Source organism: Xiphophorus hellerii, chromosome 18 (genome assembly GCF_003331165.1).
Source record: "Xiphophorus hellerii strain 12219 chromosome 18, Xiphophorus_hellerii-4.1, whole genome shotgun sequence".
In the NCBI taxonomy this organism is placed as follows: Eukaryota; Metazoa; Chordata; class Actinopteri; order Cyprinodontiformes; family Poeciliidae; genus Xiphophorus; species Xiphophorus hellerii.
In genome coordinates this window covers 24279764-24351852 of record NC_045689.1, presented here as the reverse complement: position 1 = coordinate 24351852, position 72089 = coordinate 24279764, and the positions used below count along the sequence as shown (strand labels likewise).

Here is a 72089-nt window from a genome sequence, read left to right as displayed (position 1 = left end):
GAGCGTTTGAGTTTGAATAAAGTGTTTAAAATAAGTAAATAAAGTGTTTTGAGTGGTCAAAATGATTGGAAACGTGCAATGTAAGTTCAGTCCATTTTCTGTAAACTTTAGCATAAACTGCAAGTTATTAATGCCTGATCCAGCATTTCCACCCATTTTCTCCACCTTTACTTCCCTGCGAGCCGTGATCCCAGCATTGCGGGGTTTTTTAACATGTTGACCCAGTTGGAAATTTGCAGGACACACTCACTTTTGAAAGCATATTGCAATTACAGTGTATTTTGCCTAAGGGTGGTACTGTAAGACAACTTAAAAATTACAAAAAAAGAGTACTACATCACAAACCTTCCAAAATATTTGCAGACATTTCTAGGCTCATTATGTGGATGAATTGCAAAAAACACCACTAGAAGAAACCCCCTTTCCTGATTGTTTAATTTTTATTAATAATATATAACCTCAGAACTATGCCATGAAAAGTTCTGAGGTCATGGAAACATAAAGGAGAGTTTGCAAAACTTTGAGTGTGTCTCAGGCAGAACATTTCTAAAATTCCCTACTTACAAAGCACCGCCTATTTCCCAAAGCTTTGCCTTGGAGCTTTAGGCCCCAAACAGCTCCATCAGACTAGCGGCAGCAGTAGTTATACACCTGGTGGAAGTTTGAGTCTGATGAGCTTACAGTACAAAATACAATGCTCATGAGAGCAACTCTAAGCAGAATGGTTCAGAATGGTTTTTGCGATGATGTGCTGAAGAGGATGTTTCAGAAAGGGGAGGACATTCTTAAAAAGACAGAGGCCAATTTCAAGGCGTCAGATAAATCCATAATGTGAAGTCAAATTTGTTTTTGACACATACAGCATTTAAATATTTACTTTTAAAGTGACAGTTTTTATAGTTATATTCACATTTTCAACATCATAACTGGATTACTACAAACCTAAGGACTGGGGGATTTTCTTACTTTTATTTTTACCTTACTTTACCAACTTCATCTCCAAGTTGAACCAGGACAAAATGCCTCCGGCCGACCCCAAGGACATTAGCAGTATTATACAACGACTTCAGTCTATAGAAATGAAGATCAAACAGCTGGAGGTGAACTTTGAAATCAACGCTAACTGTGGACATCAGACAACTCTTCCTCAAATCAACGAAGAGGTTGTACGCCTCGCATCAAGCAGCTCACCCTGGAACGCTCTGGGTGCCAAGCCGAAGCAAAAGTCTCACACCGCAGATCCGATGAGGCGACTGACAGGGAGAACCCCTCACCTGGACGAATCAGCGTGGCCGGCTCTGAGCCGAAACCCACCTTCAACCTCAACACCTGCTCCACCAAAGAAAAACAAACAAGCAGCTGCAACCAAAACGGTTCCACCGACCCCACTCCCAAGGACAGAGCGACCAGCCCGGGCCTCAAAACATTCCGACTCTGTGGAAATCCCACTGAAAAACAGATTTTCTGTACTCCAGCCTGAGCCTCTGAGTGAAACCTCGCTTTCAAACATCAACAATGAGGCAAGTCTAACACATCCACCCCCCAAAGCTCCAAAGGACAAAGCGGCTACCAGGAAAACAAAAGGTATGCCAAAAGTGCTTATTGTTGGAGATGAGGCAGTAAATGGAATCAGTCACGTTTGCAATCCCAAGAAAACGAGAGTGATTTCTTTTCCTGGTGACACTGTATCTGATTTAACTCGTAAAGTTCTCTCGCTAACCGCTGATCAGCCAGATATTGAGTCCTTAGTTGTGCATGTTGGAGCCAACGATGTGGCAAAGCAGAAATCTGAGATTCTGAAAAAGGACTTTGATATTCTTCTAAAAACTATGCGAATGCTGAAAATAAAGTTATTTCTCAGTGGTCCAATTCCATCACCTCAATGGGGAGACGAAAAACACTCCAGGCTGGACATGATAAACAAATGGCTGATTAAAAGCTGCTCTGCCAGCTCAGTGACCTTCATCGATAACCTCTGGATCTATTGGCAGCGCTTTCACCTTTTTGGAAGAAGCGGACGCAATCTTAATAAACATGGGATAAAGTTGCTCACTGCAAATCTTTTTCACTTTATCAACAAGGATAGCAACGTGATCATCGCTTCAGAAGAACAGGCTCAAGGATGTCCGACTAGGAAGGAACCGTCGGCTTATTAGGAACAAAAACAAGCTGATATAACATCGACTGGAGACGGAGCGACTGGTTCCCTTCCTCCTTCTCCCCCCCCTCTCTGCTCACCCACTCATTCACAGGATTCACAAGATGCACATGAAGAAATGTCTTCTGGACCGGAGTTTCTTAAATTTACAGATGGAATGAATCAACAGGTTGTACTTGGGACGTCTCTTCTTAGCGCTCACGTAGCAGACCTCACTTCATTTAAGCCACCTGACTCTAACTTCCCAGAGGATCCATCACTCTGCGTTTCTGAGGTCTGAGGCCGGGGTCCAGACTTTATCTTTACACCCTTCTTCCTCCAGAATGTGTCTGGCCCCTCGGCACTGCAGAACAGGACATTACCTGTCCAGATCACTACAAGAAAATTTACAAAAAACAGAAACATAAAATACAGGGGACCTAATTCAAACATCAGACTGATCCCCTGCCTAAAGGAACCTCAGACTGAAGATTTCTTGGCCTCCAAGTCACTTAAACTCGCTCTTTTAAATACAAGATCTCTCTGTGCTAAAGCTCTATTAATAAATGATTTCATCACTGAGCATAATATCGATGTTATGTTTCTGACAGAAACATGGTTGAATGATAATAATGAATCGATCGTACTAATTGAATCTGCGCCTCCTAACTACAATTTCTTCAGTGAGAATAGAAAACACAAAAAAGGAGGCAGCGTGGCTTTAATATTTAAGAATACCATAAATTGTAGTAAAATCTCTTTGGGTCACTTCACCTCTTCTGAGTATCTTGGAATTGAGGTTAAAGGCCGCAAACGAACTTTGACAGTAACTCTATACAAAACTCCAACTTTTGTGGAAAATTTCTTTACTGACTTGAATGAGCTTCTATCTCTCATATGTATTGATTATGGTTGTTTAATAATTGTTGGTGATTTCAACATTCATGTTGACAACCCCCAAGACAGAGGGGCAAAAAAGCTCGCTAATATTTTAGAGACTTTTGGTCTAACACAACATGTCAAACAAGCAACACACACTCAAGGACACACACTGGACCTGGTTATCAGTAAGGGTGTGAATATTTCCAATGTCTCTGTAAATGATGTCGCATTGTCAGATCACTTCACTGTTATCTTTGAAAGTTCTTTATCTTTTAACCCACTTGGACAAACAGCAACCATCACAAAACGTTCTCTCACTGAAAACACAGCAGAAACTTTTAATCAAATCTACTCTTCTTCCTCACCCTTAAGCTGTAATGATGTAGATAAGTTGGTAAATGATTTTCAGTCTAAAGTTTCAGATATTATTGATTCCATTGCCCCAATTAAAATGAAGGTTGTGTCTGGTAGGAAGAAATCTCCATGGAGAAATGCACAAACAGTTAGATCTGCAAGACAACTCTGCCGCAGGGCAGAACGAAAATGGCGTAAAACTTAACTTTATGTTCATTATGACATCTATAAAGAAAGACTACGTAACTATCACTCAACACTAAAACATGCAAGAGAGGCTTTCTTTGCAGATGTCATAAACAAAAACATTAACAATGCTCGAGCTTTATTTGCAACAGTTGACAGAATCACAAACCCTCCTGTGACGTTACCGCCTGAATTCCAATGTATTGCTGCCTGCAACCAGTTTTCCAGCTTCTTTTCAGAGAAAATTAAAAAAATCAGAGGATTAATCTGTACATCCACTATAAAGTCAGTACCAATGCTGTGCCCAAACAAAACAAATACAGGAAAATGACCCAATTTCAACTACTTAATTATAAAACCCTACAGGAAATTATAAGTCAACTAAGCTCCAGTTCCTGCTGTCTGGATGTCTTACCCACACATTTCTTTAAGAAAGTCCTGCCTGTTATTGCTGCTGATCTGATCCAAATAGTAAACTCATCGCTCCTGTCAGGCGTTTTCCTCCAGGCTCTGAAAACAGCAGTAATCAAACCACTTATAAAAAAGAACAATCTGGACAAATCACTAATGCAGAATTACAGGCCGATCTCCAACCTCCCATTCATAAGCAAAGTTATTGAAAAAGCTGTGTGTAAACAATTAAATAGCTTCCTAACTATAACCAATCTCTTTGACTCCTTCCAGTCTGGCTTTCGTGCTCACCACAGCACGGAGACCGCCCTCGTAAAAGTGTTCAGTGACATCCATATAAATACGGACTGTGGCAGAACCACAGTGCTGGTTCTGTTGGACCTCAGTGCAGCTTTTGACACTGTTGACCATGACATATTACTGAATCGACTGGAGAGTTGGGTCGGACTCTCCGGTCCAGTGCTTAACTGGTTTAAATCCTACATAAAGAACAGGGATTTCTTTGTTTCAATTGAAAACTTTTCATCAAAGAGGTCAAAGGTCACATGTGGGGTACCCCAAGGTTCCATCCTAGGACCCCTTTTATTCAATATTTATATGCTCCCACTAGCTCAGGTTATAATAGGAAATAATATTAGCTACCATAACTATGCAGATGACACACAGCTCTACATTACGATGTCACCAGGTGACTCAGAGCCCATCCAATCATTGAACAGATGCTTAGAACAGATAAATGTGTGGATGTGCCAAAACTTTCTCCAGCTGAACAGAAACAAAACTGAAGTTATTATTTTTGGACCTAAAGAGGAACGATCTAGAGTCAATGCACAGCTTCAGTTATTACAACTGAAAACCAGCGATCAGCCCGAAACCTGGGAGTAGTGATGGACTCTGACCTGAACCTCCAGAGCCACATAAAGACAGTTACAAAGTCGGCCTTCTATCACCTGAAGAACATTTCCAGGATTAAAGGACTAATGTCTCAGCCAGATCTAGAGAAACTCATCCATGCGTTTATCTTAAGTCGTATTGATTATTGCAACAGCGTCTTCACAGGTCTGTCCAACAAATCAATCAAACAGCTGCAGCTGATCCAGAATGCTGCTGCTCGCGTTCTGACTAAAACCAGGATGATAGAGCACATAACACCAGTTTTAAAGTCCCTACACTGGCTCCCTGTAGTTCAAAGAATAGACTTTAAAATACTGTTGTTAGTTTATAAATCACTGAACGGCTTAGCATCACAATACATTAAAGATATGCTTTTATTGTATCAACCTTCCAGACCTCTCAGGTCTTCCGGTTCTGGTCTGCTCTGCATCCCCAGAACCAGAACCAAACGAGGAGAAGCAGCTTTCAGCATCTATGCACCACAAATTTGGAACAAACTTCCAGAAAACTGTAAAACAGCTGAAACACTGACTTCTTTTAAATCTCAACTGAAAACCCACCTGTTTAAAATTGTATTTGAAATGTAATCAATTACAAATTTATTGATGTAACTTGACTTAATGATTGATTCTATATTGCATTGTGATTCTGTGTTTGTAATGATGTAAAGCACTTTGAAACGCCTTGCTGCTGAAATGTGCTATACAAATAAAATTTGATTGATTGATTGATTGAAATATAGACTGAAGATAAAATACATTATAGTGCCCATTTAAAAGAAGGACAAAAAGGTATGAAAACTTTTGAAAGGCGCGGCAGATTAGATTGAGACTATCTTCAGATGTGAATGTGCTGATGGTTGTGTGTGTTTCTTGTGTCGACCCTGAAATGAAGTAAGGGGGTTTTCCCACATTTGGAAGCTGGACAGTCCTCGACCATTCTTTGTACTTTGTCAAAACAAGATAACATTTACAAAAAAAAAAAAAAAGGGCTCAAGAGATTCACTAGTGTTGAGAAAACACTTTAATAAATAGTTTCTTTAGTCACATTATCACCAACAGATTAAATGTTTCCCCACTTTTTCCTTTTGTGAAGGACTTGGGGGGATTTTAACCCAAACCCTTTGATGTCTCCAGGATCTCATGGATTCCAGTGCAATGATCTCATGGATTCCAGTGTAATAAAGAGGTTTTTGACTTCCTGGGTTACTGGCCAGATTGAAGGGCACTGACTTCACAGTTTATGGCTTTCACCCACACTAAAATAGTACAGAAGGTTGTACAGGAGACGCCTTGAAGCACACATAGTTGAGTGCTTCAGCATGTTGAGGTTGGACTTCTTCCCAGGGAACTTGTATTTGACTGCTGAGTCACTCCAGCAGTGATGGAAAGAAATCCCTCCCTTGGCAGGGACAGTGGCGAGAAATATTTGGAATAGCTTCAGTTGGAGGCACATGCAGGCCATGTTTTCTCTTTTGAAATGCAGGTGAGGAATGAGGGTGTGTGCGGAACAGAGGCAGTTTTTTCAGAAACTATGCAACAGCAGTCATGCATACTGGTGTGCTGTTTCATTCCACTGTAAATAACACCAAAGTGGCTGAGTGCAGTAGGTTTTGTTGGTATTATGTCCGTAACCATGTAACCCTTCCTTGCTCGTCTCAGATCCAATAGGCTGACTTTACGACAGACGCATTCAGGTTCACTGTATTTATTCTTAAGAAAATAGGGAAATCAAGTTGGTGGTTATCGTCCGTCTGGCAGCTTCTGCCCCCACAGCTACAGACAGCAACAAAAAAAAGGGGACGAGCTGTCAGTTACCGGTTACTATGGTAACCACCCAAGAGCAACACAGCAGAACTCAAAACACCCACAAATGTCTGAAGAAACATGCAATAAATAAATAAATTCAAAGAAGAAATAAACAAATTTTGGCAAACTTCACATTTGTTTGTGTTTGTAGTTCACCACAAGCCAGAGGTGTTCTGGTCTGATGAGGATAAAAATGTACTATTTGGTCTCATCAGACAAACTAAAACTGCACATAACCATGAACACATCATCTGGAGAAGCACGGTGGTGGCAGCATATGACCATGACGATGCTTTTCTTCAACAGAGACAGGTAGAAGCTTGACATAATTGGTGGGACACTGGATGGAGCAAGATACAAGGGGATCTTGTAAGAAAATTAAGGCTGCAAAATAAGAGCTACTATACATTAGCTCTGACTGTAAAGTCAGTGACTACTAATCACTGGTCACTACTAATCAGTAGTCACTGACTTTACAGTCAGTAGCTCTGACTGTACAGTGAAATGATTTAAATCAAAGTGTGCTCATGTGTTAGAGTGACTTAATAAGAATGATGCTTGCATATGTTCTTCACCCCATCTGATTGAGCTGGGTTATTTTTTTGCAAATATCAGCAGGCAGAAATTACAGCCTCTGAAAGCTGGAGAATGGAACATCTATTAAATAAATAAAAGTTGTTTTTTTAAAAAATAAAAACTAAATTGTCAATGTGTTGTGAAAGTGTAAAGATAATCTGTGAAAAAAATTGAGCACCTCTGCCTTTCCTTTGTGCTCCTGCTGACATCTGCAGCTCACAACTTGGTCAAGACTACCAGAGCCAGGTGGGTGGTCTTAGCACTGTAAATCAAACTTGTGTATACGCTGCTCACACCCTGCCCCTCTCTGCTACTCTACAACTAGTTCGCCACAATGGAGCCTGCCAAGAATGCTAAGGCTAGTTAGCATGGCCGCAGGACACAGTTTCTCCAGTAACGGTACATTTTCCTGGATCGCTAAATTGTCTTTTAGTCTGTCCACTATGACCTGGCAAATCCACTGAGACCAAGAGGAATGCAGGCCTGAAATTATAACGTCAAGATTTCAAAAGTCTGCTATGTGGTTCCCCAACTGGCTGAAATCAAGTAAGGAAGAGACGACAGTTGTTGGAACAAGTAGTTGAAGTGCTGAGGTTTACTGGAAAGACTGAACTACAGAGATCAGTAATCTGAGGCAGCAATATGAGTGCATGAAAACAAGAAAAAAGATGCATGAGTGACAGGCTAAAGTTCATGGTGCTGGTGTAACATTATTGTCTGAATTAAATGTGAAAATTGGGATTTCTGCAGTGCATTAACTAATTCAGTATACCGTACAAATGGATACAACCCAGGTCGTTACATAACCATAACCAGCATTTTGTAATTGTGATGAGAAATGCTACAAATGCAAGTCAGGGAAGGCTGTGGTCATCCACCAGCGGTTTCTTTTTTTAGATGCTGACAGATCTTAGCAACTGTGTCATCACTGCTACAGATGATGAGTCCAAGCCAGTGCAGAGGCTCTCACACATTCCTGTCATTCAAAACCACAAACCAGATGCACGTTTTAAGGTGGGGAAAAAAAATCTAAACCGATGTCACTAAATGTTATTTATTGTTCTAGTCAAAATTTATGCCCATAATTTGGTGGTGAACCTATATTGTCAGATACAACCAAAGTGGCTAAATCCAGCAAGCCCCTCTTCTCTCTCATGAACATTATTGCTGTGGTCTTTCATGAATGTCAAAGGATGACAGCATGGGAGCAAAGAAGCCAGGACACCAGAAACCTCTCTGTCAGAAAGACAAGGTGGCTTGAAGAGGATTCTCTTCAAGGCCTCATCTTGAAGAGGATGTGCCCTCTTCTTGAGGTGATTTGGCTTCATCTTGAACGCTCTTCAAGATGAGGCCAAATCCTCTTCTTGAGGATGTGGTTTTCCAAAGCCTCATCATTTGGAAAACCAGATGAGGCTTTATTCATCAATGTACTCATGATACTTTCACCTTTCAAGATTAGGTCAATTTAAAAACAGCAGTGCATGTCGAAGCTAGAGGATTCTTAAGGCCGTTGATAAGTTATGACACAGTGTTGACATCTCAGATTTTCCTGTAGGTCACAACCTCACTGTCAAAATATCTATAGTCACGTGGACTAGATATTCTATCTGCACAGAGAAAGGCAATGGCATAAATAACATGGCATTGTCTTCTGTTTGCCAATAAGCTCTATGAAGATTTCTGCAGTTCTTGGCATCTATCATCACTGTTAGAGGTATCAGAAGCTGCTTCAAGGACCATGGTGTTAATATGCACGACTGACCAACAAGTCTCAGAGAATATGTGGAGTTCCATCCAGAGGAAGAAGCGAAACACCCGACCCATTGAAGCAGATGACCTGAAGCTTGGCCTCAATCAACCTGGTTTTCTATTACAAGTGGTGCCACAGGCTGATTGCCTCCATATCAGCTGCAGGAACACAGTTACTCATTCAAACGGAGGCTCAACCAAGTATCGAATGCATAGAAATAAACTAACGTTTTAGAAATCCATCATTTCTGTTTAAAATTGCTGCTGCAGGATCCCACTAGATGTAAGTTTTTGTCCGTGTTTATACTCTCTTTAATCAAATCTTTATTTTTCAACTAACAATACATTAGAATTACACACAGCAAATTTTCATTGCAGATAGATTCACAGTGACAATGCAAATGTAATTTATATATTTGTGTATCAAAATCAAATCAAATTTTATTTGTATACCACATTTCAGCAATAAGGCATTTCAAAGTGCTTTACATCATATCAAACACAGAAACACAATGCAACATAGAATCAACAATCAAAACACGACATTAAGTCAGGTTCCATCAATAAATTTGTAATTGATTACGTTTCAAATACAATCCTAAACAGGTGGGTTTTTAGTCGAGTTTGCATCCATAAAAGGTTTACCTGTTACACTCCTACTGTGTTACATGGAACAAAATACCTATTGCTATTTTTATTCCCCCTCACGCTCACAATCACACAGTTTAAAACGATGTAGACAGCATTTTAATGGGCTTCTGACACAAGGCTCCGTACACGTCTTTCACAGAATTTCGAGCAGGGACTCCGCCGTCCCTCACGGATTTTTGTGCAATTCTATGGTACCTGTTAGTGTCTAGAATTTACAGGGTTTCGGTTACGCGTGTAGTGGTCATAATCTGTTTGGTTTTGATGAAATACAAAGAGGGCAGTGTCCCAAACTGTCATTATTGGTTAGACTGGAGACAAGATGTCTTCCCAGAACTATTTCTTCTGGTTTTCCAAACAATGGTGCCCAAACCTGACTTGTCATTTCAAGTTTATTTCCAATCATGGCAGCTGCTTGTCTGAAGCCGCACTGATGTCACACTTCTTTAAGTTTGTGACAGGAAAACTTTGTGTGGGAGTTTTGTGGTTAGGGAGCTTCAAATGCACTGCAAGAAGCCACAAGTCTTAAAATGTAATCAGGCAAAATCAGCATATTTTTTCCATTACACAACTGTGAAATCCTAATTTGCTAAAAATAGACTCCAAACATTACACCCACACAGTGCTTTCATCTAAGGAATGCTTATTTTGTCATAATTGTTTCAGATGATGTCAAGCAGGTTGTTTGGATATGCTGTAAAATTAGCATCCTGTCCATTTCCATACCCAGAAGACAACACAATCCAGGGAAGGAAACAAATCTGACATACAAAAATAAATCAATACAGATGTCGCTAAAGGTCATTCATTGATCTAATCAAAACATGTACCTATAATTTTGTCCTTGGAAAAACCGCTGTCCATGGACAAATATAATTAGCCATGCCTAAATTTGTTCCCTCTACCACATACCTCCCTCCAGTGGAGTGGTTCACTTCCACTCTTCCAACTAACTCCTCTCAATAAATTAAGACTCTGCTTTCACTCAGCTGGTTTTCAGTGAAACCATAGCATCTTTGGTGCAATCTAGCCATGCGTGTACAGGTCTCCAATGATCAGTGTCTGACACTGGCACATTTTGAAACGAGGTCACAGGTGAGAAGTACCCCGCAGGTGTGCAAGTTCACATGCGCAGAATGCACGGTTGCAGGGCATGTTGTGTGCCTGCATGGGCATGTAACAACAAAAACAACCGCATTGTGTCCTGCTACTTACCCTGAGTTTAACACAAAGTCTGATAAGGAATACATGTGTGTTACATGAGCACAGATTACTGGAGACAGATTACTGTTTGCTAAATGAAATGGAAACCAGTGAGGTAGAAGCTAAGAGTCAAAAGCGCCTGCGTGTTTGGACGATACCCTAAAATCACAACGCTGAATAGTGCCCTGGTATGATAACAACTGATTCAATGTGTCCTGGTGGCACTTTCCCCCAATCAATATCTGAAAATCATCAGCAGTTTTATGTAAACAGAACCTAAATCATTTTTAAGAAACTGCTTGTTTTATTCACTCAGGCTATCTTCATCATCTGGGATCAAGACACAAGCAAAAATAAATAGATCTGATTTGCAAGTAAACAAATACTTTAAGTACAGCCTGATATCTTCATTAAGCAGCAGATGTTTTGTGCAGCTCCTTTGACCTTGTTTTACTTTTATGGGCAGATTAGATGGATGATTTCTGAAGCCTGAGAAAGATAAAAATGCTTAGAATTTTTTCCTACTTTGCAGTTCCTTTTCCTGAATTAATACTTGGCAGCTTCCTGTAGTTTCACCCACTCCATCCTCTTAGTTTCGCCCACTCCATCCTCTCTGTATGGTCCTGTGAGAAATCCTGAATGCCTCTCTGTATTTGCTTTCCCAAGTTACAGCCCTTATGTCTGAAATTGAACACCCACTGAGTGCTTTATTTTAGTCAGTCACGTAGTTAGCTGTAAAATATCTTTTTCCTTCCTTTTCTTTCTGGCGTCACCACAAGCTTGGGGTTTTACATAAAAATGATCATAAGTGTTGATTCTCTTCCTGACAATGGAAATTAGATTTTGAATTATCTGTCACATGTAGCTTTTTTGCTTTCAAGTTTATATTTTGTTAGCTCGTCTTATGTTTGTGATTTTTTCTTGTAAGCATTGAAAACCCATCTCTAAACTCTATTGTGGTGTTTGGAAAAAAATAAAACAAAAACAGATGTCCATGATATTATTTGAGTTATTCCCTACGAGAGTACTTCATGTGATATGCAATCCTAAAAAAGCAGGTGGGCTTGTCAGCAACCGACCAATCGGCAGTCGCAATTTGTCCTGAAGTAAACGCCCCTTACAGGGAGGAACTGCATTTTTGACAGTGTTGGGGTTTATCACAACCAGATCATTTAGACGCAGAAATAGAGCTTGTTCTAGTTCTAAAACCCAAAAGGAGTTTAGAAAAATGTAAAAGGTGGGGTAAATGCCTGCAGCTGACCTCATGAACAACTCCATCCCGCAGTGATAGACAGAAACACATGTTCTTATGAAGGTTTTTGTCATCATTAATGATTAAATCAAAGATAAATCTGTGAACTTGGGTTCAAAACAATAAATGTGTGCTGTGGCTACACATTTTTCGCCTGCTGGCCCGTGTTTGCCGTAAGTGTGCTCTACTTCCGCATGGGGATGGTGCGATCTTGCTTTAGCGTCACGGCATTCACCTGGGTCAACGCAATGTTTCACGCATAAAAATGAACATGGCATCAAAGTTTACACAAATATACACTAATATTTTATCTGTCTTGAGAATGTGAGGCAAACCTTTGCAGCCAACAAACTACAAAACTCACGTAAATACATTGAAATGTTACTCTAATAGGTTATTTAACTCAAGAATCAAAGTCAATCCTTATTCATGATTTTAATCTTTTGTTGTCTATACTTAATGAAATAGAACCACATTTCGCCTCATACCTCACCTAACGCAGAAGCAGGGACAGGGCAGCTGCACTCTATTTCATGAAAATTGTGATGTGTAAGAGAACAGCATGGAGCCACACGTGTGAGCTTCGTTTTATACATTCAAATCTTTTTGTGTGCTGCTTTTTAAAACATTTGTTTCTGTACCAAGTTTTAGTATGAAGCCTAGGTACTCTCTTTCATGTATGACGACACCGCAGATGTCAAAACAACCCCATGCATGGTTTAACTCCTATAATGCTTGTCAAATAACAGATAGTTGGTAGTCTAATATCCTTTTATTTAGTTGATTTAACGCAGAAGTGGTCATTGGGTGTTACATGACCGGCTACACAGACAGGGATGCAAACCAAACTTGTAATTTTATCAAAAATCTTTTGATGAAAGACGACGGTGATGGAAGATTGACTTTCACTTACTTCATAAAGTAAAAGAACTCAACCCTTCCGGGTTAGCCCAGCTCACCCAGCTGGTGTGCTGGATGAAAGCACATTCTTCATCCTTCCTTTACAAGGAAGGATGAAAAGGCATTCTTTCTTTTCAGGAATTATTTATATATATATTTATAATCGGTATCATCACTGCAGAGCCGTTCTGGAGCAATCCCAATTTCTTGTGTCACTTCTCTGCTGTGAACCTCAGTGCAACAAGACGCACATGCATGAAATGAGAGATCCCATGACAAAGCCAGTGATAAAAAGGATGGGTGGTGTTATATAATGTAGTTCTCAATTTCCAAAATTATCTTCCCCTCTTTTGTTCTTCCACTTTGTCTGCCTTAACTGGTGTTCCTGCTGTAACTTGAGTGAGAAATTTGACTTAATAGGTTTCAGAATTAAATCCGCATGTTTTGTGTGTTTGCATAGCCATAATTGATACATGCTGACAAAATGCATGCATAGGTATGCCCATATTTCCATTAATATAGCTGGTATTTCAAGGAGTTATAGTCTGCCTGGGTGAATTATTTTGAAAATATGTTTTGCTGTACTCATGCATTTTCCTGTTTGAGCAGTCTACCTCAAACAGATCTTTGAATCTTTGAAGATTGACGCCACACTTACTGTGGAATTTTGGCCGATGGTTCTGTGGAAGAAGTGCGGTAAACGCTGTTTTTGACTCTGTTTGCATTTTTATCAATAAGCAGTTTAAATTAGTGAGAGACTCTCTGTTCCTGTTCCAGACATTCTCTGAAATGTTTTCTCATGCTGTAATGCTCACAAGATCCAAAATTTCAGTCAAAGGCAGTAAATCAAATGAATGGGTTGAGAATAGGTGTGTATGGGGACAGGAAACCAACAGCAGGACTGGAAACCACTCGGTCCCAGTCAAGTGAGGACAGAGAAACTGGTTAGTGGCTTGTAACATTCTTGGTATCAAACAGCTCAGAGAAGAAAGTCCCCAACCTTCTTAAAAAAAAAAAAAACAATCCCACTCCCCTCTCCCAAAAAACACGGAAATGGAGACAGGATCTCGGTTCCTTAGTGAGGTGTTGTCTCTGGGGGTGTTTGTTGTCATGAACACTGGTAGCACAGTGGTCTGGCTGCAGGAATCAACCCAAGGGAAGACAGGACTCTGAGGTCAAGAGGCTGAGGCAGGGTCAGAACCAGGGAGGCAGAAGCAGACAAACTTGTATGGGGGTCAGGCAGAAGCAGACAAACTTGTATGGGGGTCAGACAGGAATCAGGAGTTAGGGCACATAAACAGGTCAGACACGCAAAGGCAATCTCAGGCAGACAAATCCAGGGACGAAGCAGAGAGCAAGGGGCAGAAACAGGGTCGTGTCCAGAAAACAGAAGCCAGTGACGAGGGCAAGACAGGGAAATCCAAGAGAGAGAGAAAAAAACAAACGTAGTCATGATCGTGGGGAAGCAAAGGAGGAAACACTGGATATTTACTCACACTAAAGGCTTTCAAAAATCTGGCACCGTCTGCCTGCCTGGCTGCTGAATATAATTACTGGTGAACAGGTGGATGACATGAGCCTGATTGTACTGCAGCAGAGCAGCATGTGGGTGGATTTGATTAACTTTGTTTGCAGAGGTGAAGGCTGAGGAGGAAAACAGAGCAGGCAGATGGGCCAGAATCATAACACAGGCTTTGTATCTAGTCTGTTCTAACCCATTTCATGAATCAATGTCAGCGATTATTTTCTCACACTACAGATTGGATTGCTTACTTCAATCCAATCTGTTTTTGTTGGATTTGTGGCATGCAGTATGAATGATTAATGGTGGGAGGTTCAGTTACGAAGGTTCCCGACACCAATAGTGACGGGTATGCTGGGACAGCTGTTGCTGACAGCCGAGAAGAAACAGTATTATTATATCACTAGTGGGGGTGTAGAAGTTTTACTAGATGAAGTGGAGGATAAACACCAGAGGGAGGAAGAGAGATTTGAGGTGAATGGTTCATGTGGACGGTTGGAGAAGAACAGCGACTGTGTTGCTGTGATGCGGCGACGAGGGTTGGACGAACAGGTTGCACAGGGGAGGAGAGGTCTGAGGAGCAAGAAGGTTGCCATTCATGGGAAGTAGATACAGGATCTAATATTTCAGTCATTGGTTGTGGTTTTGAATCCTGAGTAGGAAACTTTGAATCAGCTCCAGGGGTGTTACGACTAAATAAATATCTAGTTAGTTGGCTCGAGATCAAAACAAATACAGGAGACCATGCAGTGGCTAAGATGCAGAAAATGAATATTAACAAAAAATACAATGGATTGTGCATGAGGAAGGGTGCTGAAGCCTGACAGCAGAGCACCACAAGCGTCAACAGATACAGTGGACACAGAAAGTGACTAAGTTTAAATATTCTGTGCTCCAAATTAACAGATCAGCAACACCTGTAAAGGGGAGGATCACAGAGGCAGACAACAAAAACACCTGCAACCCAGCTCATCGGGCCCAGGGCCGTAATACTTCCACCCTTAAAAAAAGGGCCTTAAAGGGGAACCTTTAAAACTCTAAAATTAACAAATACAAATTTAAAATGTTAGGGCTGGCAGTACATTACCCAAGAGTTGTATTCAGGATATCGTGACCGCCGTCATGTGATTTGTGTGGAATCTCCAGGCCATAAGTTACTGTTTCCAGCGCGTCCGGTCACTGGTTAGGAAGACTTGCTAAAGAATAGTAGAGCATGTTCTTATTCCTTCAACACCTTCAAAGTACCTTAAGAGAAGAAAACCACTTACGAAAACACACGAGTGACCTACCACAGGTTCACAACAGTCAAATCACAACGGATTCACTCAGTTACCACTCGCAAAAGCAATAACCAGTAATCCAACCAAATCTGAACTGTTGTCACCCAACAAATGGTTCATTACCACAAAATGCTGCCAGACAAGTCAGGTAAGCATATGTGACCAACACAATATGGAGAGCGACACCCACAACATGATCATGGTCCAGCACCATACTAAAAGTGACTGCTGTCCTACAGCCAGCAACACCAACAGGTTAACCAAAAGTGAGTCAGAATCTCCACAACACCAAAAGGTCACATCACTGCTTTACAAAATTTTCCAGAATTCTCATGACATACGACCAATAAAACATGGAGAGTCAAACCCACAACACAACCCCAGCATCAAGGGATCCAAACCAACGTGGGCTAACTCCTTCACCAGAACGGTAATTTCCTCAAAGCACACTTTTTCCACTCGACTTGAAGCTCGAACAAGAAGTTTGTTTGCTGCCGCTTGGACAAACCAGTGACAATTACTGTACATCATGGGCTTCAGCATCCCAGAGCCGAATGCTAACAAGCTAGCTATTCAATGCAAAAGCGCTCAAACAATAGCGTAACCCAGTCAAAAACAGCAAGAGAAAGTCAAATTTTCATCTGCTGACCCTGGACAGTGGATAATTTGACTAGCCAAAAAAAACCAAGGTTACATAAAATAAGTTTAAATGAGTTAACCTTGACTGACTTAAACACATTTTGTCCAGTATAATAAATACAATCAATACAATCAGTGAAAACAAAACAAATTACAACACAATCATAAAAAAAATTATAAGAAATAATTAAAACTACATTAATAAATATCTTTTAAATGATTATCATAAGCAAGGATTTCTTTTGCTAGATAGGTAAATATTCTATGTAAATTTTGTCTTAAACCTAAGTGGAAATACTGGAACTTAAATAGAACAGTGACTTTTCTTTATGCGCTTTTATGCTGACTGACCCAAGATCACTTAAAAATCAAGCACATAAACTATCAAAGTTGTCTAAGTATTTTTGGTTATTATTTTTTTTTTTCCAGTATTGGGTTATGAAGCATGCCTGGTATTTCATCACTTGACTCTTCTCCACAGCAGCACACCCACATTTCAAGCTTGCAATGCATGATTTACTGGAAATTATACAGCTCAAAGAGCTGAGTGAAGCCAACTGAATCAAAGCCATTTATAACCCGTATAAATAAATGAAAGAATTTCATTGGGGCACGGCAGAGCAGCAGTACAATTCTAATGTGTGATTGAAGAATGGTGCAAAAATGATGCACAGGTTTTAACATGTTTTGCAAAAAAAAAAAAGAAAACAAAAAAGTGTGGCTTACATTTGTTTTGCAAGTTTTTGGAATCATGCTGTCGTTAGTGAAGCAAGTTTCTGGCCCACGAGAGAGAAACTCTCGGGAGACGATAGCATTTCCAAAACCTTGTTGATATACAGCTCATGTCAAAAACTCGACACAATTTTACAATTGTAAAATTGTAAAATGTTTCCATTAAATAAGAAGTGTAATTAAAATCATGAATAAGTTTGTAAACGTGATAAGTCATTATATGGTCAACGGAAACAGAGCTACAAATCAAAGTTCAACAGATTTATTGCAATACAAACTTCCACGCAGTGAAGGTTTTACTGCGTGGGTGGAAGAAGAGTGAAGCCTAAAAGCGATAGATTATGGGGAAGTGAGAATCTGCGACAGATCTAATTAGTCTGAGGTCAATGATCGAAGCAGGAAGGAGCGAGGAGGGTTTGGGATCTTGGTTTGTGAGGTGAGCGGGGTCACAGAACAGAGTTAGCAGTGGCAGTGGTTAAATGTTCCTTGATGAAGGAAGTAGTCTCGGCGGTTACAGCTCAAGAATGTTTGAGCAGAGAATTCAGGAAGCGTCACTGAGGAGCAGATCTATGGAAGACCACTAATTACATGCATTTAGGTGTTCACATTCAGTGCTTCTCAATTCCAGTCCTCAGGCTCCCCTGATCTGCATGTTTTAGATGTGCCTCTGTTCCAGAACAGCTGATCCAAATGATTGCATGACCTCTTCTGCAGCCATCAAGTACTGCAGAAGCCTGTTAGTCACCCACAGATTCAATCCAGGTATGTGGCAGAAACATGCAGGGCAGGGGGGGAGACTGAGGACCGGAATTGAAAAACACTGGATTAATTCCTGTTTTGCATCATTTCCAGGCCACTAAACAAGATGAATGTTACAAGACTGCTTGATGGGGTCGTTTGTGTTTGGCCTCTGTCTTCCTGGATCTCAAAATAAGATGCGGCGTCTTCCTTTAACCTCAAATGTCATCATATCGTATTTTATTCCATCAACTCTTTAAGAACCTTTTTAACCCATTGCCAAATTATTGTTTCCACATTTGAAATCCAGATTATTTTGTGGTCAGCGGTAGGGTCAGAAGTGCCTGCCTGTTAAAACGGTGTTTTGTTTTCCCAGATATAGTCTCTGCCCTTACTTGTGTTACATCTGAATTCAGAGAGCAGACAGTAGGAATACCTCACGGTGTGAGGAATTGTTTATTTTCCTTTGGTGACATGAACTATTTCTATGTATAAATCTGATTAAATCTGATTAATCACATGCTTGCTGAGAATTAATCACCAATAATTAATTGTTAAAAAAATGTAGTTAATAAGAGTTCTAAATGGTCTTATTAGGGCTGTCAATTGACTGAAATATGATGCAACAGGCAAAACATGAATCATTTCTCTCTTCTTTGATGCTTTTGTATTTGTCACTGCTCATGTTTTATGTTTGTTCATGGCAGCTTAGTGTTGCTTCAGTTGTGAATAGCTGCATGTAAAAGGATGGTTTACTACATTGTTTTGACAAGAACAGCAAAATAATGTAGGGGTTCTTCCTGTGCTCCGAGCGTCACAGAGCACCGCAGAGTAGGCGGAGAGGAGACAGAGTGGAGCTGTGTTCAGAGATGACTTTTTTAAGAAACTGAAAATTAGCCCCATTATCAGTTTCCCCTCTGGGATCAATAATAAAGCATATTCTCTTCTAGAGAAACAGATGAAGCAGCAAAGTGAATTTTGCTCAAACTTCACCAGGCGTTGAATAAGTGCAGTATCAAGCTGAGTAGGTCTACTGGATGAAGAGTCTGATGTCTGGTTCTTTAGGTTCTGACGGGTCTGCGGTTCCTCTCCTGATCCATTCTGTCTGATATCAAACAACCCACTGAATGTCACCGACACATTTATTTTAATGCCCCTATTAAACTTCACTGTGATTGTTTACCGTCTGTATTTTTGCCAGAGGTTTTATTTCTAAGGACGGTGTTTTATCGGGTGGACATTTTTAAAAGACACTGGTTGATAGCAGCTCACTGCGGCTGCGTAGTGTCCGGCTCTAGGTAACCATGACAACAGCGTCAGTTCGTGGGGTCCTATTTAGGTCCCGCAACGACAATTTAGCTGACCCTAATATTTCCCGTGTTTTGTTTTGGTCATTATTATTACACTTATTGTTGAGATGTGTGTGATTGGTGTGTCTATCAGACATTATAGCAATACGGAAAAATCGAGTCCCGTATTGCAGTGGTCCCCAACCTTTTTATTATCGCGGACCGGTCAAGACTTGGCAATTTGCTGCGGCCCGGGGGAGGAGCCGTCAGATAATGCTTCTGCATGTTGGTGTTCTAGCTAAAGCCTTATTTCTTTTTTTTGCCCCGATTTTCCCTTTACGACAATCTTACAACGTCCTGCAGTGTGTGCTGTGTTGAATATGCCCGAAATATTCAACATTGTCTTGGCCCGATTATCGCAGCCTGTGGGGTTTTCACTGACTGGGAGCGAGAACGCAGCCTGTTGAATGTGACAGGTAGCCAATCAGAAAGCGCGGTGACGTAAGAATGGAGAGGAATCCCAAACAGTTGACATGGCAACTGAGAGTCCGGTGGACATCGGAGGAGACATGTGGAAATGTTTATTACTATATGTAAAGGTCATTTTTATACATGTTTATTATATGTGGTTATGTTTATTCAGTTAAAATGTTAACTACAAAAAAACATAACTCCAAATCATATTGATATCAAACGCCTTTTCTTTTTGCGTCTTTTATCGCTTAAAATGAGCCACAAACTATCACTATGTTTGATTATTCTAAATTCATGTATGGTATGTTGGGGGTTTTACTGGATTTTCTTCTGGAATCGGGATGTTCGTGAGTGGAATCGGTTCCTGTGGTGTGTTGCTCCTGCCGTGTGGCTGGACACACGAACAGACCGAACCTGTTGGACTTTTATTGGCTCTGTGGTCACTGAGGTTTGGAAAATTGGCCCACAATCCTTAAATCGTGCCCCAGACCTAAAACTCACAAGCTCTTCTCCTCTCATCTCGTCTGCCCTAACGCTCTCTGACTCTGGTCGCTATGGCGACTCTGTTATTTTGATACAGATGTGGCCACAAAAACAAACATTTTACTATTTTGCAGATTTTAATTCACGATAATGACTAATGGGAGCCCTGAGCTCGTTTCTCTGCAACGAGACAGTTCCATCTCAGACTGATGAGAGATAATGACAGCCGAAGTGTTGCTTATACACAGGATACTTGGTCTAGTGGCAAAGCGGTTTGAAGCCTCATTAACGAGCCGGTCACCATATTATGCAGAACTTGGAAATCGTGGAAATCCCCTACCGGGATAAATCCATCCTGTCTCTTCTCTGGGCCTTTTCCCCTTCGCAAAGAAACTTTCCAAAGAATCTTATTTGTTTCTGACTCACTTTGCTGCTTGTGGCTCACAAGTCGTAACCGAGGGAATCCGGTTAAAGGATTTTCAAAATAAAAGATCCTCCAGACTTAAATAATACATATAAATATTTAATTATTTCTTGCGCGGCCCGGTACCAATTGGTCCACGGTCCGGCACCGGTCCGCGGCCCGGGGGTTGAGGACCATTGCCGTATTGGACAACAACCGCCTGTCATTTTAGGCTAGCTTAAGCTAACCTGAATATTTACAACTCTCTTGTTGATACACTGACATTACTTACCTTCTGTCTTTAAACCACTTTGAAAAGCTTTTCTTCGTCTCTCCAACAGCTTTATCCTTCCCCCTCTTCTGTTTTCTGTTTTGTGCCCCGGAGTTTTTTCTGCGCCCCATCTTTAGCTCCCTGTTGTCGAGGAATTACTACAAATTTAAAAGAAAAAAAAAACGCGCCTCAGCGGTTTCTCGAAGGGCCGCTGCCCAAGCTGCCTGTATGGGAGGGGAGAGCGGCTAGTCAGTGCTGTTCCTCTGTTATTGATCATTTCATACACAAACAGCTGTTAAGTACTGTAATAGAGTGGTTTGTTGCCCCTAGTGGTAGAAATACAGATATACCTGTTCTAGGTATAATTCTTAGTAGGCCAACTTATTAGGTTGGGTTAGCCAGAAAAAACTGTACTGAAGTAGCTGTTCTGTTCCTGCGTTCCACCATTAAAAGACTTCGTCTCCACATTCCGTCTGCTTGTTCTTTCCAACCCCAGAATATCACAAGTACATAAAATGCTGACTAGAAAAAAAATAATTCCCGGCATCGTTTTTGCGCCCCCCCTAGTGCAGCGCCCCTATGCGTTGCATAACTACATAGCCACCTGTTGCGCCACTGCTTGGCCACTAGGGTTGTCATCTCCCAGGTGACTGAGATTGGGACATGACTTCCTCCTGTTATTACTGACTAAAAGTACTAGTGCCCACATAATTAATGTGGAACACATTTTTTGTCTGATTCACCCGGGCCAGATGAATTTTCCATCAGTAAATCCTGGCTGTTCTCAGATTTTTGTAACTACTCCACGTCTAGCTTTTATTGAGAGCCGACCGCATTCATTGATTTAAAACATTCTAGTTTAGCTGTGGGCTGCTGACATGCCATCTGCTCTCAGGGAGCTGCTCAGTGCGGAGGAGGACGTATGAGTTTAATCAAGAGCATGTGTTAAGTTTCACATGATCTGCTGCCCTCTGGTTTTCATGTGTGTATGTCAGATGTTGTCATCACATACAGAAATACAATTGCAATCATATTATGAGTAACAAAAGCTTTTAATGACAGTTAGAATGAGTTAATGCAGCAAGTCAATATTTGCAGTGTTGACCCCTCTTCTTCAGGACCTCTGCAATTCTCCCTGGCATGCTCTCAATCAATTTCTGGACCAAATCCTGACTGATAGCAGTCCATTCTTGCACAATCAATGCTTGCATTTTGTCAGAATTCCTAGGTTTTCGTTTGTCCACCCGTCTCTTGATGATTGACCACAAGTTTTCAATGAGATTAAGATCAGGGGAGTTTCCAGGCCATGGACCCAAAATCTCTATGTTTTGTTCCCTGAGCCAGTTAGATATCACCTTTGCTTTATGGCAAGGTGCTCCATCATGCTGGAAAAGGCATTGTTCATCACCAAACTGCTCTTGGACGGTTGGGAGAAGTTGCTCTCGGAGGACATTCTGGTACCATTCTTTATTCATGGCTGTGTTTTTAGGTAAGACTGTGAGAGAGCCGACTCCCTTGGCTGAGAAGCAACCCCACACATGAATGGTTTCAGGATGCTTTACAGTTGGCATGAGACAAGACTGGTGGTAGCGCTCACCTTGTCTTCTCCGAACAAGCTGTTTTCCAGATGTCCCAAACAATCGGAAAGGGGATTCATCAGAGAAAATGACTTTACCCCAGTCCTCAGCAGTCCACTCCCTGTACCTTTTGCAGAATATCAGTCTGTCCCTGATGTTTTTCCTGGAGAGAAGTGGCTTCTTTGCTGCCCTCCTTGAGACCAGGCCTTGCTCCAAGAGTCTCCGCCTCACAGTGCGTGCAGATGCACTCACACCTGCCTGCTGCCATTCCTGAGCAAGCTCTGCACTGCTGGTGGCCCGATCCCGCAGGTGAAACACTTTTAAGAGACGGTCCTGGCGCTTGCTGGTCTTTCTTGGGCGCTCTGGAGCCTTTTTGGCAACAATGGAACCTCTCTCCTTGAAGTTCTTCATGATGCGATAGATTGTTGACTGAGGTGCAATCTTTCTAGCTGCGATTCTCTTTCCTGGTAGGCCATTTTTGTGCAGTGCAATGATGACTGCACGTGTTTCTTTCGAGATAACCATGGTTCACAGAAGAGAAGCAATGATGCCAAGCACCAGCCTCTTTTTAAAGTGTCCAGTGGTGTCATTCTTACTTAATCATGACAGATTGATCTCCAGCCCTGTCCTCATCACCACCCACACCTGTGTTAATGGAGCAATCACTGAAACGATGTTAGCTGGTCCTTTTAAGGCAGGGCTGCAATGAAGTTGAAATGTGTTTTGGGGGATAAAGTTCATTTTCTAGGCAAATATTGACTGCAATTAATTGCTGTTACACTGATCACTCTTTATAACATTCTGGAGTATATGCAAATTGCTGTTATAAAAACTGAAGCAGTAGACTTTGTAAATATTAACATTTGAATCATTCTCAAAACATTTGGTCATGACTGTAGAAGCTCATTACCGAACCACACAGCAACTGGTTTGATCCAGTGCGCTGCTGGCAAGCGTTTAAATTGGAAAGCTCACAATTTGCCCTGTGTGAGCTTAACCGCTGAATATGACTAAAAAATCACAGGGGAGACTTTGAGACGGCCAAACGGTGAGCTGTTGCGTTTGGGAGTAGGTGAAAGGTGAGGTCTTAGCAAGCTTCGGGGGACGAGGACTGGAGAAGACTGCTTTAAACCAGAATACAACACCAGACTAAACTAAAAAGCCTGAAAGTCTGGAGTTGCTGTACAGCACACCCATTCAGACGGAGTGCTGGGAATGCAGTGTCTGGGGGTGGTCTAGAGGAACTTGGCAAGGGAACAGTAAAGTGTTCCAAAAGCCATTAAACTGGGATCTGCTATTGGTCAAATGCTCTAAGCATCCGATGTAACATGAGAAATATCAGCATGATTGAGACAAAAAAAAATCTATTGAGTCATGCAGTAGCCTATACGTTGGCCTGTTTCCTCATCCTCCAACCACATCTTTTACGTCAGCGCTTGCAAGTCCTGGTTCTCAAGGCACACAGCTTTGTTTAGACAATTCCCTCCTTTGATGGAGACGATTCAAATAATTGCAATTGTTCGTCTGCCATCAAATAACGTTATCTGGGCTGGACCAAGAAACACAGGCAGGATGTGTTAGGGAATGAGAACTATAAAACTTTGTTTTACTTAATGAAGATGTGGTCTATGCTGCTTCTCATGGCCCGCCCTCCTCCTTGTTCAGACTTTGTTCCAATCAAACCATTTTTCTGCACAGAAACAGAGCAGCCAGTGGAGACCTGCTGAGTACAATGAAATGCTGCACAAATGCATTGAACATTGCAAGACTTCAGCGTGACTGAAGGTATTAGTCTTTCTGAAGCTACGTCCACACAGCGTAGATGTGGATGCTCAATTCAGATTTTTTCTGAAAATGGATGTTTTTTGTGCGTGTGTGACCGGTGCACCCCTGCGTTGTGTGTGTTATGTGGTGATCGGACAAAACATCAAGTCTGGGTTTGGAGGCGGTCTCCGTTTATTCAGTTATATTATACGCTAATTCAGAGATATTAGCGTTAGCACATAGCATGTGCTCCGGTTCTCCAACCCGATCTATACAAAATAATAATGTTAACATGCATCAAATGTTATAAAGGCGAAATAGCAACTCAAATGAAAATATCCAAACACCTAACATTAATACAGAAGGAAAAATAAACATTTGAACAACATAAATGAAAGGATTACAATGGATTATAAAACTTTCCTCTTCCCAGTGGAACGAGTAACAAAAGGGAAGAGGAAATTAACAACTTAATATTTATAATGGTCCTGGAGGACCCCGAACAAACGAAGAAGAAAGTAGGGCGGAGCCAGAGGACCAAACCCCTTATAGCAGGCACAGAGGATTGCAAAGACAGACAAGTATAAGAGGACAAATAAATTAAAGAAAACATTTTGTGAAAATATACAACTAACAATATAGACCCAGTTACACGTGTAATCATTAATACCAATTAAACTCTATCACAATCAGAGTTCTGTGTGCATGATTTATGAGCCCAAAGTGACCCATGTGCGCAGAAGAAAAGCGCAGAAGTCACCCAGTAGAGCTGTTCATAAAACTTGATATCTGTTATCGATTTGTTGAATAATGGGAGCTGACAGTATTGCTACAAGATCATAACATGATGAAGTAAGCCAAGAAAAAAGCACAACTAATAGCAATGGCCTTTTGTGGAGCTTTGACTCCAAATTCTGTTGAGATGACTGTTACATAGTTTCAACTAGGAGTTGTTACAGGATGTTATTGCTCTCCACTGACGCAGACATTTATTATAATTTCAAAATGTCAAGGAACAATTTTGCTTTAATCTACCAGCGCTTCTCCTCAGTAAAGTCTCCAAAGGACAGTGACATCGGATGACGAAACAGATGCATAAAATGTGACATTCTTAACTGCAGGCACAATTATCCATCCAATCGTTTTCTAACACTCTTGTCCCTCGTGGGGTCAGGAGAGTGCGGGTGCCTATCTCCAGCGAACGTTTCGGGCGAGACGCGGGGTACACCCTGGACAGGTCGCGAGTCCATCGTAGACTTTGAAAAGTATTAAGATACGTATCTGATTTAATACCACATATGGATACGTCACAAACTGTATTTTTTTTTGCTGGTTAAATATGGGCTGCCGTTTGTACAGTTAGACAGAAAAAACAGCAGTATTTTGGTTTATTTTGCTTGTCATACGAGAAAATGTAGATCCAAAGTGACGACACTGGCACGGCTTCCTTTAGACGGGCTGTTTAGTTAATGCCGTGAAAACTGCATAAATAAAACACAAAGATTGAGATATTTTATAGAGTGACAGGTGACACGATTTTTTTTTTTTTTTTGTACCCCTCCAGGGGGTCTTTTGTGGGCTCTAGTGTCCCTTATATGATAGTAGGCTGACAGGAAACTGGGAAGGAGAGGGGGGAAGACATGCGGCAAATATCATCGGGTCCGGGAGTCGAACCCGCGACGGCCGCGTCGAGGACTCAAGGCCTCCAAATATGGGTCGCGCTAACCCCTACGCCACCACGGCATGCCCGTGACACGTGATTTTAACAAAAAGTTACCTCGTGGCCGCCTGCTTCTTGGGAGGTCCTTAACAAATATTCCACTCTAAATTAAAATCTGAAATAATTAAAACACCATGACTAATAAATTTACAAAATATTGCAACAGAATTACAAACTACCTGTACAGCTACAGAAGTCACAAGGCTGCTGCATGTAGCTTGGTTCCAGGCATCTGTGCGTTTTCAAAAGGTTTCACAAACCAGAACTCTACACATTTGATTTCATCTTTAGTTCATTCACTCAATAACAAATACAAAGAGTTCTTGTAATGACTAAAGGAAATCATGAATGAAAGGGAGGAAAAAGAAGTCTAAACGTATAATATCTGCCCCTACTCTGCACCAACCTTTGATTTTTGCCAACTTCTAAGAAGGACAATTTGATAATATTGCAATTAGATTCAACTGTGTCCCCCTAGGCTATTTATATCTCCTTGATACATCATCTGATCTTCACCAAATCAGACAGCTGATCCTAAACGCTGCTGCTCGAATTCTCAGAAAAACCAGGAAGATAGAGCACATCAGCCCAGTTCTAAAATCCATACCCTGGCTTCTCATAGCTCAGAAAATAGACTTTAAAATACTGTTGTTACTTTTATAAATCGCTGAACAGCACAGCACCAAAATACATTAAAGATCTGCTGTTGTTGTATCAACCTTCCAGACCTCTCGGGTCTTCTGGTTCTGGTCTGCACTGCGTCACCAGGAACCATAACCAAATTTGGAGAAGCGGCATTCAGGTTCTATGTGATCCACAAATCTGGGACAAACTTTCAGAAAACTGCAAAACAGCTGAAACACTGTTTTTTCTCTAAATCAATACTAAAAAAACACCTTAGAGTTGCTTTTCAACCGTAATAAATAGAACAGTGAACAACATATTTGTGGCGTTTGAGTGATTTTAATGATGGTACTTGACAAAATACAATGTCTGTTACGGATTTTCATAATTGGTGATTGTATGATGTTATGATGTTTTTATGTAAAGCCTTTTGAACTGCCTTTTTGCTGACAGGTGCAACACAGATGAGCCTGATTGAAATGTGGGAGTGGTGCTGGGGCTGTCGCCACACGGTCAGATTGGCGCTGAACTGCAAGGGCTGTCCACTGATGCTTGCAGCTACAAATGTTCTTGCAGTCTTATCAGTCAAAAATAGGTGTTTCCCTGAAAATTAAAAAAAAAGTCCATGAGATTATATTCAGAAAGGATTTTTTTAAATTGATTATTTTAGTTGCCTCTGCGGTGAATTCTTCACGTAAAGTCTGTAATGTCTGCCCATGGCAAAATGAAGGACTGTCTTCAAACTTTTCCATCGTTTTTTTTTTTAAAAAAAAGGTCAAATACGGAAAATATTCCATTAACGTGAGCCGTGGCGCTCACAGATTCACACACATTTCTACTGAGCTGTGGAGACTGCGTGCTGTGGACTCCTACAGTTTCATTCAGAGTTGTGTCTTCCCCAAACCTTGTTCATTCAAAGTTTCATAGTTAGTTTTGTGGTTTCCCTTTTCTCTAGTGCCTGGATTAGTTTTTAGTCATCATGACTCCCTTGGATTCTGACTGTGGTTGGATTGTGTGGTCTCCCTCTTGCTCTCTGGGACTGAGTGTGGTCGAACACACGCCATTGGCTTGTGGTTCTCACCGTGGTAAAATTACTTTACCATGGTGAGTTGTGTGCCATGGTTACAGTAAATTTTACCTCTAGATCCTGGGTTGTTGCAGGACTTGGCCGTGAATTGTCTGTAGCTCTCCCCTCCTCCTGTGGCCCTCTGACCTGCAGGTACACAGTAAAAAAACAAGGTGTTATTTTAACACCTATAGAGTTTAATTTAACTGTTTCAGATAATATTTGGTCCCACTCGAAAATAGTGTAAAATGTACTCTATAGCCAGTGTCAAATTTTCAGAGTTAATTTTACTCATTTTAGTGTCAAAATCAACAAGTCAGTGAGTCAAATTATTTAACACTATTGTTTGTTTACACTCTCCAGAGTAATACTGTTATTTTATGGAGTTAATTTTACACTAAATTTACTTAAAAATGTGTTGGTTTTTTTTTGCGCATTTGTTGTTTTTTTTTTACACATAAGCCATATAATGCTAAAATTTAGCATTATATGGCTTTCATAAAATCTACCAATCACAATAATCACAAAGTTATAAGTTCATAGTGACATTTATTCAACTTTATGATCCAGTGACATAATTACTGTAACAGTGTCAGTTTAATGATCTTCAAAACAATGTTCACCAAAGATAGCAATATGGGACAACAAAAAGAGCAGTGTCATTTGCTTCATATGACATTTGTATGTCAAAGGGCTTTGGATAACATAGATCAGGGGTCGGCAACCAATGGCTCCGGAGCCACGTGTGGCTCTTTCGTCCTTCCGTTGTGGCTCCCAGTGACTTTGGGAAATAGAATATTTTATTAAAATTAAATCATTAAAAAATTATAAAGTAAAATCATTTTAAAATAAATTTCTAAATCTGAAGATAACGGTAAACTTGTAACATTAAAACAAAAAGTTTTGAACTTTTTTAGCACCCAAAATATACATCATGTCCGCCGATGTGCGACAGGCATTCCTGACGTACCCCACATGTCTGGCAGACCGCGTTTTTTTTTTAGCGCACTGATTTATTGACTTTTTGATCCTTGCCTGGAAGATACATCATGAATAAATCCAAGAAAAGGACACATTCTGAAGATGGCAGAACATTTAATGCTACGTGGACAGATCATTTTGCTTTCACCGCTGATGAAACTGGTTCACCTGTCTGCTTAATATGTGGCGAAAGACTGGCAAACAACAAAAAGTCAAATGTTGAAAGACATTTCAAGAGCAAACACTCTGTCTTTGCTAAAAAATATCCCGAGGGAGAGGAGAGAAAAAAGGCCGTTTCGGAGCTGATGCGGAAGGCTGAAGCTAGCAGGAGTCACTTCAAGAAGTGGATTAAGACCGCAAATTTCACTACATGTGCCAGTTTCGTGGCTACTCAGGAAATAATCAAGCATGGTAAGCCATTTACAGATGGAGATTATCTCAAAGAAACATTTGTTAAGATTTCAGAACATCTTTTGTCGGACTTCAGAAACAAAGATGAAATTTTGCAGAAAATAAAAGACATGCCTCTCTCTGCCAAAACTGTCCAGGACAGAACTGTGAAGATGGCAGAAAACGTCACCAGACAGCAGATTGAAGATATCAATTCAGCATTGGCCTACTCAATCGCCTGTGATGCGTCAAAAGACAAAAATGACATTGAACAAATAGCGTTGTTCTGCCGATACGTGAGCGCTACCGGGCCACAGGAAGAAATGATTGATTTAATACCGCAAAAAGGCCAAACACGGGGGGAGGATATATGTGAGGCTGTATTGGACTGTTTGAGAAATAAAGAAATAAAGACCACTCACCTGGTGTCAGTAGCTACTGATGGGGCACCGTGCATGACAGGAGCGCAGAAGGGCTTTGTAACTTTACTCCAGAAGTCACTGGATAGAAAATTGCTGACTTTCCATTGTATCTTGCATCAGGAAGCACTGTGTGCGCAAACATTTCCTCCGGAATGCACAGAAGTAATGGATGTTGTCATTCAGATTGTCAACAAAATAATGGCAAAAGGTTTAAATCACCGTCAGTTCCGCTCATTACTAGATGAGATGGACACCAAGTACTCTGATCTCCTGCTGCATAACAAAGTCCGTTGGCTGTCCAGAGGGGAAGTGCTGAAACGCTTTGCAGCGTGTCTAGAAGAGGTGAAAACATTCCTCAGCAGCAAAGGGCTCACCTTTCCAGAGCTGCAACAGCCAGAGTGGCTGGAAAAGCTACACTTTATGGTCGATATGACAGCGCACCTGAACACATTGAACACATCTCTTCAGGGGAAAGGAGGCACAGCTCTGCACCTGCTGGAAGAGGTGCTAGGATTCGAGCGCAAGCTAACAGTGTTGGCCAAGGATTTACAGCGAGTCGCACTGCATCACTTCCCCTCTTTGAGAGAATACCGACAAGGTGGGAATGTGATAAATACTCAGTATTTGCAATCTGCAATCACTGCAATGCAAGCATCATTTGGGAAACGATTCTGTGAGTTCAGAGAGGAAAAAAACACTATCTTTCCCTGTCACTCCTCTAAGCATCGATCCATCCCTGTTGAATGTGACTGCATTTCCAGGTGCAAGTCAACCTGATCTAGAGATGGAACTGGCCGACATCGCCGACAAAGACATCTGGGTGTCAAAGTTCAAGAGTTTGACAGCTGATCTTGAAAATGTGTGCCATCAGAAGGCCTTTCTCGCTCAGAATCAGAAATGGAGCGAAGTTGCAAACCTTCCCAAACAGGACAAACTTGTATTCGAAACATGGAATGCCATCCCCGACAGCTACATCAACATGAAGAGGTATGCATTTGGAGTCCTTGCGATCTTCGGATCCACATACATCTGTGAGCAGGTCTTCTCCAACATGAACTTTATTAAAAACAAGCACCGCTCACGCCTCACAGACGTCAGCTTACACTCCTGTTTGAAGCTGAAGGTGACATCTTACAGGCCTGACATGAAGACGCTGTGCGGCGAGGTTCGGGAGCAAAAATCACATTAACCAGGTAAAATAAATATTTTAATTAGCTATTGTTTTACATATGTGTGCGTGGTTGTCTGGAATATAACAGTCAAATATAAATACATAACTATATATTGTTAAGTGAAATAGTTTTTTTTTTTAATTCAGGAGGACAGGTGACCGCACACGCACGATGGGACACAGAAGCAGGCTGCGCATTTTTTGGTTAGCTTGGTTCGTTCAGTGCCGGTGGATAATATTTGGATAAGTTTTGATTTTTATCTCCTGAATAAGAGGAGGACAGGTGACTGCATTCTATTTCTATTTTTCCTTCAGTGCGGGTTGAGTAAGTTTTGATTTTTATTTCTTAAATACAAAGACCCAAATAGACAGAGGGTGTTTTGTTTGAAATTGAGCATCAACAAAGTGTAAAATGCGTTTTGTTACATGCAGAAATAAAATTTTGTGTTCTCTGCAGCAGTTCGTTGATTTCATAAACGCAACATAGTATCGATTTTTGTACAAACCATATAGGTTTTATATATATGACGTCAAAATGGGTTGTGGCTCCGAGTGCTTTCTTTTTATTGGGAGGCGGTCCCAAATGGCTCTTTGAGTAGAAAAGGTTGCCGACCCCTGACATAGATGGATGACATCAAACACAACAAAACCTTGCATCATTTTAGTAACTTCATAAGCATGAAAATGTTCATGAAAAGTTACTGTACATATGTCACACTAATGGAGCGTTCTAGAGCTCAACTCTGGGTGTTTCCTTTGTTTCTCCAACATCTATGTTGTAAACAGTTGTTTGGAGAAAGGTGACGAAGTTGGTCAGGGGAGCACTGTATGACGTACCAAACACATAATCGGCCTTAAAGAGCTCATCAAGAGCTAAAACTGAACATGCTGCCTTACATGGAATAGCATAGTTGTCAATCACAATGAAGAATGTGTGAATACTGCTTTGGATGGATCCGTGGGCAAGGAGGTAGGGCTGGGTACGCTGCGTGATTTTCTCAAGATGCTGCTGTACACTTCCAACCTACATTAAAAAATAAATAAAAACATGACAAATTAGTGACAAATTTCTGAATGAAGATCAGACAGAATCAAATTTTGAATTGTACAAATGAAGAGACTGAATTATGCATTTTTATCTTTAAACAACTGTTTAGCAGTACCTTTAGAAATCTGATGAGGTGAGCCACTGCTTGAGATGCAGACATCTTACCCGGCCTCTTTCGTCCTTGTGCAGATGGTGGTAAGCAAAATAGCAGACATGTCACTATCCCAACCTACAGACCAACAGCTTCCGGTTACCATCATCCCACTAACATAAGAATTTGTCACAATTATCTAGAGGACCAACATACCATTTTCAGCTTCAGCAGCCAACTCTGCATTCCGCAATAAATCCAAGAGCTCAGTGGTGGGTACCAGGCCATGGCTTTCCTTTATAACCTTGGATTTGAGATTGGTGGGCCACTTCTCCAAATATTTGTTGGCAGTGCCTTCGCCAAACAGAAGTCTGAAATCTTGTTCTATCTGAAATGCATAAATACCCATTTACCCTCTTTCACACAGTGATAAAAGGGTAAATGGCCTGTACTTGTACAGTGCTTTTGAAGTCCAGAGGACCCCAAAGTGATTTACACCACATTTAGTCATTCACACGCTGATGCTGGTGAGCTACATTGAAGCCACAGTTGCACAAGGGAAGACTGACATAAGCAATGCTGCCCTGTGCTTGTGCAACCAGGCCTCCTGAACACCACCAGCAGGCAAGGCAGGTGAAGAGTCTTTCCCAAGGACATAACGATTTAGAAAGAGTGGGGGTTCAAACTGGTAATACACAGGTTACAGGACAAACTCCTATGACTGTTGAATATTTTAGTAGTGTAAGAGATAAAGCCGTCTTACCAGTCCTGGTGTGTCCAGAAACCGTGGAAAGACAGAGAACACATTTGCTGCTTTCTTTTCATCATTGACCATTGAAAGACGGTAATGGAAGTTAGTCTTCATCTTCTCACAGACAGTGTCATCATCAGCAGAGTGTTTCAAAACAGCAATAGCTGCTTCCACTTCCTCATCTCACAGCACTTTGTCAGCAGTGAAAACCATGGATTGACCATGGCCTTGTCTGTTTCTAACTCCCAGCCACAGATTTTACATTACTTTACATATACTCACTATTGAGAAAACTTACTTTTGGGAGATTTGCTACCTGAGGCACTCCTTTCCTCTGCAGTTTTTCTTTGAATGCGACTGTGGCTCTTTGGTAGAGTAGTCGTCTTGCAATCGGAAGGTTGTAGGTTCGATTCCAGCTTCCTCCTGCCATATGTCGATGTGCCTCTGGGCAAGGCACTTAACCCCAAATTGCCTACCGATCTGCGTATCGGTGTTATAAATGTGTGTGTGTTTGTGAGTGCGACTGGGTGAATGTGACTCTAGTGTAAAGCGCTTTGAGTGGTCAAAAATGACTGGAAAGTTCAGTCCATTTAACATATCCATGTTTTGAAAACGGGTCCTCCAGATAGGGAAATAGGGCAACGAACCCCTGAGCATACATCACTCTGACACCTTTAGGAGGAGATGATCTGATATATGATCAAACAATGAGTCACTAAACTGATGTTTGAAAAAATAATGAAGAACAATTCAAAACCAAAATGTTTCCTTATAGTCTAAGTGTATGATTCTTACCCATGTGCTTCTGTCATTGCAGCTGTAAGGATGTTTATCATCTGTCTTCTGGTTGCATCTGTCAAGCATTTAGTTCTTGCATCATATGCTCACCACCAGGCTTTGTTGTTGAGACTCTTTCAATCAACTTCAATTTCAAAGAAAAATTTTTTAAAAACTCTTCAACCACTAAACCTATAAAGTACATAAACAATGCTAAATTAAATGTAATAGCTTACCGCTTGCGGCACATAATTTATGTGACATGGCCTTTTAGGTTGGCTTCCTTCAGCAGTGGTTTCGTCTTCTGATGGGTCACACAATGTGAAATTCAGAATAATAGTATCATCAGATGTGACTGAAGATGGTAAAACAGCACCTGCACCTGTTTAGGAGAACTCTAATACTCCCAAAACAACTTCTAAAATAATTATAAATACATCGATGAATTGTTAGTGATTACCAGGATAATCTTTGTTGCTCAACATAAATCGAAAGGTTCCAGGTGACTGATTCACTATTTCTTCAAAAACATCTACATCTTCTGTATCAGACTGGTCATATACCTTCAGATCTTGCTGTCTGCCTTCTGGAATGTTGAATTTCAGGCACACTGAAGCAGAAGGAAATATTAAAGAAGTGAAAATTAAAACATTTACTGCTGATAAACAAAGGGTGAAATAAGTAGAGTAACCCAACTAATTTTACAAAATGCCAGTGAGTTCAATCCAGTACAACATTTTAATACATGTCAGAAGTATTGATGAACTATTTCTAAAGAAAAAAATTACTTAATGCAAGATGGGTTTCTTATGTAAGAAAAAAGTAGTGAGATTATTTTACCAACCTTCTCTCACAAATGCATCAAATGTTAGGTCAGAAAGTTTCACGTACTTCTGCTCCCCACCAAACAAAACCATGATCTGTTAGGAAAAAAAAGAATAACAAAAATAAACAACCATGACAGACACATTTTAATAATTAATAAATGTGCTTCAAAGTAAATGCCATTTGAAAACTGAGTTTATATTCCCGATACACTTGAACATAATCTGTACAAGCAACATGGCGCCTGTTAGCTGCTACATCCATGGTGCTAACCATGCTAACGTGACTCGGTGGGTGCTACGACCCCGAAGTACCCACGGAATCTGGGCCTATGGCACAAGGCACAGTGATTAATGCTATTACAATTTATAACAGTTACGTATTCTTACCTTGACAGCCTTCAGAAAAAAAAACTGAGTAAATATTGTGAGATGACAACTTGTCTAGCATAGGGCTAACCCTCGGCTCTCGTCCTACACAATACAGCTTTCTCCCGCTGCCCTGAACGTGAACAACGGAATAAAACGGATATAAAAATGAGACATGAAGGGTTTTTTCACCACTAACAAACTAAACCATGGTGCCAAAACCATTTGCTACGCTAGTACTCACGCATAATAGTTGCGAACATATTTAACGGATAACGACAAAAGCTATAATATAATTCTTCAGTACAATTAATATCAAAATAAGTTACCAACACCGGATTGTTAAAAGTTACTTACCTTTTCTGTAGCACAACTCCGTTCAGAATCCAAAATGGAAACAGCCTCACCAACTTCAGAAAACTGGTGCTTCGTCTCCTTTCTTCCTCCTCCTCCTCCTCTTGCCAAAAATCTTTACTGGCGCATTATTGACACTTGACGGAGTCAAAAGTTTCACTGCGTGAATGTAGCATTTTACTCTGACTTTTAACTCCAATGTCAGAGCCGATTTACACTCCATATAGTTATAAATACTCTATTTAGATTAAATTAGGTTAACACTGAAATATGAACACCACATTTTTTACTGTGGCGCATGCCGCTTCCTCCTGCACAAACAGTTGTTTGGTCCCCGCCCTTCTGCTTCACGTCTTTTCCAGCTGGGTTGTCCTTTTTCTAATATTGCTGCATGTTCATTTGCTGCTCCCCCCTCTCCTTAACGTCACAGTGCTCCCGATACCCGCACAGCTTGTGGACCTTTCATTTTTGCCATTCCAGTTACCAGCAGCCGCTTTATGGTATTCCCGAAAGGCCTCGGTAACTGGGCCTGGTGCCTGTACAATCACAGGAAGGTCAGAAAGAGAGCGGTCATGGGCACCAAAAAGCTCTTGGTAGCAGAAGAGCTGACCAGTACGGGAACAGTTTAGTTGTTCTGGAACTGAGCTGCTATTCAGTTCCAGAATAACAGGAACTGAAGGCTATGCAGAAGGAGGATCTTTTACAACAAATATTCCACATAGCACTTTGTGACATAAAGCCACATTTGGCTCCAAATACCCACTCTATGGAATTTCAAGTCCATTGGCTGCCTGCAGCTGCAACCAAGGATTGGATTGGTGCCTGCCAGAGCGCCATGGTTCAAAGTGTTTCCTTAAAACTTTTTCTGATGATAGGGATCATCAAACAAAATGACGCAATGTTCGTCACGTGTCTACCCATCAAATCAAACTCATGTCTTTATTGATACAAGCCATATTTTCAAAAGATCAATATGACTGTACTGTGGTAAGATGCTGAAAGGTGGAGCACTTGGTAACAATTGTTGCTTTTCAGCAAGAGGGTACTGGGTGTGAATGTCAGTCTAGGGTCTTTCTGCATGGTGTTTTTGTTTTGGGTTCTTTTTGCTTACTCTGGCTTCCTTCTATAGTCCAAAACCTTGACAGTCAGATAAACTGCGCTTTCTTTAAACTGCCCTTAGGTATGATTGTTCATGCTTGGTTGTTGGTCCGGTGTGCCTCTGTGTTGCCCTGGTAACCAGGTGAACTGTCCAGTAAGTACATCATCCCATTGCGGACAGGTGACAAATCAGATCCTTTCCCTACTCCCCTGTAATCCTACTTTTTTTGTTTTGTTTTCTTTCATTAAGTACTGTAAAGACACGTTGTTTGGTTTGGCATTGCATCAAGTCTTGTGCTGTAAAAACCCTTTAAACTGTGAACTGGGAAGAATTAAGAGCTGGAATACCTTGCAATCCCTTTGAAGAGATTACAATTGCATAATCCTTCTTGAGAGCTCTGTTTTGAGAGAAAAAATCCTGATGTGGACTGACAATGTCTAGTTCAGTATGTCTATAAATAAGTATGCAAACCACAGTCTAGGAGGCCTATATCTTGTTTGTTAGTTTGAGTAAATACAATGAAAAACCCAGACAGGAGTGGTGAGGATCTTCGTGACTATGTAAAAAACAATGCAGACATTCCATCAGCGCTGATGAATCCATGTTGTTCTACAGTAATTGCATCCAGTTTCTGTCTCAAAATGTCTGAGTTTGCAGCTGCATTGCAGCTTGTAATAATTTCATTGGTCGTATCCGTCTGTCTGACTTGCTGTCGACTTTCTGTAGTTCTGTGGTCGTCTCTGTCCAAAAGTTCTAACACTCACTGAAACCTTTGGGAAAATATCTGGTCATGTAAAAAAGAAGACATCAGAACATTTCGATAATTTTTTAGGGAATACAAATTTTACTTTCTTGGCTCATGTTTAACATATTCTCTCCCATCTGTGTTTGAAGTTGTTGCACTTATAGATGAGCCAAACCTTTATAAGGTCATGGAAGAACTGTATTCATGGAAGAACTGTATTCATGGAAGAATACAGTTCTTCCATGAGAACTGTATTCTCATGGAATACAGATCATGGAAGATCTGTATGAAAGAACTGTTTTTAAGCTGTCCTGCTTTGGAGCAAAGACAGTGACATGCTGTGTGAGGAAGTAGGCGCAGTAAATCGGGGGAAGCATTGTAAACCTGCGTTGGCATCTCATTTGCATTTAGCACGGCTCGTGTGTGTTCCGTGGGGATAATGTGGAGTCAAAAGCCAAAAGTTATTTATATCGCCTGACAGATTTAGATTTAATCATATTCATGAATTATTAAATAACCAAAAGCTTTAATTTTGATAGATGGGGAAGAGAACTGATCATTCTTCTTGGGTGATTGGCTCCAACACTCCAAACTTTTTTTATGTTTCCATTTCATTATAACAAATTTTTGAGTGGAAGTCAAAGCCTTTTGTCATTTGTAGCTCTACCAGCCTAGACTGGTCATTGTTGAGTTGCATATGTGGCATGTTGGTGCAGGTTCACCTTTAAGCTCAGTGGTGAACCATAAAGGGAGCCAAAGTTCAGGAGGGGTGTTTAATGGCGTCTTGTCCATCTATTAAGGTCAATATGGGTGGAGTAATGGTCCCCTGCTAGATTACTTTACCAGTATCAGCCTCTACCATCAGAGAAAGTCTTTAGGAAACATTTTGAACCATGGAGCTCTGACAGGCTCCAATCCTGTGTTTCCCTGGAAAAAAACAAACAAGAAACACTTCATTGTGATCTGCAAGATTTCTCTGAAAGAATTAATCATATTCAGGGGGGTGTAGTTTGATCTTTAAAGAATCTGAGGACGGACTGACCAAATGCATTTTCTATGTGTGGTATGTTGGTGTAGGTTCACCATAGTGAGTGGGGGCTGGCATTAACATAGCCTTTAAAGCCATGAGTGTATTGTACGCACTCACCAGAGGTCGCGCTAGACTTTTTTGTTGTCCGTCATTTTGACGGACAGCATAAAAAGAATCCGTCATGTACTATTTTTACCCATCAAATTATAATCATATTGACATAGCCTATTCAGCCACATTTTTTATGTGGTTTAGTTAATATTCACCAAGTTGAACCGTGAATCCGGATCCCATCACACATAAAGCAGATGAACACAAATAACTTTTTCTCCATAGTGACAAAAAACACTGATTGTGGCCCCAATAACTTATAATAAATTAAATTAAGTGACTCCACTTAAATTACCAGCACTTCATCTCCTGGGGTCTGAACGCACAGCCTCACAAATTCCTCCTGGTTGCACCTGCAGAGAAATCTGCGCTGGTTCATCAGCCAGTTGGATCTGTCTGATTCAAACCGATCAATTGAACTCTGCAAGCTTTTTATCCTGTGCGGTCCTGGCGTTGCGCTTTTACGAGGATTTTCTTGTGCGGTTTCATTTCCCTGAAACGGACAGATGTCACATCTGCTGTGCTCCTCATGAGCGCCGCTCTCCTTCTGGGCGTGGGAGGGTAATGTCTTTCGGCTCCGTTTGTTAAAATCACAGAGTGAGTCAAGTTTAATTCTTCGCACCTGCGGAGCCGCGTCCGCATTAGTTGTCAATTAGATCTCATGTTACGGTCTAATTCTGCACCTTTATTTGTTTCCTCAACTGCCGGCTCCTCTGTTTAGACTAAATGGATAAACGCTGCATTCTCTTTAATTCTGTCTGCGGTATGTAATGGAAACTGGAATTAACTTGCCATTTTTACAGAAGTTTGCGATGCGCTTCTGAAACATACGCTCCAAAGCATCATCTTCATAACACTCTGTCAGCTCCCGGTCAGAAAGATGCATTTAGCTCAATGTCTGTCATGACTCCCTTGGGTTCTGGACTGTGGTTTTATTGTGTGGTCTCCCTCTTGCTTTCTGGGTAAAGTGATTTTACCACAATGAAGAGTTCTGTGCCATGGCTTACACTAAATTTTAAAGTTTTTAAAGTCAAGTTTTTGGACTATAGAAGGAAGCCAGAGTAAGAAAAAAGGACCAAAAACAAAAACTATGGAGAACTTATATGAAAATTTCCTCAAATGCTCATCAGGTGTTACCCATGCTCACAGTGCAAATTGCAGGACATAACACTGATTTTTTTTTTTTGGTTGACTCTGGAGCTACTCAATCCTTAATAATGAAAAAAATGTCTCCCACAAGCTCCTCTGTCAGGGAAAATCGTTCACTCAACTGGTGCATCAGGAACAACTATCCCTGAACCAGTTACAAAACCTCTCACAGTGGTGGATCCTTTTGATGGATCCATGCACTCACATCAATTTTTGCTGTCCAGTAACTGTCCTATTAACTTACTGGCCAGGGATTTAATTCTAAAAATGTTCCTTCAAATTGAATGCTCTCCACAAGGCCACAGAGTCTGTAAATAGCCGGAGGCAGCAACATCATTCCTGAACATACCTACACTACTCTACATTTTTGAGTGGTTAGTGTATGACAGGCAAACTGAAAAGCACATGACAGGGCGCCTCCAACAGCATCCTATATGTCACAACAGCGTTTGCACTGGACAGTAAGAGTAACAACTGATCCCACTCATCAACTTGGAGATGACTTCCTCATCTCATCCACCACATCACTCCATGTCACACACATGTGTTGGCCTGATGAAACATCATTTCTCCTGGTGTTGTCACATGGAACTCAAGAAGTTTATTTCTCAGTCCCTGAATCATTTCTTCACATTTCCCTGACAAAACATCCAGAGGACAGATGGAAATCTCTGGGCCCACTGGCTTTCAAGGCCTTTATGGGTGATGATTTGCAGTGGCACTCAGACAACATCTGTTTTCCTCCTTCTCTGAGAATGTACAGAGAAACGATGAATTTCCATTTGACAGCAATGCCAATAAAATGAGTACTTGGTGACAATAACCGACTGGCCTCTGACGTCACTTCTGACCTTTCAGGAGTGCCAGAGTACTTCTGGGCCAGTACCAAATATAATGTGGAACTAATTAAAGGTCAGGAACCAGTCCACATCACAGCTAAATTATCCTTTAGATAAAAGTATCCTCCCTAACCAGAGGCTGAGTCAGGAATTGAGTCAGTTTTCCACTCCCTGTTGGAAGCTGGGGTGACAATTCCCCCACAAGCTCTGCAGAAACCAATCTCCAAAAGGAGCGCCGTCTTCAGTGAGAGCCATTTGAGGTCCGCCAATGAAAGGGGCTCAAATGGGAGCCCCTTTCATTGGCGCCTCAAGTACCAGAGAAACGTTCCACGCCGGTGCCACAGGGCTGTTGGGTCGGTGCAAATGTGGTAATGTGGCCTCGTTTTTCCTGTTTGAGTTAATTTATGTTTCTTATATTGCTGTTTTGGATTGCTTGTTATATTTTGAAGTTATCTACTTTTGTTAGACTTAGTTGGGTTAAATTTTTGGGTTGTTGTGTTGCATGTTTCTGATTGGTTGTTTTGAGGTCACGTGCCACGTACATCTGGAGACGCCCCACTGCAGCGGTACAGGTGTTCTGCATCTAATTAAGCAGCGTGCAGACCGGGAAGAAGGATAAGCCAGAGACAGTGAGACGAGAAGCGGACGGACCCGGGCTGGTTACTGGTGTTGGAGTTGGAGGACGGCGCAGTCGGACCGGAGGACTAGAGACGGGAGGACTGGTCACCAGGGGCGATTCTAGGATCTGACTTTGAGGGGTGCTGAGCCCCCAGCAGGGCTAAGACCCATGAGAAGATATTCGTTGATGCGGTTTTCTAAATCTAACTGCTTATTTACATACATTCACAAACAAAATTAAGAGACATGTTGTCAGTAATTCACAGAATAGAATAGAATAGAATGGAATTCAACTTTATTGTCATTGCACTGTCACAAGTACAAGCAACGAGATGTAGTTTGCATCTATCCAGAAGTGCTCTACGAGATATAAATATTTATTTACAGATGTACAAGACTATGTATGTATGGACTATAAGGGGTTATAGCAAGAGATATAGATATTGTGTATAAATATAAATATGGGAGCTATATGCACAGATTATACAGATTATACAGAATATACAAGAATGTTAGGGAATGGATTATAGATAAATAATGGCAGATAAAATTTACAGGTTGCATGTGTGTGTGAAGAAAACAGTCCGTGATGTGTGTGTGTGTGAGGATAGTCCATGTGTTATTGTTGTATGAGAGGATAGGGGAGTACAGTCCTTATAGTTTATGTTTTATGTCAGGAGGCATTCAAAAGCATGACAGCTGTGGGAAAGAAGCTGTTCCGGTGCCTGGTGGTTCTGGTCCGTAGGCTTCTGTAACGCCTCCCAGAGGGCAGGAGGGAAAAGAGTGTGTGAGCTGGGTGAGTGGAGTCCTTTGTGATTTCCCCGGCCCTTTTCAAACAACGCTTCCTGTAGATGTCCTTGATGGCAGGGAGCGGTGCCCCGGCGATATACTGGGCAGTTTTCACCACCCTCTGCAGCGCCTGCTGGTTGGAGACAGAGCAGTTCCCGTACCAAGCTGTAATACAAAGTTTTGGACATTTTAAATGACTCATCATTTAAATGATGACTCATCATTTAAATGATGACTCATCATTTAAATGACTCATCATTTAAATGATGACTCATCATTTAAATGACTCATTTAAAGTCATTTAAATGGAAGTCATTTAAATGACTTCCTGCTGGTCTCTTCCAGCTGCTGCCATCAGGCAAGAGATACAGAGCAATAAAAACCAGGACAAATTGCCTAAAAAACAGTTTTTACCCGATGGCAATCATGGCACTAAATTCAAAGGCATAAGAACTTCTGCTCTTGACACCACTTTGTTAAAAATGTAAATTCTGTTGCGACACCTCCAGGCGCTGCAACCATCTTCTGATGTCTATTTATTTCTCATTTTGTACTATTTATTTCCTTATCTTTGTATATTATGTATATACACATAACCTGCATCTTAACTCGAGTCGAGCAAATCTCAATCTCATTGTAATCTGTTGATGACAATGACAATAAATCTTATCTTATCTTATCTTAATACAGTTGGTGAGGATGCTCTCAATGGGGCAGCGGTAGAAGTTCGTGAGGATCTCTGAGGACAGGTGGTTCTTCCTCAGGGTCCTCATGAAGAAGAGGTGTTGATGCGCCTTCCTAATGAGTTTGGAGCAACAAAAGAACAATGTTTATTTTACTCAAACATATACTTACAAAGAGTAAAATCAGAGAACCTTTACATTTTTCCCAGAGGTGTATAAACTCAGTTTGAGACAGAATCTCAAGATTACATCATACCTGCCAACATCTGCTAACATTAATGAGACACAAGCAGCTGTGGAGCGACACAGTCCTAGTGGGGTCTGCTGCCCCGGAAATTAAAATAAGATCTACTCAAAACTATGCATTTCATTTGAAGAACATTTGACTAAATTCATAGGATTAATAAACCTAAAACCAGTTTATTATCAAGGTAGAAGTTCAGGTTAATAACTATTGAAAATGAGTCTTTAACCTGAACTTTATTTGAAAATCATACTTAGACATGTCATTACCCTTATTTTTATCTGAACGTTATGCGGCTGTTGGCTTTTTTTCTTTAAATAAGAATGAATGTCCGTCTATGGAAAAGTAGAAATTATGAGTCAGGGTTTTACTGTTTCAGTTCACAGTTCATGAAGTGGGCCTGTCATAGTTTCAGTACCAAACACCTTTCTGTTCACACAGAAACAGCCTGACATTCTGTACTGTTCTTTAGTTTTACCTTATTTAAGTGACTCCAGAGATATTTGGGAAATTAATTACAAAACAAGACAACAGTCACTAATCAAACTTCAAAAAGGACCAATATATTAACAAGGCTAATTACCAGGATCAAACTAACCCATTATTTATCCAAATATTTTGCACATTTACACGATTTTGTACAGATCTACAAAATACTCTTCAAATAAATAAAGCCAATACTGTACACAATTTCATTCATAAATATAAAAACAATTCTAAATTAATTAAGTACTGCATTTCCCATTGCAAAAAATCACTAAGCATAATATTTTGCATTGCAAATTGTCATCTGAATAAAGGTGCTGATGATACCCTTATAGCTGATTAAAAATATATATATATATATAATGGTCTTTACTGTTTTCTTTAGAGGCTGGTTCTAGACCAAATTTACCACAGGGGCCCGTGCAGACAGCGTTTTTATGGATACACTTAAAAAAAAGAATTTAACAAAAACAGATTAATATTTCATCATTTAATAATGTGAGCCAAAGAGCCACTTGTGTCTCCAGAGATTCAGGTTGCAGACTTAGTAGATGGAAAGTGTGATCCTTAAAAAAGCAGTATCATAATTTTTAATTCATTAAATTAATTTTTATCAAAAATAATTTTAATGTATTTTTAATAATACCTTAAAAAGAAAATTGTGAAGAAAAAAAAATATACCACTGAATATTTAAAAAAGACATTTATTTAGTATAATTTCTTTAGAACCCCTCTTAGGCCCTGTCTAGAACCGGCCCTGGTCTGCAGGTCTGGTGCACTTTTGCTTAGCATGTTTTTTCTTCATTGTCAGATTATCCAAAGTGGTAAACCACATTATTAAAAATATTAGAGAAATAATACATTAAATAACCACTGGACAGTTATTCATAAAATATATCAACATTTTTGAATAAAACCCACAGAAAGTAATGTAATGTAGGAAATATTTATGCATTTACTGTTAATCTATTCGTATGATTTGTTCTTTAAATGGCCACTTATTTTGGCTAATGCTATTATTTATTAAATATCATCCAAACTCAACATCCTAAGCAAATAATCAAACCACAATAGTCAGCTAAAATCACAATAAGAAACTTAATCAATCATAACTAAATGTTCTTTACCATTTCAGCCTCAGGAGATGATTGAGGATGAAGAGACGCTGATTTCTGGTTCTTTAGGTCCTGATGGGTCTGCAGTTCCTCTCCTGATCCATTCTGTCTATCATACAGCAGCACACTGCGCCACGACAGACACATTTTATTTTATTTTAGTTTTTTTTGTCTTTCGATGTACACAGTAGTAAATAGACTTTGTGGTATTCTCATTTAGTGACGTAATTATATTAGTTGTGTTTTTTTTTCTTTCGAAAAGTATTTATTGTTACTGTAAACATTTTAAAATTTACATTTTTTCAATTATACAGACATTTTTAAAAACTTACAATTTCATCAGTTTAGACTAAAAGAAGCTAAGAACAAGAATATAAAATACAAAATCTCTCTGTGTTAAAAGTTGAGCAGGACCGGGGTGACTCCTTCCCAAGTGCGGAGCCGTCCAGACCTTCCAAAACAGCGCTAGTGCTCAGAGGGGAAGCCTGCCCTGAAGCTCCTATTAGTTGTGTTACCACCCCCACGCCACTAGAGGCAGTAGCAGGTCCGAAAAGATGCGACTGAGGAGCAGATTTAGAAGTACAGCGATCCCTTGTTTTTCGCGGCGGTTACTTTCCAAAAAGAACCCGTGATACGCGAAATCCGCGAAGTAGGAACCTTTATTTTTTATTTTTTTAACAATTATTATACAATGAAATACTCCATAATACATTTAAAACAAAGAACAAAACCTTTTTTACAGGGCCAAGCATTTTTTTTTAACAAATAAAAGTACTGTATAAACGTTTTTTTTTTTTTTTTTTTACAAATAACTACTATACTGAAAAATAATAATTTTAATCATCAATACGAAGTGAAGGCTTCAAAACCCGAGTCATTGGATTAGAACGGGAAAAAAATGATTATGAAAAAAAAATACAAAGTGCAGTTGGACAAATAGTGACTCACCTGTATTTCACTGCTCCTCCTGACTCAACTCTGTAGCGGTTTTTTCTTCTAAAGCCCGCGGTGCAGGTGTGTTTTTTTCGAGAGAAGAACAAAGTTATCGGTAGTTGCTGTCGCTCTTTTTTCTTCTGGGCAAAAAGATTCTTATAAACCGACATGCCACCATCGATTATGTTAAATATGGCAAGCTGTTTTACGTACGTGTACATATTAAACCGCAAAGTTATTGACACACAGGTAGAGAAGAAGCGGAGAGACCGTTTAGCCAATCAGAATGCAGAACACAATGCACGATGCAAATCGTGCATTGTGTTCTGCATCGTGCAGTCTCGTGCTGCATCGTGCTGCTTCGATTTGCATCGAAGCAGCAAGACTGCTTCGCGGTCTCGCTGCTTGGTGAACCGCGATATAGCGACGGTTCACTGTATACCGAAAGCTACGGAATTTGTTAAAAACTGTGATCTGCGCTGAAGTAAATAAAAGAGCGAAGTTTAAATACCTGCTGAGAGTGAAAATCCTTCCTAAAGGTGAAGATATATCACAGATTTCAAAAGAAAATAAGAATCATGTGAGATTCTTGAGTTCAACCAAGAAAAGGGAGCATCAAAAAAAAAAAACAAAAAAAAAACTTAGACTCAACCAAAAACTTAGGCTGTCAACCAAATATTCTGATATGCAAAAATAAAAGTTTCAAAAAAATAAATAAATAGTGATTTCATTTTAAAATAAAGCTTTTAAAGCAATTTTTTTGTTTAAAAAAAATCTTACAATTTGATTGAGATAATGAAATCCAAAAGTTTTGATCACAGCTCTATTTTTTTTGTTTGGCATGATTTTTTTCTTTTTTGATTGAATACTACTCTTTTTGTTTTGACGTGATGTTTTTTTTTTTTGATTGAACAATTGTGAAACAAATTTAACTGCATACTGAGTGTCTCAAAAATAATATCTACATATTATTTGGAGTGATGATGAAACTGGCTTATTTGCTTGTCAAATTTATTTCTGATAATAATAGTTGCAGCACAAAAGACGACAGAGAGAGGGCAAGAAAGTGTCAGGATAGAGCTCTGTGATGAGCTGGCATGATAAGTTAACAACCCTTATCGTCTTGTTAAAAAAGCAATAGAAACTGGTGATGGGATAAAACTTTTTTTTTTTTTTTGTTCATACAAAAATGGTTAAATATTAATAGATTTTACTGCACATCTCGGCTCTGGGCCTATAAGGGAACTGTCCAGGATCCGCGGTTTGGAACAATATCAAGGACATAAAATTTGTTAGGTAACGATGATAAAGAAGGGCATTTTCTCCAACTATTCATTTACGTTTGAGTAAATGCGGTGGCGTCTTTATTCATCGAACTGTGTTTCTTCTTACCTGTGTTTTTTTTTTTGTTTTTTTTTGACACGCAGGCGCATGAATACCCAGAGGCGCAACGCGGAGTGATGGGAAAACGCACTTTGTGAAATTGTCTCATGACTCATTAAACATCGTTCGAGAGGTTTTATAGCTCACATAAAATGTTCAAGGTCTCACACAGATGCAACGGCGTTGTTGTTGGGATCAAAACGTAAATACGAGAGTGTGAGGGGAATGAAGGGAACTGATTTTAATTGGACAAATGCAGGAAGCAGGAGCAGACCGAAGATATCAGCACAAACAAAGGATCTGGCGGTAAAGATGTACATTTAAAAAAAAAAAAATACTACTTCTTAATTTCTGAAAGCTACACTGGTGAGTAAAAACAAACTAACTAACAAAAACAATTAATTTCAGTTCATGATCGTGACAGTGTGCCTCGGTTAATGACAGGGAAGATAAAGAAACGAAAAATGCAAATATCACCCAACACCAGTCCACCGAAAGCTTGTCAAACGTGAGAGATCCAAAGTGAAATGTAAAAGTAATGAGAAAGAGGGTATATGACGGAAATGTGAAAAGTGTAGATTGTCCTTAAAAATTATTTTAAAGCTCCACCAAATTAATTAATAAAAATGAATGGAAAAACGCTCGATAAAGTCACTTAATCTCAAAAGCTGAATCCCACACACCCTCCTCCCAGATCCAACACCTTATTAATGCTTACTTATGTGATGCACCACCTGGTTGATAACCAGAATAAATGACATTCCTTGGGAATTTTCGGTGGACCGGTGCCTTTTGTGCGCCCTCGTTTGATGGCGTTAACAGGCAGAGCTTGCTTATAAATGCCATATTTTTAGAGGATATTACAGGAGGTGGGACTTCTCACGGTAACCTATTAAAGGCTCCTTATGGTTCTGATCGCAACATCACCAGGTCAGATGCGGTAAAGATGCTTTCTCTCAACAAGCTCAGATTGGGTAAGACTTTGGGGGGTTTAGCTCTGCTGCGCACTTTGAACAAAAGGGGAGAAAATGTGGAGTAATATTATTATGACTGTTTTGTCCCCCTCCAGTATTCCTGATGTGTAGTTTCTTCACTTTTTATGGTGAGTATATATTTATATTGAGCTTAATGAGAAACTTCTGACCTAAATTTTTCATGTTTTTTTGTTTTTTTTTAAACTGAATATCTGACGGTGTCTGTGCATGTAAGCAGAATTGACAGTAGATTTTTATTTTTAGAAACATGTGAATGTGGGAGGTGGGGTCTCCGTGGACGCCCGGAGTCTGAACCTCCTTTCCATCACATCAAACAGAGTAAATTGCTCCCCAGGCAGGCTTGTTCCTTGGAAGGCGCGCACAGCAGGAGCGCAGCGGCGCGTCTCGTAGACTAACTCGAGTCTAATTTGCGCCTCTGCAGCAGCTACTTATTAGGAGCGTCAGAGACAAGACGGGAGGGACAACATGCACTTCAGCCTATGATAATTTAATGGAAATACTCCTCGCTGTGCTGTTGGAGGAGCGTTGCGCTGCACCTGTTCTGTTGGAGCTGCCGCTCTCCTGCGGAGAGCAGGGTTGAGTCTTGGAGAAGAGGGGTGATGGAGAGGCGATCGGGACGGAAATGCAGGTTGATTTGCAAGAAAATTGGCAATCGTATGCGGGATGCAAAAACTGAAAAAAAAAAAAAAAAAAAAAAAAAAAGGAGAACTGAGGTTCACTTCGGAGGTTTGTTTGGAAACCGCATTGCTTTGATCTGTTTCCCGTGTATGGGCGCGCAAAGGAAGATGCATGTGAGCCGAGGGACAGTTTATGTTATCCGTTATCAGTAAGCTGCAACACAATGGCGATCTTTTGACTTGATGCGTTCTTTGCAACTTCCCAAAAATGTAAGAAGTGCGCTACTTCACATACGTAGTAGCTACATCGTATTGTTTGAAGATATTCAATTCGAAACCAATTTATTGGGGCATAAGTTCACCTGAATCATTTGCTTCTTGCAGATCATGTGAACACAGCGGAATGTGGGAAGGGGTGAGTTTATTTCTTATCAATTTTTTAAAATTTGTTTAGTTTTTATTTGCATCATCGAGACAAAGTGTTTTATTCTAACACTCAGTATTTTTAAACACACACACTCACGCACACACACCCCCACAGAAAACTGTCACGGTAAAAAAAACAAAACCCAAACATAAACAAAAGAACTACAACAATAAAAAAAAATGTGATAGTCCGAAAAAAAAAAAAAAAAAAAGAGATGATTTATTCTTTTTGAATCTAGACAGTGGGGTGTCCTTTATCTGCGTTCCTCCCGAATCAGTACAGAACCAACCTCAGCTGCGATAGTGGGAGTCCAGTTTACATGTCAGCCTGTTTCTGTTGCCAAAGCGGTTAGACTGAACAGGCATCTAAAGGCAGGAAGCACAGTTAAAATAAATGACTCGGAATGCGAGTTTAGACGTGTGGGTGTGTGTGTGTGTGTGGAAGAGAGTGCAGTAAAACAGTAACAGCAATATTTTGGTGTATTTAGCCGGTTGGAGAGGGGAAAACATGGTTTAGTAAGGTGACCTTTACAAATGCATTAATAACATGGTGAAAGTGTGACTTCAAAAATGAACATAATTTTTTCCCCCTCTATGACAAGTTAAATAAACTCTAATATTGCTGTTAGTTTTTGACAGTAACTTCACCAGCGGTGCCCCTCTGAGCAGACGTAAAGGGGCAGCGTTAAAGTCGGGGTTTTTGAGTTTTACATCATGTAATACTGTTAGTCCCTCATCAAAAACATGCCTGGAGTGTTGCTGTGATTCTTTCATGCATGTTTGAGAAATCCTTCAACCTCTCGGGGAAACCGTTCAGCTGTCCAAAACGCCTGGGGCGACTGAGCCCCACCTTCCAGGATAAAACTCCTCCTTGGAGCTGCAGTTTTTGAGCTCCTGCCCTCCAGCACCGGGCATGCTGATAGATTGTTGCATGTTCAAATGATTTATTATGGTCTACCTATTTACATTACAAAAGGATGGCATTTGCATAGGGATATGTACAGTTGGTAGAACCCTTGGTACGTACAACTGGTACCATTTAGTTCAGAATGTTTTAAATAATGAAACCAAAGAAATCTTCCAAGGACCCTCGAGATAAAAGAAACGTCAATCGGGAAGAACAATGAGGAAGAACTGAACTAATAATTAAGTAACCATGAAATGTAATGGAAGGAGCCACTGGAGAACAATGAGGAAGGCGAACTATATATACTGAGGAATTAGTGGAGAGTGCCACATAGCCCAGAGGGAATAATCAGGAGTGAATAGTGCACAACTGAGGGAGAATGCAAAACCTCTCCGTACAAAACAGGAAGTTTCAGAGTCAGCCAACATGGCAGCATGGGAGAGAACAATGATGATAATTTGTGGACTATGTTTAACAGAGAAAAAAAAATAGGAAAAAGCGTTTCTGATGTCCTTCAGACTTTCTGGTTTGCCTTGGCAGCTGTTTTACCGTCTTTTTTTAGAATTCCTCTTCGTATTTCCGTCTCCTCGCTTTCTGATTGGCAACATGCCACATTCAACAAGTTGCATTTTCATTTTCCCCTGGGGCAACACAACACAATCCAACATGTGGAATATCCCTGATTTTAGGTCTGAGTGGTCCCAACATCGTTCCGAGTGAACCAAATCCCTCTTAAAGCAGCAGTGCGTAACTTTTATAAAATATATGGTTGATAAAGCTATCAATATATTGTGATAGTATGATATGAGACAGGTAATCTGAGAAAAACTGATGACGGCAGCTATGTTAACCGGCGGATAAATGGTTTTCTGGGAACGGTACACTGTTTCTCCACAATTAGCACATTTAGAAGCGAATACACGAGGTTGATTGACAGTGCTGGGTCTGATTGGTTATTTTCTTCAGTTGGCAGTAGTAGCTCAGGGAGGAGTTGGAATCTTTTCACAAGTTATCTGTCTGGTACTTCATTTATGTCTTGCAGAACAACTACGAGCTGTGATCCTTCCTTCTGCTGTGAAGGTAAACTGTATGATCCTCGAAAGGACACTTGCTGTAAACCCCCTGGAAACAGAGCAGGTAATGACTTCATGTAAAACCATAAAAGTATGAAACATGAGAGCTCTTTAATTAAATCTTTCCAGTTGAAGAATGATGCTAAACCACAAAGAATCTTGATATAAGCTCGATTAGCGCTGACACAGTTTTAGTTTTCCTAATTTGCTCCAAAAACATGAAGAGGAATCCCGAGTCTGCGGCATAATGACAATGACCTGGTGCCCATATTTTACATGGTTTCCTCAAAAATTAAGTTTTAACTTCAGATAAAATGGGGGCCAGCTTCTTTTCCTTGCCCTCAGGTCCCCATTTTTGATAGATTATGAAAACCATTCCTTTTTCCCCCCCCGTCTCTTTGTAACTATGCATTACTCTGTGTTGGTCAATCACATGAAGTTTCAATAAAGTGCATGGAAGTTTGTGGTTGTAATGTGACAGACAGAGGGAAGGTTCAAGGGGTACAAATAATATAAAAAGGCTAGTTTTTAAGACAGTTTTCAATTTCTATTAAAAACATTTTAGCATAAATTTCAGCCTAACCATTTCAGTTTGTTGATATTGTCTGGATGCATTGCGAGGTGAATTGAGGTGGGAAGTGCTTCTGGAAAACTTTGGGATTGGAATGTGAGGTTTTACAATGTAATGTTTCCCTTCTGTGCTAAAAATTAAAAAAAAAAAAGTGTTACAATATATCAACATAGGCGCTTAAATCCTATCATAAAGACAAGTTATACACTTTCAAAAGGAGAAATTGTAAAGTCAACATAGCCAAAGGTTTCTTTAGGACAGTTTAGTTCTCCCCAAAACAGACAGTCTTTTATCATTATGTAACTACATTTTCATTGAACCTTTGGTGTTTCAGGTAACCTGACAGAAGGACTGAGTGAAAGGATGTCTCAATGCTGTGGAGAGGAGGCATACAACCCACTTAATGAAATATGCTGTAACCTAACTGTGAATGCCAAACCTTCACATGATGCCAAATGCTGTGGCAAAGGTACGCAGTAAAGTTAGAGGCATTGCAAAGTTTTTCACACCTCTGCAGAGATTTTGTAGCTGAACTGGGTTAAAAGTTCAGGTAAAATTTGTGGGGTGATGATGGTAGGAGTTCGTCCTGTGATTGGTGGGTTGCCAGTTTGAACCCTGTCTCCTTGTGTCCTTGGGTAAGACACTTCACCCACCTTGCCTGCTGGTGGTGGTCAGAGGGCCTGGTACATGGCAGCCCCGCCTGTCAGTGGGCAGCTGTGGCTACCATCCAGTAGCTTGCCATCATCAGCGTGAGAATGTGTGTGTGAATTGGGTGAATGACTGAATGTGGTGTGAAGCGTTTTGTAGCCCTATGGTCTATGCAGATAGAGGTTATTTACCATTTAAGTGTTTAACGGATTGATTTTTTTTCCACAGCGCCTTATGATGAAAAGAAGGAAGTCTGCTGCAGTGACAAACTGCTGAAGAAGCGCAGCCCTGAGCATCTGTGTTGCTATGGGAAACTGTTTGACTCTTCTATTGAGAATTGCTGCCAGAATATGTTTCCTCGGATACAGATGAAAATCAACAATTCCTTAGTCTGTGGTAAGTGACTTGGCCCTGTTTCCTTTTTTTTTTTTTTTTTTACAAATTTGCAAAAAAGATTATTCTTGAGTTTGCTTTATTGATGGTAGGCAAGAAACTTTAGGTATGTGTTTCCAGTTTGCAACTTCAAACCCAGACTCATCTTGTACCTAGCTGGAGTGCTAACTAGCTCCTCATGTGGCCACTTGCACATAGACATGGATACGCACTTGCAGAGTGGCATGCAACTGCAAACTATGTCCCAGAGGAACAAGACATGAAACTTTTCAGTTCCCATTTAGCGTTGACATAAGATCACAACAAAATTCACGTAAATTAATTAACACAATTAACAGAAAAATAAAATCACATTAAATACGGGCACAATATGTGGCAGTTAAAAAAATAGCATTTTAAAAATTGACTACTGTAAGTCAAAATCATAATTTTTTGAAACTGAGAGTATCTATCCCCTTTATTGTTTTTCCTATTTTTTGTCCCACATTCCTAAAAGTTAAACTGCTTTGGCTCCATTAGAATAGACGACAAATCCACTCAGACCTCTAAGTGAAAAATATGAAAATTATTTGGAATTAGTTTTATTCTATTGAAAGGTTATTTGAATCTTTTTCCATACAAAAAGCTACAAGAGATGCAGCAATTTAAAAAAAATAAAATAAAATAAATTGCTTCACAACGGCAGGCAATTAGTGCCGTTCAGGACCGTTTATGTTGGAATCATTTTTAATAGGCCAACACTGAAAATGTAAATTTTGGCTGAATATTATTACAGCACGAAGTGAAATGATATTTATTTTACATTAAATATTTGCAAATTTACTTATGGTTATTTTTACAGTGAAGAACTTCACATGCGACCCCACAATTTCTGGAGAGGTTCACAAGTATGTAATGACTACATTTTGTCAGCTTGTGTAGAAAATGTACCAAACGCTAATGCATGACATTCACATTTGTTTATGTTCATATTTTGCCTTTATTTTTTTTTTTACATTTCTGTTTTGTCCACCCTGCATGCATTCTTATTCACTCTGCTCTTTTTATTTTAAAATACGGACTGCTTTTATAGTTAAATTAACCAAAACAGTTTTGATCCATTGTTAATATGCATCAACTCTATTACTATTCCACAATGCATTATTTCAGATACATTTGTCAGCAAATGAAATTATTTATCTACTTTCCTAATAGACTGCCACAGAGATCTAATTGCTTCTGTTAGATAGAACGTAAAGGTGTTTCATATAAACAATAAAAATAAAAAAAAGAAATACATTTTGCTATTTGGTTTTGTAGTATTCATAATTTTTCTGCATTTGATACAAATTGATTTCTTTTTCTCCCCACCTCCAGAATTGAGACCAACAAATCAGACCAGGTAAAGTTTAAAATGATTCCTCTGACATTGAAATGTCACTACCCTTTTGTGTTTGTAGATCCAGTACAGGCCAAAGTAGAGATTAAGCTTTTTCAATCCACATTCCCATTTCTTGGCTGACTGCTATTCATTCATAATGTCTTCTAGGTGATTTTATCAACATTTTCATAGAGGAGCAGGGAAATGTCAGCTTTTCTAAGATGCATGAGAAATACACTGAATCTGAGCAAACGTAGGAGTCTCCACTCAGCTCAATAAGTGAGCTGTTTGACTGCTGAGGCACGTCAGAAAAGCCAAACATGTAGGTGGCATAGTCCAAGCAGACAGGACCAGACCTGTATCATCGAGGTAGTTGTAAAAAAACCCCAAATGCTAATGACTACACCAAAGTACAGCACCTGATACAATCCAGTTTTTTTTATTATATTATATCATAAGTTAAGTATATTTCCATAACACATTTCAGCAATAAGTCATTTCAAAGTGCTTTACAGAACAAAAACATAACACAACAGCCAATACACATTACATTCCATCAAATGCCGTTATCAAAATGTACATCAAGGAAACTGATCAAAGTTCCAGTTATTACTAAACAAAGCAGATGAGTTTTCAGACATGATTTAGCGTAGAACCAGACGATTTATAAACTAACAACACTATTCTGAAGTCTATCCTATGGCACACGTGGAGCTGGTGGTGTGCTCCACCTTCCTGGTTTTAGTGAGAACGCTAGCAGCAGCGTTTTGGATCAGCTGCAGCTGTCTGACTTCTTATGGAGATCTTTGTAGACACTGTTGCAGTAATCAGTTTAACTTTATATTTCTGTTTTTGTTTTTTCTTTCAGAAAAATGCTACATCCACCCAGAAGCAGGTTTGTGAGTTCGGGGATGAAAAGGAGGAGTACTATGAGAAGGAAGGTTTTCAATGCTGTGGTCACCACTATTTCAACACCACCCTCTGGTCTTGCGAGAAACATAAACTGCATGTGAAAATCCAAAACTGACGGTAATTTAATTTGCTTTGAAATGCTTTGTTGTTTTACCCTGACTAGTTTCTGCATTTTTATAGTAAAATTTATGTAATGGATTTCTTTTTTTTTTTTTTTTGCAGTCTAAACATCAGTGAGAGAATATTCAAGCAAGTAATAGCAAGATATTTGCTTTTAATCACCATTTGTAAAAGCAAAGTCTTGTGTATATCCCTCTTTTATTTAATTTAATTGGCTATTCTGGATGCCACAACTCTGAACAGCAGGGTCCTAAAATTGAGTGAGGAGAAAAATGGCTGCTGCCGTACTTCAACATCCCATCATCATGAGAACACCTACTCCATATGTTTCAGAAACTAAGGTGTGTAAAATATGCACTTGTTTAATGATGCTTTGACTGACTAGCCACAATTTCAGTTCTCAAGTCCACTTTGTTCATGTGTTCTCAGTAGGCTGCCACTGGCTGGTCCTACATGCTCATTGTTACTGTATTCCATCTAATTTTTGCAGTGCTAAACCAGTGTGATCACAACTTAGCTAAGAACCAGTCTGTCTTTCCACATTTAAAGAACCATCTCTGCATCATGGCTTTAAACTATACTCAACATTTATACTCAGGATTGCAGTATAGGGCGACAGCTTATGTACCCAAATGAATGTTTTTGTCTCTGATCCATGTCAACAGATTGCAGTTATGATTGCACTTTTAACAGTCAGTGGTTTGGAACACACTTTACAATGCCCGCTGGATCTTTACGACCATCTTTGATTTGTCTCGTTGTGAACTGGGAGTGGGCTGATGGTGCTGTTTTTGCAAGTCAGAATACAGTGGGATTTGTTATGTGTTTTGGTGCTAACTGCTATCAGGAATACAACCACATAACTATATTCAAAGACAAGAATATGTTTACAAATAAATATTTATAGCACCATTGGTGCTACTGTTTAACGAGGCACACAATGTTAGAAGTGCTAATGGAGTACCAAAACGCCTCTGCTATAAGCTGTGGCTTTCCCAGTCGTGTTAGCAACTTCAGGGGTGTTTTTGTTGCTTTTTTGGGCTGGGAGTCGGGAGACGTTTGTGTATAAACAAAATGAACCAATATTAATTCTACCTAGCTCTAATAAAAGCTCTGACATTTGTTGGGAATTAAATCGTCAATGTTAAATAGATACATCTTTTAAAGAGAATATTTGAACTCAGTTGTACAAATGAATCTCTCTGAACAACTTAAATTATTTGATTTTTGACCTGACTTGTCAATATTTAATGAGTTTTTGTCCAATTTGAGGCACTTTAAAATGTAAAGTGCAAACACTTTCTTCCTATAACGTCACTGCCTTTACCTTTTGAAAGGCAGTGACATATTTCTTTCTGTCCTCGGTGTCAGCTGTGAATCGGTGCCACGAAGAGTCGACTCTTTGAGTGGTGTGAACAGACTTGGTCATAAGCAAGCTTTAGCACAAGACATTTATCCATGGGTTAAAAGAACAACCTGTGAGCAAATATAGTCTATACTTACAATCTTTAGGATTTAAATGGCTTTTCACTCTAGCAATAACATTTGTTGCTGCATTTATGCTAAACATACAACTACCTAACTACTATACACATTATACCATATAAGCTGGAAAGTTTCTCTGTCTTTACTACATCAAAATTCTGATGCGCTTTTTTTTTTAACCGAAATTACTGCCACTAAATATGTAGAAATGTATTCTCATCTGCACGCCATGTTTATCTTAAAGGGGGGGAAATATTATGTAAAATCGACTTTTTTGAGCTTTGCGTCATGTACATCATGAACCGAGCGCCGTCCTCGACAACAAAGCTCAGTCTTTAGGCGTCTGAGCTTCCGCGCTACAGAGCAGCATCCCTCCTGCAGCCGCTAGTCTAAGCTCAGTCAGACTAGCCAGAAGTAATTACTAGTGGAGCTCTGCATTTGATTCTGCAGAAAGGCAAGCGTGTCAGAAAGAGCAAGAGTTCTTAAAGAGACAGAGGCACATTGCATTTCGAAATCATAATATATTGTTACAATGTTACTGTCTACAGTGGTAAAAGTGAAGCTCAATCAGTGAAAAAAAGCTATCCCATCACCCCACCATATATTTTCTGCTTGTCTTGGGAGGAGATCCATTTTCCTAACAGGGTCTACATAGGCTGCTAGAGTTTATTTCCTGCAGATTTTTGCCCAGGGAACTATTGTTTATGTTTATGACAACAGCTACACTGTTTATATATAATAAAATTAATATTATTAGTGTGGCTTTTAATAATATATATATACACATTTACATATATATTTATATGCTACTTTTATTTTTTTATATTTGCAGACTTTTCTTGCACCAAAGCAAATATTTTGTATACAAAGGGTTTTGATTAACCTTGGCTTGATGATTGAGGTAAAACTGAACATCTAACAATTTCAGGGACACGAATGTAAACATTGTAATCCTATATTGTTAATGCGTCAGTTGTCGAAAACAACAAGCATAAAACTCCAGCTTTTTGTGACTTGTGTTTCTTTGTAACAACTAATTTTAGCTTTGAGCAGTTCATATAAATGTGAATTCTGTACTGTAACACATGCAGTAGTTATGGAAAACATGGTGACTCCGAACCTTTCCTTACTACCGCATGTATTTGAATGTATAAAAAATGTACTCAGCATTTATTCACAATATTTCTTTCTAATCAATATTCTGTATGTTTACATTGACTGTGATCTTTCAAATAAAGATTCTGAACATTCACAGCTGACTGGGTTGGTTCTTAATATAATGATTCATGATGAAGTCGAGGTTTTGTGTAACGTGACAGCCTAAAATATTTACTGTATTGATGGGACGGCTTTTATCAGTTCTACAGTTCTTTATAAATACCACACACCCCTTGATCCTCAGTGTAGTTTAATGAAGTGTGTGCTGTGCACAGCTGTACAACCGTACATCTGTGACACAGAGTCAGACCCAGAACTGGAAGAAGTGGAGCCTCCTGCACCACGACGCTGGAACTTCGCAAAAGAGAAGGATAACAATTAACAAAATAAACTGTACATACATGACCGATTTGTACAACCTCTGTTTCGGTTATACAAATGTCGTTGACTTAAATCAAAATAGATAAATTTGACTTCGCAATTTCTTGCCTTGAAACTCTTAAAGAGTCGGAGCGTGACGGCATGCCATCATAACAATGCTGCTCCATTATGCCATTTACAGTCGTTCCAAGCTTGGATTTACACTGCATGCGTCCTCACATCAAATTAGTGAAGAAAACTACAACATCAGCTGACAATTTAAAAACCATACATCATGTTTATTTTTGCCCTGAGAAGATCTGGCAACGTTCCAAAGGAGGATGTTGTGAAAAGAAACAGCATATATGAAAGACAGTGGTAGAAAAAAAGTTAAATCAACTAATCAGTGATAAAACGACACTAAGCATACAGCCAGAACTAAACATAAACACTAAACTGAAGTCATTTGTTTTGAATGACCTCAGGCATTTCCTGATGTAGGATTGTCAATGGCCTCGCCTGCCTAAAACATGCTGGCATTCCCCATATTTCAATTTGGTAATTCCCCAAACTTGAAAAAATCTTTTTTTTTCTTCTGTTTTAAAAGAACAAGCTCTTTATTGTTGGTTTGGAGTCATGTGGTATGCAAGTGATGACATCTAAGTTCAAATGTGGAAAGGATGTTGAATAAATGCTTCAGTGATTTCCACTTATGTGAGATTAAGTAAAAGTTCAACAAATGATGCCAGACTAACACATAATTGCAGAGAGGATCATTTAGGTTTTTTTTCTGAGGACTAGAAAACATTTTGAACTGACTTCACCAACTGCACAACTGCAAACATCCCAAGACAAGATCAGTCACCTTTCGACAGGAGACTACTGAGCAGAGAAGCAGCCATGAGGTAAAATCTGAATGGCAAAAAGAAGCCATTAAAAGAAAGACATTGCAAAGCCAGAGGTCAGGCAGGGGCAGGTCCGCCTGCAAGATATTATCGGAGGGTATACACAAAATTATCACTGCCCCTGACGCCAAGAGTACAGCCACTTCTCCAACGCGCATCATGTGCGTGTCACACAAAACTGGCACTAACCTAAACGACATAAATACAGGCCATACACACAAACTGTGCAACCCTGCCAGAACCCGCCAGAATCGCATATATGGGAATAAGCTCAGCCGGGGTTCAATCGACCAGTCTTAGATCTACGGGAGGGTTAAAACTACGCTCATTCATTTTTTAGCTTACAGAAAAAGCGCCAAGCCACCAAATAAACAAAAGTAAGCTGACCAATAACCTTTAGGGTTTGGCGTGCCCAGCTCCACTCACCGCTCTGAGTTTATTTTGATCCAAACTGGATCAAAATAAACTCAGTGCCAGTGAGGTCAGAGAGGCACTACTGTACAGTCTCATGGATAATGTAGAGGATGATTTGTTGATCCAAAGTGGTTCAAAATAAACTCAGTGACCTCCTGTGTAGTAAACAAACTGTACAGTTTTCCATTTGGAGTTCTCTTAAAGAGATCCCTTATTATCATCAAACACTTTGGCCTAAATATGTTGTAATTTTCCTATTAACTAAAAAAATGCTATTTGTGATAAGAAAAACTCATAATTATTTCACACAGATGTGGGCTGCATACATGTTTTGACACAAAAGACCACTTTTTTCTCCACAATTTTGTTAATACTAAAGAGGGCTGGAAAGTAAAAAAAAATCCCAAACCTATTTTTCTCTTTTGTTACTTAATTGAAAGTCTCAAGGTACGCACAGGTGCCACTGGTAGGAGACACAGCAAAGATGTAAGGCAAGGTCATATGCAGCCCATTTGAACTTTTAAATGTCCTAAAAGTTTCAAAGTTCACTTTGTGGAACAGAATTAGTGCCTCACATCACCATAAATTGGATAGAGCACTGTGAAATCCAAGAAGACGGGTATTGCTGGGTTTCAGACGATGTAGCATCGACGTCACCCATTGCAGAGGGAGGACAGGAAGTAAATGCAGCCCATTTATTTCTGTTGGTCCAGCATGAAAATGCCTAAAGTCTGTGTCCAGTACGGTTGTTCCAACAGAGAGAAAGATAAACATTATTTTCGTGTTATGAAGGTAGTTGGTCACAAGGGAGTTAATTTTTTTAAAATTACCAAAAAAAGAGGAGAAATGTGGATCAACAATCTACAGCTAAAAACAGGAGGAGCAGAAACTAACAATGCAAGAGTTTGCAGCGCCCACTTTCTTACAAGTAATGATGGCATCGTTTAATCGTTTTTCCAGATATTTTATTGGTCAGTTACTCAGAAGGACAAGCATTCATATGTAAGATAAGATATATTATTTTTACGCAATAGCTTTATAGTCCCAAGAGAGGTAATGTTATCAGCTAGCTCAGTGCCGAGTCCCGGACAGAAAATGTTTGTGCAGTGGGACTTTCACGCTAAAAAAATTTTAAAAAGCTAAATAAATTAAATATAACCTACCCAGCCATACAGTAACAGTGAGTTGTGACTATTCCCCCATATGGTTTGTGTCTGGCCACGAACCAGATGTGGCCAGACACAAACATGGGGGATCCTGTAGGTCCCTGTGAATGGTTGACCTACACTGAACCTGAATCCATTGTCCTACAGCCACTCAACATTAACATACAACTACAGCATGAATTTGGGTTTAGAGAAGCCAAATAAATTATTTACCAGGAGATCCAAGCTCATAGAAATAACATGGATTAGCTTGTTGTTAGCAAAAGCATTGTTATCATAGACTAATTACTTAAAATAGCACAACTCACTACTCACCCGGCAGAAATAAGTCGACAGCCATTTAATGCTACTTTTGATCCTAAATGGTTGACCCAACCTGAAACTAAATAATTGTATTCTCCAGGCTTTTGAAAACTTTCTTCTGGCTCTTCGTATAATATGAACGCTGCATCACCAGAATAGTTAGTTATGTGGATCGTCTCGACATCTGGTAAATCCTCAAGATTATAAGAGAAGTCTTTTTTACCGAGATAATATGGATCATATCCTAAATATACGCGTAATTTGTAGAGATATCTCGTCTGTTTCAGCCTATTTAGGGCATTAGCGTACTCCTTGTGCTCCATTTTGCTTTGTTTTGAACCGGAGAAATCCACTTCCGGACCGCCATCTGAATTTCGCATGTCATCCAGGTCACGTGTCTGAAACCCAGCAGTAGACTGTGGATTAATCTTTTTGTCATTAAATAAGTGAAAATTAATTCTCAATCGGAAGGAAAAATATTAAAATCTGACTCATAAATTGACTGATGATTACAAATCAGGATGATATGCTGATTGATTATTGAGTTGCGTGATTGAGTATAGCGCAAATATCTGCTACAATAAACATACTTTTGACCAGAACAACCTCTTCTCAGAGGATGCTGACAATTGGATAAACAATCTAAATTCTAGTTCTAAAATGCTAGAACTGCATTAAAAAAAATTAAAGAGCCGGAGTGAAAAGGATGAAAACATTTTGCTACTGCCTTCATGTTAAGTATATCCTCCTGTTCCTCAAATGCTAGAACATCAGAGTTGAGGGATGTGGTTAGAGAGAGTGGGCTTTTATTTAACTACCGTATGTGGTAATGGGAAAGCAAGCTTTCCTAAACAAACACATTTTTGCACCCATGACTCACTGCTCTGAGTTTGTTTTGATCCAGAGTGGATAAAAAAAACCCAAAAAATATATTTTATATTTCTTCTGTACATTTTTTTACAGGCATTTTGATAACTATAAGCTGGTGAGATGGTTTTTCACAGCTGTGTGTGTGTGTGGATGTAGTTGAACTATTATATATCTCAGATGCTGTAGCAACAATAAAGCCTCTACTGTACTGTCCCTGTTTGTTATGGAAGTGAATAATGTTGGTTTGCCATCAAGATTAAGGTGTAATCATGGAATGGAAAACACACTTGTAGCTCGGGTTATGTTTGAAAGGAGGGGGCTCAACAGACAGGGGAAACACTGCTCTAGACAGTATAGGGCTGCGTACAGACAGCTGTAGCATTTATTTTTAACATAGCTATGCAGCGCAACAAGTGTTAAGTCACTCAAGCAAAAACCTTTCATGTTCTAACATCGTCTCATGATGATTAGGCACAACATGGACTTTGTTGTGCCTAATCATCAAAGTCCTTGAGTGATTACGCAAGTCACTTCTATAAACTCCCACTCCTCTGGGAGTTTATAGGAGCTTATGCAGGTGTTTGCCATGGGAAGCAGTTCTGAGAAACTTCCTTCACTGCCCTTATTGAGAAGCTCAATGGATGAACCTGGAGTAAAGCCAATTGCTTGAATCTCACTTGCTCTAGTTGCAAATATAAGGATGTTTTTCAAGCATGGATGATCCTTCTCCATCTGTGTCAAAGAAAAGCTTTTAAATTTATATTCATTACGGTATTGCTGCCATTTACAGTTCAAAGTTTATAAAACAGTTCTAGTAACAAGTATGCTTGTTTATTGTGTTACAATTGAAACAAGTTGTGCACTTAAGTAAATAAAAATACCCAGCTTTTTCTTCCTTGTGCCCTGAAATTACATCCGATTTTTTTTTTTTTCACTTTTATACAATTTTCTTACAACTTTGCATGCCCTAACATGCGTAAATGCCTTTTGCACAATTTAAAGAAGCCAGTTAACTCAGAACATGTGATTTGGAAGCACACCTGGACGGATGTGTGTTTGGATGACATCACACACACACACACACACACACACTTTGTGTGAAACCAGGGCATAAATAAAGATGTAGAACAGCAAACTAATAGAAAATAATGGATCACTGGAAGACTTGGAGACAACATGTAAATGTTTCTGAGTTGCCATCATAAAGCCCCCATAAAAAATTCCAGACAGAGCTGTAAATGTATGAAAATAATGTGAAATGCAAATGTGAGTTAAAGAGGACAAATAAGAGAACAAATTTTGTGGAAGGAAATAAAATTTATCACCCTGACTTATGCTGTTTAGCAATTCTACCAAAAACAAAGAAAATATAAAAAATTCTTAATCTCTGTTATGAGATTACAGGTTGAAAACTGAATGAACTCAAGGGAAGAAATGTTTTCTTCAAATAAGTTTTGAAACATACGAAGTTGACAAAACATGATGGAAGTTGATGAAACAAACCTGTCGACAAGTCGGTCAAATCGGTCTGGACAAGTCTTTTTGAAATCAATGGAAATTTGAGAAATGTGGATTGTATGTTACCCTTTCAAATCCACATATGGCACAATCAAACACTGCAGAATGACTGATACTACATATGTAGCAATCCAGTTTTGGACAACTCCATAAGTACTTCAAAGACAAACTCTGAAGAAGCTTCAGATCTGAAAAGTGAAAAAGAAAAAAAAATCATGGTAAGTCACTTATTTGAAATACTCTCCAATCATTTCCTCAGCGACAGGGATAATTTATGCAGCCATGCCTGAAGCTACTGGCCAGAGGCCATCAGGAAATCCCGCAGGTCTCTACTCCAGTAGAGGCTTCTGGTGCCTCTACTGGAGGCTTACTGGACACCCAGGAAGCCTCTACTGGTCAGGGCCAAGCAGTGTAGCTGGCCCCAGCCAGAAAGGAGATACTGGCAAGGAGGAAAACACAGCCACTCTGTCAGCACCAGAGACAGTCAACTCAGAGGTCACTTCACCAGAGAGTTCAACAAGTCACCTAACCCAAAAGGAAAAGAAAGAGAAAGAGTGGACAAGAGTGCCTTAGAAAATGGTGTGAGAATATGCAGAAGATTCATAAAGATTAATCAAACCATTCATCGAATCCCTCGAAAGGTGGAAATCTTTCTGGAGATCTTGATCAGGATCCAAAAACACTTGAACTGGCATGGTAGAGTTCAGTCTGCTGTACCTCAGCAGTCATTTTTCTTGAAAACTAGGAGCCGCTCGGCTTCGGGGTGATTCGCGGTATCCCTTCATCAGCATCCCATAACAATCTAATTACCTTTGCAAAGACCACAGATTCCACGGCGAGGGTCTGGTGTAAAAGCCTGGTTAGGTTGATGCACTTTCTTCTCCTAAAAGCTATTGCTTGTTGGAGTTGTTCTATCATTTTTTAGAAGTAAAACTGCCGAAACAGCGATCGGCACCACCATGATGGATGTTGCAGTTACGACGCAGAGGCACAAGTCAATGACGAAATCCGTAGTGTCCCAATTCTCAAATTTTTGCACGCTTCTAACTTGCGCACTCGAACCCTTATGTGCACTTCGACTGAGTCCGCACTTCGTAGAGGGGCCTTTGTATTGAGTATTGGGACCGGGCCCAGAAAATTAACCTAACTGTAAATATCACAAAGAATAAAATTAAGAGTAAAACATGACAAGACTGATGAGATGAAAATAACTGAACTAACAGAGAAAAACAAACAGGAAAATAAAAAAATCAATACAGGGAAATAACAGACGCAGAGTCCAAATAACAGAAAATGACACACTAATAACGAATAGAAAATATAGAATTGTTGTTGACAACACTACAGTATTTAATTAAAACAATACTAACACAACGAGTCTGTGATAGAGCATTTGGTCTGAAGTCCTTTTGGATCTACTGATTTAGCTGTTGACTGTCTTCCAGTTTTGGAGAAATCAATTTTTATCCACAGCCCATGAGAATCCGGGCTCAAAAGATGTTTTGGAATTTTATTCAAATTGTCCTTATTTTTAATGCTTAGAACGTAGGGTTAGGGCTAGAAGTACTTTAGAAGTACTTGAAATAGAGTAACATAATAAAACATAGGCTAGGTCAATTAATCAGGTCATTAGCAGGACTCCGGAGAGCTTGACCGCTTATTGTGGAAGTGATTAAACCAATTGAATAAGTTGTGTTAGACCAGTCGATGTCGACTTTAAAAAGAACCTTATCTGTGTTACATGATGTAACACCCAGCAGGGAAACTTCTGGCTAAATAGCCAAAACGTTTATTCAGAGAAAAGCCAAAAGGAAACTGTAGTTCTTTACATCTGAATCAGTTTGAATATTCAGTTTCAAAACAGTGTAATGAAAAATGTAATTCCGGTACCTTTTTCGTGCAGCTGTCAAATGGCTTGTGTCCATCTTAGATCACAGTGTCAAAGAGGAAAGTTAAGTGTCTACACTGCAAACTATACTGAACAAAAACAAACGCCCCATGTCAAATATATGTGGAGTTAACCACTGTAAATGAGCATTTGCTGGCATTTTATTGTGCAAAAGGAACATTTCTCTTTATATGTGTATAATTTTTCCAGCCTGCTGTCAGAGAGCATTAGTCAGTGAGTTGTTTTTTTTACTCAGTGCATGAGTTTTGAGTGTCCAGTGGATGATCGGACAAAATGAGCAACAACTGGACAATCCTTAGACTGGGGGCAGTAAAAAGCCACCCCAAAATGTCAAATTTTGTCACAAGTCATGATGTTTCAGATGTCGCAAGTTATGCTGGAGCGTGCCATTGGCCTGTTGGATGCAGGGATTTCCATCAGAGCAGTAACTGCACGGCTCCATTATCGGACTATAGTTCGTTTAAGAGTTGGTTTCCAACAGACTGGCACTACTGCAAATCGACCTCATCCTCGTCGGCCACGGATGACCACTCCATCACAAGATCGCCACATCCGGCTCCTCCATCTGCGGGATCGGCTAAGACCAGCGACACACACAGCTGGTGAGACTATTGGTCAGCACAACAGACGCATCACACCTCAGACTGTCCGTCACCGCCTACAAGAAGCCAACTTGGTCAGAATCAAATTCCTCTACCACTATCATGTTCAAAGGACTGTCAATTCGCCACAAATGGCCAAACCACGATGTTATCAATGCCGATATGAAGATCAGTACTTACTGAAAATATATTTTGAGTTTCTCTATATATTGCATAACCCAAATATTCATAAAACTCTTAAATTTGACATGGGGCGTTTATATTTTTGTTCAGTGTATGTTGTAATGTGTATCTTCTTCAAATACATATGAATCTTGTGCAAAATGTAAACAGTATTAAAAGAAACATGTTTAAAGGGTAACAATTTCTCTCAGCTGGACCTTTAGTCACAGCATAAATCAACTTTTTATCTAAACTAAACCATCAATTGTTCTCCAAAGTGACAGCTGCTTTGACTGCCGTCTACTCCAAGTAAACAACACCCAACACCTACGCACAAGAGCGTCAAACGTCTGTCCCTCAAAAAGGAAAAACAAATATTTTCTTTAAATCTGTTGAGGCAGACAGCTTCTGTTCATTGAAGCGTGACGTGCGACATCAGATAAAGGTGATTGTATCAAAGCAGATCTGTCTGGGTGCATTTCAAAACACTGGATGGGCCAAACCACACACTCCCCTCAAAACCAGTACAACTCACCTGACAGGTCCTACACAGACGCTGTGTGGCGTACAAAACATTAAAGAGTTTTAACCCCTGTGGGATCTTAACACTCTGTTCACTCCCCTTGTCCTACAGGTCAAAAATGATCTGCCCTACCAAAGCCCCAAAATAAAGCAGATTAAGTGAATTTTAAATCGAAAATCCGTTTGGCCTCATGAAACAATATGTTATTTATCAATTCAACTCAATTGAATTAATTTTCTATCATGTATTTTACGCAAAAGATACATGATAAAAGCAATACGATCAATAGTATAACTTTTTTTTTTTTTAACCACAAACCAAGTGTCATAACAATTTTCTTTTACACAGTTTTTGTTCTTATTGTAATTACATAAATGTGAAGTAAGTCAACAATTTGGAACTTTTTTGTCAACGTTTCATTCCTTTGTATTTTTTCAGGAAGTGGATTATAAAAATACGTCTCAGAACAAAACAGAACAAAATGTTGCTTGATTTTCAACATCAACTCTTATGTTAAGAAAATAGCATCTTAATGCTATCTTGCAATTATCTAATCATATTGATGCTAAACAATTTCAACATTTTATGTTGAAATTGTTCAACATAAGTTGAGCAATCTTATGATGATGAACAATACCTTATGTTGAAATTGTTTGGCATAATTATGCTGAAGAGGGCATCTGTGTGTGTGTGTGTGTGCGTGTGTGTGTGTGTATGGCCTTTTAAACACCAGAAAACCACTTTTTCTGGTGTTTAAATGCTTTTATAATTCACGGGTCCAAAATAACCCATAGGACAATCTTTGTACCCTAGTGGTGTACAGCCCACATGGAAATACAAACAAAAATAAAGTATCACTTTCTCTAATGATGGGGTCCATTTAGGAAAGGTCATAAAATTGAAAATGATAGTTTAAGGGGTATTTTTTCTACAGCTAAACATGGTAGTTGATCACTTTTTTTTTTTCCATTTTTTTTCTCCGAAGAGTTTTTTGCTGCGCTAGTGGCTCGTATTTTCTCTACAGTAGGCAGACAGGAAGGAGGGTGAGGAGAGGGGGGAAGACATGCGGCAAAGGTCGTCGGGACCGGGAGTCGAACCCGCGACGTCCGCGACGAGGACTAAGGCCTCCAAACGTGGGGCGTGCTAACCCCCTGCGCCACCCCAGCACGCCCCGTAGTTGATCACTTTTGACCCGCAAGACAACACAAGGGGAAAGTTAGATGAATGACTGAGCATTAAAACTTTTCAGACTGTTTAGAGGAATCAAGTACTTATTATTGATGCTTGATCTCGCTCACAATTGGTGAACATCGCTCCGTACGCTTCTTCTACTCTGTGTGAGAATCCAGAAACACTGTATTGCAAGTACACAAGCTAAATTGGAGCAAAGATAAATAAAATACTTTAATCTCAAACAATCAGTAAACAAACTGCTACAGGCTTCAATCATCGCTGCTTCAAAGGTTAGCCAAAGATCCTGCAGATAGTTTTTGCTAGAGTGAGTCAGATTGGTCCGACGAAACAGAAAACCACAAATTATCTATAAATTGGCTGGATGCACATCCTGGTTGTGGCTGGAAGATTTTGTTTTTTTTCTGGACTTTAGTTCGTTGGACTAAATATAACATGTCACTCTTTAAATGCTAATTGTAATCTTGTTTTCATTGAGACAAACTTAATATCAGAAGTCAAACAGTGGCTTGTAAAAGTATTCATACCTTTTGAATCTTTCCCTATTTTGTCACATTGCAACCACAAACATAAATATATTTATGTAAAAGACCAACACAGAGTGGTATACAATCCTGAAGTACAAAGAAAATTATACTGGATTCAAAACATTTTTTTTACAAATAAAAAACTGAAACGTTTGGTGTGCAAAAGTATTCAGCCCCCTGTGAGTCAATACTTTGTAGAACCACCTTTTGCTGCAACTCCAGGTGCAACTGTTTTAGGGTTTGTCTCTACTAGATTTGAACATCTAGTGACTGAAATGTTTTCTCATTCTGTTTTGCAAAATAACTCACGCTCAAGACAGATCAGATGGAGGGCATTTGTGAGCAGCAGTTTTCAGATCCTGCCACAGATTCTTGATTGGGTTTAGGTCTGGACTTTGACTGGGCCACTCTAACACATACATATGTTTTGTTTTAAACCAGTGGTCCCCAACCCGCGGGCGGTCTGTGGACCAATTGGTACCGGGCCGCGCAAGAAATAATTAAATATTTCCGTTTTATGTATTATTTGAGTCTGGAGGATCTTTTATTTTGAAAATCCTTTAACCGGCTTCCCTCGGTTACGTCTTGCGCGCCAACATTGAGCCACAAGCAGCAAACTGAGTCAGAAACAAATCAGATTCTTTGGAAAGTTTCTTTGCGAAGGGGAAAAGGCCCAGAGAAGAGACAGGAGAATGGATTTATCCCGGTAGGTGATTTCCACCTTCCAAGCTCTGCATGATATGCAGTGACCGGATCGTTAATGAGGCAATGAAGCTTCAAACTGCTTGTAGAGACCGATCACCCTGTGCATAAGCAACACTTCCGGTGTCATTGTCTCTCTTCACTCCCAGATGGACCGTCTGGTTGCAGAGAAACGAGCTCAGGGCTCCCATTAGTCGTTATTGTGAATTAAAATTTTCACGAAAGTAAAATGTTCGTTTTTGTGGCCACATCTGTATCTTATTTTGAAGGGATATGTTAACGTTACCATAGCGACCAGAGTCAGAGAGCGTTAGGGCAGAGGTTGAGACGAGATGAGAGGAGAAGAGCTTGTGAGTTTTAGGTCTGGGGCACGATTTAAGGATTGTCGGCCGATTTTCCAAACTTCTGTGACCACAGAGCCGATAAAAGTCCAACAGGTTCGGTCGGTTCGTGAGTCCAGCTACAGGGCAGGAGCAACACACCACACAAACCGATTCCACAAGAAAATCCAGTAAAACCCCCAACATACCATAGGGGAGACCGGGTATGGTTATAACATAGGGAGAGTTGTAACACCACCAGTTCCACCAAACAGGGATAAGATAGGAGTCACATGATCATTTCAGTGTTTACCCGCTTCCTCCCCAATCCCATATTGTGATTGTCAAGGCTGGAAACAGGCACATGCAGATACTAAGGAGAAAAATCTGATTTTGAGGTAAGAAAGTAAATTTTTTGACCATGACTATATTTTGTTTAGTACTTATACTGTTGCAGATAAAACCATATGACTTACATTAGATGAAAGTGTAATTTCTCAGGCAAAATGTGATGCATTTTCCCGTGCTAATTTCAAACCGCTATGCTACTACAGCTAGCTAAACATGGCTGACAGGGTTGGGGTGGGTTGTAACACATCTTTAAAAAGTGTTACAACCATCCCCTTACATACAACTAAGAACATTTTGATTTTAATAATTTTACAGAATGCCTAGGCAGTGGATACGAAAGACTGATAGAGGTGTGTCTGCAGATGTTTTAAAAAAGGCATCTGATGAGGTCACAAAGAAGAGCAAGTCAGTCAGATCAGTTGCGAAGGCGCATGGGATCTGCCATGTAACACTGAGCAGATACTGCAATTCACTGCAGAAGCTGATAGAACAGGGGTCCAGTAATCTTCCCAGTGTAGGTTATTGGAGCAGCAACAAAGTCTTCTCTAAGGTGCAGGAGGAAGTGTTGGCTGACTATTTGACTCAGGCAGCAGACCTTACCTTCCCCCCCCCACTGTAGCCATAAACTTCAGCCAGTGGATCGCAGTGTCTACGGCCCATTTAAGAAAATGGTGAACGCCGCAAGTGATGCCTGGATGAAGATGAATCCTGCCAAGACGATGACGATATATGATATTCCAAGTATTGTGAAGACTGCTCTGCCTGCAGCTGCAACACCGAAAAACATTCAAGTTGGTTTCCAATCCACAGGTATTTGGCCCTTCACTCCTGACATTTTTGAGGAGTGTGACTATGCACCCTCACAAGTCACTGACCGTCCCGACCCAGGTACATCACTGACATCTGGAGCTTTCCAGCCGCAGTCTCCACCAACTCACCTGGGGACGGCCTCCTCTCCTCCAACTCACCTGGAGACTACTACTTCTGGCTCCTCTGCAGTTAATGATGTGACCATGTCCTGTGCTCCAGATGAGCCAAGCACCTCGGGGGTGTCTCCTGGTCAGGCATTCAATCCTTTGGCTATGCGGCCATTTCCAAAAGCAGGGCCAAGGAAAACAACTGGCAGGATCAGGAAGAAAAGGAAATCTGAAATACTCACTGTGAAACAAGCACTGATGGAAGAGGAACAGAGAAGAGGAAGCAAAAATGTAAGGAAGAGTTTCTTTGCAAATAATAAAGGCAAGCAAAAGAGGAAGGAGAGAAAGCCTGCCAAGAAAATGTTAAAAGCCAATGCTGAGGATTCTGAGACCTCAGATGATGAATATTTTTGTGTTGTCTGTATGGAGCCATTTGGCAACTCAAAGCCACAGGAAGTGTGGGTAAAATGTGCCCTATGCAGTCTCTGGGCCCACCAAGCCTGCACTCCTGGGCTACCATCATTCATTTGTCACCACTGTGACTCTGATTAAGGATACACAGACATAGACACAAACACACACACACATTGACATTGGTTTTTGTTAGACCTACATGTTTGTTCAGTGTTCATTAAGCATACATTATACATGTTAAGGAAGTTTGTTCTAGTAGAATAATTTACACACATGCACACACACACAAACGGAGTATATTTGAGTTATGGTCAGTCACAGAGAGAGAGAGAGAGAAAGAGACATTGTTCTTGTATTGTTCTTTTAATTCAGTAAACCTCTTTTTGAAGCATATCACATGGTGTGGCCTCTATTTTTGCTTCTTTTGTCTAATTGTTACAACTTACCCCAGCAGGTGTTACAACCTACCTCGGTAGTGGGGTAGGTTGTAACAAAGGAACACCATGTATTTGACATGAACTCATGCGGTCTGTGATATTCTTGCAGAGGTTTGAATTGGTGCCATTTGTAGTAAACAAATGTGGGTATTTTGTATAAAAGTTTGAAAACTCTAGCTCAAAAATTCTGTGAGTTAAAGGTGCTGGAGCAAAAAGTGTTACAACCATACCCGGTCTCCCCTACATGAATTTAGAATAATCAAACATAGTGATAGTTTGTGGCTCATTTTAAGCGATTAAAGATGAAACAAAAAGAAAAGACGGCGGGAGCAGCCGCTCTATTTGCTGCTCTATGATTTGGAGGTGAGTTATGTTTTTTTGTAGTTAACAATTTAACTGAATAAACATAACCACATATAATAAACATGTATAAAAATGACCTTTCCATATAGTAATAAACATTTCCACATATCACCTCCGATGTCCACCGGACTCTCAGTTGCCATGTCAGCTGTTTGGGATTCCCCTCCGTTCTTACGTCACCACGCTTTCTGATTGGCTGCCTGTCACATTCAACAGGCTGCGTTCAGTCAGGAAAACCCCCACAGGCTGCGATAATCGGGCCAAGACACCACACACTGCAGGACGTTGTAAGATTGTGGTAAAGGAAAAATCGGGGCAAAAAAAATTAAGGCTTTAGCTAGAACACCAACATGCAGAAGCATTATCTGACGGTCACCCCCCCCCCCACAGGGCCGCAGCAAAATTGCCATAAATAATAAACTTTGAACTTTGTGTAATTTTCTTCCGACTTCATGATTGTATACCATTTTGAGTTGGTCTATCACATAAAATTCTAATTAAATATATGCTTGTGGTTGTAATGTGACAAAATATGGAAAAGTTCAAGGAGCATGAATACCTTCAAGTCACTGTATTTTTTAATAGACAATTGAAGACGTTTTTGCCAACTTGATGTGCATGTCATTTTCCTGATGGTGTCAAAGTGTGTATTGGCAAGGCACAGTGGGGAATCTGCTTCACACATTGTCAGGTGCACTGTTTGCATTTGATATGAGAGATATGGTTTTTCTTCCCATGACAAAATAGATGATTTCACATCACCAGGCAAAACAAAGCAAGCCAATGCAAAGTGACTTCAGGTTTGTCACCTCAGTGCTTTCACTCATTCTGTATCATCTACTCTTTGTAGGCCTTCAAACCCACAGTTAAGGTCTTGTATGACGCAGCAACAAGGTGCTGCTTAGCATCGGACCTTGCCTCTAAAAGTGGTATCAGCTTCCCAGTTTTGTGGCAAAGTAAAATCACCGTCGCCACAAAAGCCAGCATTATGTCTTGCTGTCAGACGGTAGAAATAAAGTGACCGTTTTAGACTCTCACGTCCCCAGTTTCAAAATACTGCAAAAATATTCAAATGGTTATAAGGGCTTGGATACTGCTGGGGCATTTCAAGCAAAATCTCTCCAAAGATCTTCCTTCGATAATTTTTTGTTACTGCAGAGTGAAAAGGATGAGAACTATGGGAGAATATTGTCGTGCACATCAGGGGTCAGATGAAACCGTATCTAGTGTCGCCAAGTTAAAGCGCCTTTTCAGCATTTATTTAAGGAGTCTAATCTGAATTTGATCATCTCTACACTGTAAAAACCGACAAGTTAAATTAACTCAAATGATTTGGGGAAACTGGTTGCACAAATTGATTGAAGTTTTGTAACTATTTTAGTTTATTTTTTTATGTGATTAGATTTTATTATGATGAGGTAACTCAAATGCATACGTTTAGCTCATTTTATTTAGTATGTTGCAACTTAACCATGTCTGACTAAAC

The 72089-nt window shown here is 39.9% G+C and overlaps 2 protein-coding genes and 1 long non-coding RNA gene across 5 annotated transcripts; 1 reads left to right on the top strand and 2 right to left on the bottom strand.

Annotated features, from left to right (window-relative positions):
• Positions 1-26073: 26073 nt before the first annotated feature.
• On the bottom strand, positions 26074-32856 carry LOC116708319 (uncharacterized). The gene is made up of 6 exons (XM_032546216.1): positions 32449-32856; positions 31902-32073; positions 31710-31823; positions 31444-31570; positions 27655-27729; positions 26074-27119 (listed from the first exon to the last, which is right to left on the bottom strand). The coding sequence occupies exons 2-6, from the start codon at positions 31971-31973 to the stop codon at positions 26899-26901; spliced, it is 609 nt and encodes a 202-aa protein (XP_032402107.1). The 5' UTR covers positions 31974-32073; positions 32449-32856; the 3' UTR covers positions 26074-26898.
• A 95-nt stretch (positions 32857-32951) lies between these two features.
• On the bottom strand, positions 32952-35059 carry LOC116708281 (uncharacterized). Its single transcript, XR_004336634.1, has 5 exons — positions 34764-35059; positions 34058-34133; positions 33777-33823; positions 33450-33517; positions 32952-33358 (listed from the first exon to the last, which is right to left on the bottom strand). It is a non-coding gene; the product is annotated as an uncharacterized LOC116708281 (long non-coding RNA).
• A 10977-nt stretch (positions 35060-46036) lies between these two features.
• LOC116707921 (galaxin-2-like) lies at positions 46037-56743 on the top strand. 3 transcript variants are annotated; one of them, XM_032545626.1, is made up of 11 exons: positions 46037-46186; positions 46915-46958; positions 47054-47086; positions 47981-48011; positions 49972-50066; positions 50908-51042; positions 51450-51617; positions 52456-52501; positions 52971-52995; positions 53843-54003; positions 54109-56743. In XM_032545626.1, exons 1-10 carry the CDS (start codon positions 46137-46139, stop codon positions 53999-54001), a joined length of 786 nt encoding a protein of 261 aa, XP_032401517.1. In that variant the 5' UTR covers positions 46037-46136; the 3' UTR covers positions 54002-54003; positions 54109-56743. The 3 variants fall into 3 exon arrangements, with proteins under 3 accessions (XP_032401517.1, XP_032401518.1, XP_032401516.1); XM_032545627.1 differs by having other exon boundaries at positions 46055-46350; XM_032545625.1 differs by having other exon boundaries at positions 46055-46958.
• Positions 56744-72089: the final 15346 nt, after the last annotated feature.

Coding starts and splice junctions, on each gene's coding strand:
- LOC116708319 (XM_032546216.1), bottom strand. CDS start 31,973: ATGGCCTGGTACCCACCACTGAGCTCTTGGATTTATTGCGGAATGCAG. Junction 27,730..31,443: donor TGACAACTATGCTATTCCAT/GTAAGGCAGCAT, acceptor GTGTACCTGCAG/GTCAGAGGGCCACAGGAGGA. Junction 27,120..27,654: donor CAACAACCCAGGATCTAGAG/GTAAAATTTACT, acceptor TTTAATTTTCAG/GGAAACACCTATTTTTGACT.
- LOC116707921 (XM_032545625.1), top strand. CDS start 46,739: ATGACATTCCTTGGGAATTTTCGGTGGACCGGTGCCTTTTGTGCGCCC. Junction 46,959..47,053: donor TCTCAACAAGCTCAGATTGG/GTAAGACTTTGG, acceptor GTCCCCCTCCAG/TATTCCTGATGTGTAGTTTC. Junction 48,012..49,971: donor ACAGCGGAATGTGGGAAGGG/GTGAGTTTATTT, acceptor TATGTCTTGCAG/AACAACTACGAGCTGTGATC.